Raw genomic sequence first — 72,089 nt, 5'->3', positions numbered from 1 at the left:
TTCATTCATAGCCATCATCTACCAAGAAAGCTCTTCTCTGTCTTATTTCTACCTCTGCTTCCAGCCTTGGTAGGCAGTCTCCTCCTCAAAGAAGGTCACCCTACCCACCAGCAATGATTATTTCCTCTGGGTATTTATCACAATTTGCCAGTCTAAGTGCGTGTATTGTATATGTTTATGTATATGAGAGGAATGGAAGTATGTCTATTATATTTAATGTTACTTTATGCAGTCATTCAGTAGTATGTAATGAAAGTTGTGACCACTACACTGCAGAAATGATGGTACATTGCAAATGAATTAATGATCCATTAATTAACATCTGACCAAATATTCAGTTTCTGATCCTTGCTATTCTCCTGTCCACAGAGTCAGCTTACAACCTAGAGCTAAAATCCTATAATTAGGGGCTTCCCGGTGGTGCAAGGGGTTAAGCACAGCACTATGAAGCTATCCACAGCCTCTGCAGCATGAGTTCGATCTCTGGCCAGCCAGGGAGCAATCCACATGGTGCAGCAGACCTCTCCTGTCTTGCCCAGAACTCTTCTGTCTCACCCCAGCTCCCCTCAGCAGTGTATTTCAGGGAGTCTGCCTGTTCTATTCCCCACTCTGTCTCTGGTGAATCCTCTCACCCCCCCACCCCCACATCTCTGGCCTGTTCCCCAGTTCTGGTATGCATAAATAAATAAATCTTAGGGGAAAAATCCTGTAATTAGATATGCTCAGGTTTATTGAACCATTGCATAAAGAAATACCACCACACAGGAATTGGAGGAAGGGTAGCTTACAGGTGAAATTTTAATGAGACAGCATTTTGACAGAGTCATTGCAAAGCTGGACTTTTGGAAAGGAGTCAGCATCCAGTCTAAACTCTAAAGTAGATACAAGGCTCTATCTCTTTGGAAACTACAAAATTAAGACAGATATCTGAGTTGGAACTTCTGTATCTGAGTTAGAAATTAAGAATGCTTTTCAATGTCAACATGCCTTAAAGTCTCTGGGCAAGAGTAAGATGATTCATCTTACTGATATAATTTCAAACAACTAATTTCAGATAGTCATGATTTTAAAGAACCATAGTTCATCAGGGTACAAGGAAATATCAGTCACTAGTGGCTTTAAATCATTTTCACACATGGATACTGAGGCTTTGCCTTGGAGAAGACTTGTTTCCTGCTGCATTTGCAGCTGTTTCTATGAATTTTAGGACAAATGTTGACCATTGAAGGGCCTCCCTGGTGGTGTAAGGGGTTAAGCACAGCACTATAAAGTGATCCCCAGCTGGCCAGGAGGCTGACCCACATGGCACAGCAGTCTCCTGTCTCGCCCACTGTTCCCCTCAGCAGTGTATTTCAGTCAGTCTACCTATTCTGTTCCCTCTGTCTCTGGTGTATTTGCTCATCCCCACACCTCTGGCCTCTACCCCAGTTCTTGTATGCATAAATAAATAAATCTTTAAAAAGATATATTGACCATTGAAGATATTTTTATTTTACTTTCACATGATCTTCAGAAGGAAATTATTATAGCTTAACCTCAGTGTCCTATGAAGAGTGCTCAAGTCCTCTGCTTTGTAATAGCTCTCCGCAAAGCACCCTTCACATCCTGGTTCCTCAGGCTATAGATCAGGGGGTTGAGCATGGGTGTGATCACAGTGTAAAAGACAGCAATGATCTTGCCCCCAGCCCTGGAGGACTTTGACTGGGGCCTCATGTACATGAAGATGGCGGTTCCATAGAATAAAGCCACCACCGTCAGGTGGGAGGCACAAGTAGACAGTGCCTTGTACCTTCCAGATGCTGACCGCATCCTGAGAACCGACTGAAGGATCCGGGCATAAGAAACAACAATGAGGAGAAAAGGAATGAAGACAATGATGATACTGAAGATAAAAACGACCATCTCAGTGAATGAGGTGTCTGTGCAAGCCAACCTCAGGACAGAAGGGACCTCACAAAAGAAGTGATTCAGGACATTGGGCCCACAGTAAGGCAAAGTCAAGGTGAGAACATTGATAACCATAGAACTCAGGAAGCTACTGGACCATGAAATGGCTGCCAGTTGGACACAGGTGTTTCGGTCCATGATAACTGTATAATGAAGAGGATGACAGATGGCAACATATCTGTCATAAGCCATCACTCCAAGGAGGACACATTCAATCATTCCAAAGGAGAGAGAGAAGTACATCTGAGTAGCACAGCTGGCAAATGGGATGGTCTTCTTTTTGCCCACCATGTTGGACAACATTTGTGGAACATTGGTGGATGTGTAGCAGATATCCAGGAAGGATAAATTAGTGAGGAAGAAGTACATGGGTGTTTGGAGACGAGGTTCTATCTGGATAAGAGTTATAATAATAACATTCCCAGCCACCGTTAATAAATAAAAGAACAGGAACATAATAAAAAGTATGAGTCGTGTCCTTGGTTGAGATGAGAGCCCCAAGAACACAAATTCAGTCACAGTGGTATTTGATTTGATCATATCCATTTTGCAGGTCACCTAGTTCTCAAATAACCACATAATCACACATCCTATATGTTACACTGCTGGAAATTCATGACATATGTAAACACTCAAGTCTGAGAATGTATCATATCTGAGCTGTACATCAAATAGAAAGATTTTCATCTGTTTTGGGGGTTATTTCCTCTGGATGACATTATGAATTTCAAACTCAAATACTGTTTAAGTTAAGCAGATAGACTTGCCTTTTATCTAAGGATATACTCTTTTACTTGTTTATAATCTTTCCAAATCCTATTCATTCTTCAAAGTCTTACCCTTTGCTTTCCTCTTCAAAAAGATCCAATTATGTTTTTGATCTGTGCCTAAGGACATAGCAAATAGCAGCCTGATGCAGCACTCAAGTAGAAAGCAGTGAAGGGCATTGTTAAATGTGTACCCATGAACCTTTAAATAAAAGCAAAAACAGCAGCCTTTGCCTTTTCTCTATCACTCTAATGCAGACTTCTATTCTTGCATCTTAATAAGCAAAGTCAGTGTACACCAATAAAATCAATCATGAATCACAAAAAATCACCAATTCTCCAGCTTCACCATTTTCATGCTGTGGGATCTTAGAAACTCCCATTATGTATAAGGTGGGAATAATGATAGAACCAATTTTTGAGGATTACATGAAATGATGTATACAAATTTCAGATAATGTTTATACATAGGCAAGAATCCACAAATAACGGTCATTGATAACCCTATGACATCCAGGGACCAATATTTATCTGGCATTCATTCCTTTAATAATTATTCCAGAGAAATAATATTGTAAAAAATGTTCCAGACCAGTTAAAGTTATGGGCTTTGTTCACTGAGAGCACCTCAGCTCCTACAGTGGACCTATGTGCTCTAAACTTTTGTATAGCTAATATGTTTATCTACCTGAATTCCAACCCTGAGTGGATTTAAAGCAACAACTAGAAAATCTGGGGATAATGAGTCCTGGAGCAGGCAGAGTCACAACCACTAGGAGCTGTCAACCACTTATTTGCTCATTTGTTCATTTTTCTTTCTTTTTTACTTTTACCTTTCTTCTTCTTTTCAAAAATACTGTTTTGATGCCTTGCTATGTACCAGATGCTGAACAGACTCCAGGAAACATAACAGACATTTTTGCTGCTGCTGTGGAGCTTACAGACAGTGGAAAGTCACTAAGTAGAAACTGTCCTGAAGAAGTGGGGGATTTTATCATGAAGACTTTTAAGCGACAAGTAGTTGTAGGTCATAAAAAGACGACTTTCTGCAAAACATCCTTTTTCAAATGATATTGATTCACAGGTAATATGCTCTAAAGGGCTTTCTTATATTTTGATTCAAGTCAGGGCTTTGCCAATCAAATAATTCAGTGACCTTGTGACATGGGCTAACATGTGAAGCCCAAGAATAAAGGAGGATGGGTCTGCAAAGTGGAGAGATATCAAGCCTCAGTCTTGTATTCATCAAGAGGAGCAAGAAATGGGGTGAGGGGGAGAGGTGTGAGTTCCTTGCAGGGTCTTCCAAGGATGGTTAGAAAGTTCTGCTGCAAATAAGAAATACTGGAGTCATTTTGGGGGAGTAACTAATGGCAGCAAATGACACTCACAGAAGTCCACCTGGACTTCTCAGTTGACAACAGGATAGCACAGCATCAAATGACCCAAGACTAGTGACAAAGAGCACAGGCTCCACTGCGGGATCCTGTGACCTGACACTTGCCTCTCATGCACTGGGTGGTCTCGAGGGATTCATGCCCCAACCTTATGCCTGGTTTTCCTCATCTCCAGCGCGGGGTCAGGAGTAGCATCTTGTAGAGTTGGCGGGTGAAGTAAGGAGATAATGCATATAAATGACCTGGAATAACCAGACATGTACAGATGGGGCTTAATGAATGTTAAATATTATTATGACCAGATAAATATTATCTGTTGAGTATACAGAATAGGAATTACTGATGTTTCTCACAGCACTATTAAATGGTGATGAAACTTAAACAAGCTTTTCCCATTTCTGCTTTACTTAAGGGTTCAGCTCAAAATAAATTCACCCTGATTTTAGTCAATATATATATAGTCAAACAAACATTACTGTCTAAGGCTCAAAGACTCCATTTAATTCAATTTGAAATAAAGTAGAAAAATGTTAGGTGGTTTGATGCCATGAAGGTACAATGTGCGCTGATTATACTTCTCTCAAGGCCTGCTTATTTTACATATTAGATACTTAATGAAAAATGATGTGTAGGCCTCCCTAGTGGCTCAAGGTTGAGTACAGCACTGTGAATCTGTCTGCAGCCTCTGCAGCATGAGTTGGAACCCCGGCCAGCAGACCTGGCACAGCAGACCTCTCCTGACTCTCCCGCTGCTCCCCTCAGCAGTGTACTTTGATCTATCTGCCTGTTCTGTTCCCTGCTCTGTCCCTGGTGAATCCTCTCACCTCCCACACCTCTGGCCTGTACCCCAGTTCTTATAATCATAAATAAATGTCTTAAAAAAAAAAAGAAAAATGATGTGGATAAATGACTCATCTTTCCATTCTGCAAATCACTGTGAAAAGTCTGAACTACATTGCATATCTAAATACAATAGTCCAACATTTCTTAAGTTCTGAGTTTTGAAATTTAGCTCTTTGATTTGAAGTGTAATTCAAATCACTTGTAGAACTGAATGCTTCATTTTCTCCAATGTGTAATTAATTAATTTTTATTTAATGTTTGTTAGGCTTGATGGGTTACAGTGATATAGATGGCCTTTGGTAATACTTCATTTTTCAGGATAATTTTACAAGTAACTATTATGTAGGGAAAATCAATTCTGGAGATGGACGAACTGAATCTGAAACCTAACCCAACCACTTCTCTGATGGGGTATTTGGGTGAGTTTCTAAACTTCTGTAAGCCTCATTTTACTCCTGTGTTAAGTAGGAAATATATTAGAATTTAATCCATAAGGTTATCTTGGTTGTTACGAGAAAGTACGTCTAGCAATTTTAGCATAGTACCTGGCAGATAGTAAGAGCTTCATATATAACAACTAGCAGTATTATATAAACCTCAAGATTATTTAACTTACTAGAAATAAACTTGTAGTCTCTGTGCAGAAGGACTAAGTGACATGATCATATTGAGATGCTTGATATAAATCATTGCAGAGGACTTCAGAACCTACACAAACTCGTGCCATCCCTATGAGGACACTGTTGCACAAATTTATGATGCCCTTCGTTGGCTCAACAAAATTTATTTTAAAAATCCATTTAAGGGCTAAAATAGCATAGAGCTGCCTCCCACCTAAGAACATTAGGAAAGACTTCAAGGAAGCCCATAAATATTTTTCTAGTGAATCGATCACTGAGTATGGAAAATTATATAAAAAAGGAATGACAGTTTTGAAGATTAAAAACTACATATATACCATGGAATATTACTCAGCATTCAAAAAAGATAAACACATGCAATTTGCAGCAACATGGATGGCACTGGAAGGGATCATGCTCAGCGAAAAAGCCAAAAGAAGAAAAATACCGGATGGTCTCACTCATAGCAGGAATCTAGAAAACTAAATAAGGACCAGGAAAATGAATAACTATAAGAAAGTGAAAATCAAAATCAACAAAAACTATGACCAGAGACACTTTTTGGGGGTGATTGGGGTCAGAATGGGGCGTTTGCAATTGTATGGGATTAAAAAAAAAAAAAAAAAAACTCCACTCACAGCACTTGCAAGTTGCACCACAGATGACCATTTACCACTTAGCGTGCGTTTCAGCAGTCCTCTTGAGCAAGTCATTGAGATCTGATTTTGATAAAGCAAGGAAGAGAAAGAAGAAAATGCGGAAGCAGGGACTCCTGGAAGATAGTGACTATGAAAGGGTCAACTCCTGACATCAATGAGGAATATGTTGGAAAGCATCTTAACAAAAGTTAACTAGTTTTGCAGTTCAGGGAAGGCAATCACTTTTTCGCCTCCAACCCCAGAAAAAAAAAAGCGTTCTCTCCTCAAAAGAAAAAAATCCCCTAAAATAATATTAATTTTATCATTCTGTTAAAATTCTCTGTGACATGGCAAACACATTTATATATGCTTTTCTGATAGTAAATAATATCTTCACAACTCCAAAATATCCTTTCTAATGATGAGAACATTGAATATCACAGAGACTATAGTTATCAGAGCACTTAGCAGACCCATATCATTTCAAGTCTGCTAATTGCTAATTTTCCTTTAGTTAAATAACTTCTGGTTTTATTTTTCTATTACTATTATTATTATTTAATACCTGATAGGGTAATTTTAACCACAGGCACAGTTGACAAAACAAGCCCAAAGGCCGTAAGCAATGCGTGGAAATAATCTATTTCATATCTGTCCTCACCATGTACTCATGCCAAAAATAAAATAAAATAAAATAAAAAACAAGCAGACATGATATCCATGTGCAAAAATAATTCAATTTCATTTGATAAAACCAATGTCCTTTTATGATAACCACAGATGAATTATTGCTATAGTCCAACCCAGCCCTTTTTATAGATTAAAGAAAGAGACAATGAATGTATACACAGTGAAATCCCTAAGTTATCTGACTTTTGTTGTTTTAGGACCTTTGGCTGGATTTCAGATTCTTGAGGGATAATGTCCCAGACCAGTAATTAAAATGTAATTATTTGTTCTGAGAGATTCCTGGTCTCTGCAGCTATTTGTAGATCCTCTTCTTGCTTTTGTCCCTACATATGAACCAAACACTATGTTTACCAGTACATTCTGTCAAAGTGACCAGAGAATAAGGGAGAAAAAAGAAATGATAGCAAAATTAGGTGTTACAAAAAGAACAATGCAGAATCTCTGCTTATGCACCAGGATGACTGAAAGTTAAAAGGCTGATTTTTGTGAGGACAGACAGCAACCAGATTTTGTATATGCTAGTAATGAGTGTGTAAATTACATCAGTTTGGAAAAGCTGCCAGCATTACTAAAGCTGAATGACCTAGCTATTCTACTAGTAAATACAGAAGGTCCCTGACTTAAGATGGTTTGACTTAAACATTTTTTTTTATTTTAAAATGTTGTGAAAGCACTACACACTTAGTGGAAACTGGACTTAAAATTTTGAATTTTGCTCTTTCTGTGGGCTAGCAATAAACAGTAAGATTACAAGCAAGCTTGTAACCAATCTTAGCAAGTTACACTAAAATAGAGACATTTAAATTAATCACATATGATTTTGATAATTGATAATGCATTATTGATTAGCATGTTTTTGTGATAATTGTGATGGGAATTTTGACTTCAGCGTGTATTTAAACAATTCAAAGGAATCAAACATTTTGAATGTTTTGTAAATTCCTAAGCTTCTTCAGAAAATGGTGAATTACTGAATCGTATATGGGTATCCATGTGTTGATAAATTTGGTTAATTAATCCATAAATTTAATTATCCATGGTTTACCACTTTAGAACTCGTTTCCATACTTGTTTCCCAGATTCCCGCCTGGCAATACAGATTGGTGAAATCCTTTAGCTTTTTTTAGTGTATATTTAAGAAGACTTTCATTACAGAGGCAACGCGGAGTGGTAAATTTGGATGTCAAGGAGAATAAAACTCAAGTGCAATAAAACTTTTGTCCAGGGCTCTCTTACTCTTCCCAGGTACATCACACCTCGAAGTCTTTGCTTTTGTCTTTCTTTTTCCCTAAATAAACTTTACTTTCTTAAGGAAAAAAAAATAAGGAAACTTTTGTCCAGGGCCTTCTGGTAGCCTAGGAGTTAAGTCTCAGTGATAACACTGCAACTGTCCACAGCTGCCTGAGTTCAATCCCCAGCCATGGAGTGACCCACATGGCATACCAGACCTCTCCTGTCTCCCTGCTGCTCCCCTCAGCAGTGTATTTCAGTAGATCCACCTGTTTTGCTCCCCACTCTGTCTATGGAGAATCATCTCGCACCCCCTACCCCCGCACCTCTAGCCTACACCCCAGTCCTTATATTCCAAATAAATACTACTGATCTGTATATGTGGTTACAGATCAGTTAAATGTGTATTTCAATTCAGCAAAAATCAACACAAGATATGAAAGAAAATTAAGGTTGAACGCGTCTATCACTGTGGGATTTCAGTCTTTAAACATTTCTGAATATTATTAAGATTGACTTGACCTTGGCAATACCTAGGTTGGAGTAATTGCCTCATTTGCCATTCCCCCCAAGCAAAAAAACCATGAGGAATACTATTGGTATAAAACCCCTGGGGACCTCCCCCAGTGGTGCAGGCAGTTGAGCACAGAGCTGAGAAGCTGTCCACAGCCTCTGCAGCGCAGGTTTGATCCCCGGCCGGCCAGCCGGCGAGGATCCCACATAGAGCAGCAGACCTTTCCTGCCTCGCTGGCTGCACCCCTCACCAGTGTGTTTCATCAGTTTGCCTGTTCTGTTCCCCGCTCTGTCTCTGGTGAATCCTCTCACCCTCCTGCGCATCTGGCCTGTACCCTGGTTCTTGTATGCATGAATAAATAAATCTTTAAAAAAATAAAAAATAAAACCCCTGGGAATCAGCTTCTGAAACAAGCTGATTTATATATTGGAATACTGGAATGAGATTTTGCTACAAATTTTGCTAAGTTATGTGATTTGGATATTACCACTGGCATGGAAATTTTGTTTTATCCCCATAATAACTCAACAGCTATTTACATCCTGCTTCATGGCAGGTGTGGGAAGTCACATCTTCATACCACACTACCATTCAATGGCAGTTTCTAAAACTGCTGAGAATAAAAAGACTTAGTTTTCCCTAATATTTGTGGTGAGATGGCAATTTGCATTAAAGGAAGGAATGGAAAATAAAACTAAACAATTGACACTAAAAGGGAGGGAACATTGAACACTATTACCAATAAGTTTTTGCAAATACATTGTAAGTTTTTGCAAATATCTTAAATGCCCTGGAGGGTGGTAGACTTCTATACCCATAATCAAAATAGATCAGAAAATGTTTAATTTTTTTTAACTTATTTTTGTCCCAGAAGGCAGGAAAATACATGGTACATTCCAAAAGAGTGTTAAAAAACAGCTTACCACAACTTAAATAAATTTTCAAAGCTGACTAAGTTATGAAAGGTTAGAATTGGAATTCAGCCTGCTCTGTCTAATCACACATCTCACGTCAACTTGTTGCTACTGCATCTTAAATACTTTATTCTCTCTGAAAATAATTTTGGTTGGTCATACACTTATTCACTTAATTTCCATATCTTGTAAAGTAGGACTCACATAAGGTAGGATTGCTGTCATTCTAATAACAGTGGCCAATGTCAGTGTTTCCCAAAGCCTTACATGACGCCAACTTACAGCCAAATCATTTGGGCTATTTAAGGGAGAGGTCATTCTTTGGAGCCCTGACCTATTCAACTTGAAATAAAATCCACACTTACTTCACAAGATTAACGTGAAGGTTCAAATGAGATGACTCTTTGAGAGCACTGAGCAGAGTCCCTGGCATATAAGTTCAAATAGAAAATACTATGACAAATAATATTCTTATGATAAATAATAGAGAAATTTGACATAATCTTTCTTGTCATTTAAACATTGAATAATAAGTTGATGAAAAGTGAGAATGAATATGTTGCAACATCTATCTGTATAGATACTCAAGTGAAGTCCACTTCTAAAACAGTAGTGATTGCTAAATGGATACTAAAAGATTATATGCCACTAACAGGTATGTTTGGTGGAATGGAAAGGCTCTGAATTTTAGAATCCCATTGCCTTGAGTTTAAACCTTGACTGTACTTACTTCTGAGTTGAATTTGGCAATTTTAATTAACTGCTCTGCATCTATTTTCTCTTCTATCACTGCAACTGCAATACATATTATGTAGAGTTGTTTGACCATTCAATAAAGGTGCCAAGAAAGAGTTTTGCAAAAAGTAGATTCTCAAAATATAGTAATTAGCACCATTACTCTTTAAATCATTCTCTTATTTTGCATTGAACAATATTCTCCTAAATAAAGCTAACATAATTTTGGTTAATTACCTTTTCAGAGCCTTTCCAAGCTATGAACCCCTAAGGTGCTTAAAGAATCAAATACACTGGGGAGCCCAGGTAGCTATAAGTGATCTAAATCCAGGGAGCATCATTTGTTAGTTCTCACTATGAGAACTGCAGGTAAGTGGCCCTGGGTGAGATGAGAAGAAAGTTACTGTGTTCATTAGCAAGGTTAGCCGTAAATGTAGGGGACACAGGACTCTCTCTGCCAGATGATGATTTGGAACTGATGTGGAAAAATTTATTTGACACCACATGAATGAAGTATTCAACTGGACAGCATCTGAATCTCGCGGCATTTTTCTATTGGTTTTGAGGTAAGGTGTCATAACCCAAAAAAGGGAGAAAGCTTGGGTACCCATGAAGGCCATAAGCAACTGTCAACCTAATATAGAAAAGGAAAAGAGCTTAATAGTTAAGCGTTAGGTCTCTGGAATAAGATAACATCACTAACTAATTGTGTAATTCCTAGTTATTTATTAAAATACCATTTGGTTATTTGTAAAATTATTGTTATTGATCATTAAACATATCTATAATGGATGTTGTGGAAATAAATAAAACACTGTTTACAAAGCACTAAGCTTAACTCAAATATTCAAAATTGTTAGCTATTATTTTCATAAATGATCAAATTCTGAGATAATTATGATAACCAAAGCATAGAATCAGAAGATATTAAGTCTAAGATTAGGGCCAAAGATTTTTAACTTTTTCTCATAGGAAACCCCTTTTGTTTCTCATAGAATCAGGTTTTCAAGATTTTGCACAGTCACTCAGTTGTTGTCCCTTTTTATTAAGTGATTCATTTAAAATGAACCTCCCACAAACCCTCATAATAAGCCCATAAATTAACGTGAAATAAGCATTGCTTCATCAAAAGCAGATGGGAAAGAGTATATTCTAGTGAAGAGCAAAGAAAATAAGTAGTATTAATAAGACATAGAAGTGTTTTGGAGAAAAACAAAATAGGAAAAAGATATAAGAAATATCAGGTAAGCAGATTACAAAATAGTACTGGGGAAACCCCTGAAAAAATATGAGTAAGTTCACTTTAAGACACCTGGGGAGGAATCTTCTAGCCATAGAGAAGAGCAATTGCCAAGGCTCTGCAAAGGCCCTGCTTATTATAGGAACTGAGAGGAGGGTGACTGGATAGGAGTGAACAGGGAAGCTAGAACAGAAGTTACAATAAGTTTTAATAAGAAGCAGCAGTAATAAGCTTGTATGTCTTTGCAAAGATTTTGGTTTGACTCTGAAAAAACTGAGAAGTCATTGTACTGAAAGCAGAAGAGTGACATGGTACACCGGGTATTTTAATAGGATGCCTCTGGCTTCTAGTCCAGAGACTCATATCAGATAAGGACATAAGGACAGAAACCAGGAGAAATCTGAGAGAGTTTTAGGAAGCCCTGCTACTAAATATCCTGTTTTTTTTGTTGTTGTTTTTTTTTTTTTTAAGATTTATTTCTACAAGCACTGGGTACAGTCAGAAGCGCGGGAAGGTGAGAGAATTCACCAAAGCCAGGGTGGGGAGCAGAACAGGCAGACTGATGAAGTACACTGCTGAGGGGAGCAGCCGGAGCAACAGGAGAGGTCTGTTGTGCCATGTGGGACCCTTGCAGGTGGCTGGGGATCAAACTGGTGCTGCAGAGGCTGCAGGCAGCTCCACAGCCCAGTGCTCAACCGCTGCGCCACTTGGGAGGCCCTGCTACTAAATATCTTGTAGAGAGGAGCTTGAGTGCCTTAGTCTGTGATGGAACCATTGGAGCTGGTGGGGGAAAGTAAGGTTCTGACATATTTTGAAAGTAGAATCAAAATGTTGCTTATTAGTCAGTTGCAGTGAAAAAGAGAAGACTCAAGAATATGCCATGGTTTTCCCCACACTGGGATAATTCCCTTGACTGCAGGGGAGACGTCTGAGAAAAACAGGCTGAGGGAGCATCATTAGGAATTGGTCTTTCCTGAAATGCCACTAGCCAGTTTGTCAAAATGTGAAATAGGTATTTGGCTCATGAGTCTGGAGGTCAGGGAAAATAAAAGTTTAGGAGAGCAAAAAATATTAATTCGTTTCCATATGGAGCGAATGGAGAGCATTTAAAGTCACTGGACAGGCTGGTTGTCTGGGGAGTGATTGTGGATAAGGAGAGAGGAAAGGGTTGATCTCAGGAAAATGCAGAATTCAAAGGTGGGCACAGTGACTCTGAGAACATGAAGCCATAGCAGCAGAAGGAAACCCAGCAAGTCTGATGAGCTGGAAACCAAGAAAAGAGAGTGTTTGCAGCAGGAGGGAGTGATAAACTATGTTTGCAGGTAAATCAAGTTGAGAAGAACTGAAATGCATGGGTGGATTTTACCTCGTGGGGTCATGGACCTAGATTAGGCACTTTTTGGTGGGGTAGCAGCACCCAAAGCCTAATGGAAACAATCCCATTCTAACCATATTCAGAATTAAAGTGGATTATTACCATTGGTGTATATGAGTATGAACTGACTGTTTTTCTCAATTCCAAGAGGAAGGGCATACAAATAGCAGTTATATTGCTGGGGATTTTGACTTAAGTTAATCAGTGGTTAGTATGACTGGAATTCTCTTTTAAAGATATAATAGGCAAAATTGCTAGATATATACCTGTTGGCCCATTTCAATGGAACATTTATAGCTCAAAGTGCAGAGAATCCTTATTAATGATCAGAATTCTGGACATGAGATGGAACACTGAGACTCCACATCATATTCTAAGATATGCACATTTTGCCTAATTAGTATCATTATTTTAAGGAAAAATTCCTCTATAATAACAACTTACAAAGACAATAAAATTTTTAAATAATGTATAATTTTCTTGTACTACATTATTATTTATATTGTACACATAAATCATTTATATTTAAATTGGCCTGGTAGATTATTGTTTTCAGTTGTTTATTATTGTAGAGTTAATGCTGTGTACATTATAATCTCAACATTGTATATCATCCATCTAGTGTACATTTCCCAACATTTTGTGCATATATATATATTATTTTTCCTTATAATCTCAAGTATTTTTATGTGCCTATGAGATTTACATTTATAATGTCATTCCAGTATATAAAATATATATAAAAGGATGTTCCATATATGGAGACACTTAAAGAAAAGCACTTGAGAGTGTTTTAAGTCATCATTTCATAAAAAAAAAAATAGACCGAAGCACAAGAAAACAAAAATAATAAATACATTTTTTCTTTAGTTGAACTTTTTTTAAGGGAAATAATAATTAAACAACTTCAGAGATGTGACAGTGAATATTGGTAAAGGAATGAAACAAGACCATTAGATTGATCTGTCTCTAATGCCTTGTAACAGAGGCCAACCAATACCTAGGCCAGCATCAGTGCACTTCAGTCCAAGAAGATAAAATAAGAACATCCCATCACAGCCAGTTCAAGATTGCCAACCACTTAATCCAGAGTCAATCAAGTAATTTCCTTTCATGGTTTCCACCTCTTTTCTACAAAAACTTTTTCTCAGCTTCTATCAGTGATGGGTGCTTAACCACATTTGGTTAGCACTGCCGGGATCAAAAGGATGCTTGCTCAAATGATCTCTGGAAAATTTTAAAGTATCTGAACTTACCTATTAACCACATATAATTGTCAAATCTGAATGGCTTGTTGCAAAATGAAAACTCTAAAGTGAGCATTTACATGGTTGAATCCCAAGACAACTAGCTTACCACTGGCGCATTGTTATTTAACCATTTCTACTTATCATCACAGTGATTCAAGTTGAAATTTCATTTTCCATCTTCTTAGGTGAGACTGCTGATAGTCATGGAGAGAAGCAATCACACAGTCACAGACTTCATCCTGGTGGGCTTCACAACAGACCCTGTGATGCAGCTGGTCCTGTTCGTGTTGTTCCTCGGCATCTACTCTCTCACCCTCGTGGGAAATACCACTCTCATAGTGCTCATATGCAGTGACTCCCGACTGCACACGCCCATGTATTTTTTCATTGGCAATCTGTCCTTTCTGGATTTCTGGTATTCCTCTGTCTACACCCCGAAGATCCTAGTGACCTGCATCTCTGAAGACAAAAGCATCTCCTTTGCGGGCTGCGTAGCTCAGTTCTTCTTCTCCGGTGGACTGGCCTATAGTGAGTGCTACCTGCTGGCTGCCATGGCTTATGACCGCTATGTGGCCATCTCCAAACCCCTCCTTTATGCTCAGGCCATGTCCATGAAGCTATGTATATTTTTGGTAGCAGCCTCCTATCTTGGTGGCTTTATTAACTGTTCCATCTTCATCAAAAAAATTTTTTCCTTGAACTTCTGCAGTGGCAATGTCATTGATGACTTTTTCTGTGACTTGCTTCCCCTGCTGAAGTTGGCTTGTGGCCAGAAGGATGACTACCAGGCTTTATTGTACTTCCTGCTGGCCTCCAATGTCATCACCCCCACTGTGTTCATCCTGGCCTCCTACATGTTCATCATCGCCACCATCATGAAAATCCGCTCCACCCAGAGCCGTCTCAAAGCCTTCTCCACGTGCTCCTCCCATCTGATCTCTGTCACCTTGTACTATGGCTCCATCCTTTTCATCTATGCTCGTCCCGGCTCTAACTATTCTATGGGAACAGACAAAATAGTTTCTACCTTTTACACCGTCGTGTTCCCCATGTTGAATCCCATGATCTATAGCCTGAGGAATAAGGATGTGAAAGATGCTTTGAATAAAATTTTCAAATGAATCAAGAGTCTCTCCTTATAAGGATATAGGGAACTTGTGATTGGTTACTTTTATTTGAAGAAGAGATGGCTCTTTGCTCCATTGTGACCCAGAATTCATAAAATGCAAGTTAAAACTTTTGTACCCATGAGACCTAACATGAGAAAATTAAAGCAATTTAGGAGATAAACTTTGAATGTAAAATACAAGTATTTGAATTGAATTAATTTTAAAGAAAATACCTAACACCAAAATCTCTCCTTTTAAGCTCACTCCTTAGCATAAGAATTTTTGACGAGCCCATAAGTATGGAGTGGTATCTTACAGTAATTTCATAGAAATAGGAACAAATATGCTAGATTACTTCATAATATTTCATGTAACTATTAACTAGTTCAAAAGTATCACTTTTATTTCCTTAACAGAATAAAGATGGAGATCTTAGTAGCTGTGGGGGAGAACTTGGTATCTTGCCACTGTAGGGATGGTGGCAGGAAGAGGGATGGTAATGTGGCTGTAACAGGTAGCATCAGAAAGAGATTAGCGGTGATGGAAAATTCTGTATCTTGATCTTGGTCATCACCAAGATCTTGCTATCAGGAATTTGTGCATGTGATGAGGTGGAATAGACTATACATACATTGTGTCAATGTCATTTTCATGATCACAATATACTACAGTTAAGTAAAACATATGTAAACCATGGGGGACGTGGGGCGAAGGGTAAATGGGACCCTCTATTATTTTGCAACATCCTGTGAACTATCATCAAATTCACAAAACTTAATACAGCTAAAAGAAATTTAAAACTTTCAGAAGAAAATAAAACCTCATAGATGTAATATGTGCCTTCTCCCCTAGAAAAACTAGCACTAAACCCCCAGGCACCATGAAATAACTCAGTGCAACCAGACTGAGTAAGTAAGAACTCTCCTTATATGTCTCTGACATACGTTCCTCAATAAGGGAAAATCTGGCCAGGTTCCCACAGATAGGATTTTTGCGAATCATGACATAACTCTCATGCTTCCCTCTTATTTATAGGAGTGGAGATTGAGAGATTCTGAGCATCAGTACATAGTTATTATATTAAAAAAAAAAACTTATTGAGGTAAAATAACTTGACAACTCAAAGGAGAAGTTTTATGCAGGGAATGATACAGGTAGTGATAAAACAAAAATGTAAGCATAATGAGTTATATTTTACTTTGATTCTTATCAATAAGAAAATGATAATTAAATATGTCAATAAAATATAAATAGGCCCTTGTTTCTGTTAGTGTAAACAGTAAAGGAACACAAAAAAAAGGAAGAAAGTGAAAATTAGACAAATGTTCCCCAAATGTAGGATCAAAACAGAAAAAGAAAGATCAGTCAGTATTGCAATCACAGCCTTTATCCCGAACACTAAATCCAAGGTATATAATCAATACTGATCACAACATGTAGTAACCCAATGGAGGCAGGGCCCGTCAGAGTAATCCCAATAAATTTGATTTAGACAGTGTTCTAAAATAGAAAGCTGTTTGTGCAGACTGTCTCTCACTTTCTAAAATGTCAATTTGTCAATAATATAAAATTATTGGCCTCCCTGGTGGTGCAGGGGTTAAAGTCTCATCACTATCAAGCTATCCAGACACTTCAGCATGAGCTCAATCCCCATCCAGGGAGCTGACCCACATGGCGCAGCAGACCCCTCTGGTCTCTCCCACTTCAGTGTAATTTAGTAGATCTGCCTGTTCTACTTTCCACTCTGTCTCTGGTGAATCCTCTCCCCCACCCACCTCTGGGCTATACCCCATTCCTTGTATGCATAAAAAAAAAAAGAAAAAATCTTTAAAAAATTATTATAAAATACATCATTCTGTTAAGTCATGCTAATAAGTCTAATTGGTGTATTACAGGGACAGAAAAGTATTATGTCACCTGAATAAAACTAGAAATACATCATTCCAGAGGGAAAGATTAGTTACAAAGTATAAATTGTTACAATAAACGCAGATTTAAAGCAAAGTGGTGACACGGATTCTTATATTTAACTCCAATACTCTTTCTGAGCCTGGGTAATAATAGTCAGTTCTATACCTGGTCTCTTGGACTCACAGAGAACTCTTTCAGGTCAATGTTATTTTTCAATCATTTCCATGAGTCTTGCTGGTGAGTATGTACATTTAATGTCCTCTCATGTCTGGAGGTAGTATATATTCTGAGCCAGTGTGTCCAATAACTCAAGGAATATCTGGGTACCTCCTGTTCCCCAAAGTGTACCCTTAGAAATGGCAGCAGGCCAGACACAAGAAGTCTTGAGCAGGCTGTGAGTGCACACCTTGGCTCATCTCACGATCTGTCCTCTCCAGGACCTTGTCTCACCCGAGGTCCATGGCTGAAGGAGAAGTACCTGAAGTTAGCACAGAGAATTACACCAGAGATTGAGTTTCTGTGCTATGACAACCTGAGCTAGCTTTTGTCCAAGGGAAGATGAATGTCAGCTAGGTGGGGTTTGCATCTACTTCACTCCTTAGAAACCACCACATTCATGAGATATCACCACAATGTCTAAACAACAAAATACTCGGTTACCATCTAGAGTCTGCGGTATGTTAAGAATTGCTTTCATTTTGTCTCTGACAATAAGGAACTGCAATATGGCTTTCTGGCTGCCTATTCTTTTATCAGTTGGATAGTTCGGGTTTATATTGCAGCAAAAACCAACAAATCACATGCTGCTTGGTATATCTGTTTGCCTGCCTCTGTGCTACAAAAAATCATCTCTTGATATCCGCCCCCCACCCTGCCTTCCATCTTTCCATGATGCCCTGGATGGCATGCATTACAGTGTCCCATATTCCACCAATGGGTTCATATGTCTAGTTTTCATTATGTGAACAATTTAATGCCATTTGAACGTTCAACTCATGGGACTCCTTCTAGGACCTATGATCATGTAACATTTAAACTGGTTAAACTGGGGAGGAAATAGTACAAAGGAATAAGTCTGGTGCTGAGAATACCCAAGAATAGTTTAATTGTCCTAAAAGGAATGACTTCTGTGAGCTGTTGCATCCTCTGTTCCTGAAGGCGCAAGAGGACACAGCCGTTATGAGCACTGGAAGAACTTGAGATGGGTCACCTCCCAGATTATTGTCTGGGTCCAGGGGTGCAGCCAGCTGAAGAATCTTTGCAGGAACTGGGGAAGAGGAAAACCACTTTGACCTCATTCTCTTCCCAGCCAATGACAATCACTCATTAATCCCTTCAGCAGATAAAGCACAGGAGCCCACAAATGCTATTATTATGTTAATACATTGAGTTTCCTGGAGTAATGAGGAAGTTAAAAGGGTGGAGAATGGATTTGGAAAGACAAAAGAGAAATATTCAGCATATAACAAAATATTGGTATTGAACTTATATGCTTTAACATACCAATATACACATGTGAATATATCTGGAACATGTAATCTATGTGTGCACATACATTGAGTTAAATTCTACACAACTCAAGAGAGAATGAGGATAAAAATTATGACTGACTACATTTTTACCAGGGAATCACAGTCTCTAGATTATTTTTGTTCATCATCCTACAGGTTTTTTATGATTCTACAGGTTTGCTGAATTGTCTTATTAATTATTCTCCCAAGCTTATGAATTCCTGAGGGGTTGCAGAGATCTACAACTCTGGGGAGATAAAATCTGATATTAAAGATTCTGGGACAGGCAGACTTGAATTCTGCAGAGGTGATGGTGTTGCAGAGAATTTTAGGTAAGTTGCCTAATTCAGATATTAGTATTCCACTGCTTTCTTACTATCAGCCCAAGGATCATTGACAGCCTAAGATGTAAGTGCTAAAGAAGGGACCTCTTTGGAAATGCCTTTATCACCTTCACTTTCTGAAACTGATGAAAGATCAGCAAGAGAAGGAGCATCTTTCACTATTAGAGACAAAAAAGAGCAATTGATGTAAATAGGACAAAGATGGGGGAAAAAAAAAACTAAATACACAACAAAAAACCATTAAAAACCACTCACCAAAAAAAAAGTCCTGTTAATATCAAAAGAGCATCTTAGGTGACAGAAGGAAGGAAGGAACAGACACAACTAGAGATTACTGATCTAAAAGACAAAAAATTTCCTGATAAGCTTCAACTGTCTTTTAGTTTCATATTCTTTTAGAAAAAAACAAAGACATGAGCCCTTGACAAGAAGACAAGAGAGACTCATTTCTAAGTACCGAAAGTCATATTTTAATAATTTTGTATAGAAAATGCATTTAGTTTATAATATAAAAACAAAACATTAATTAAGAAGTATAACACATTAGCTGACACCAGATTCTCTCAGTATTCTAATTTTGATTAGTAAATACAGAACTCAACTATTCAACCCGTCTCTACCTAAGCAATATTTACTTTGTAGTAGACAAGGATGTTACAGTCCTATCCAAAGAAAAACATCCTATTCTCCTCATCCACTGACTAGATGGCCATTTGGGGATTGAACAAAGACCTTTATAATTACATGGCTTTGAGATCTACTACACCTTAAAAATAAACACAAACCCTATATTCTGGGTTTTGTTGTATATCAGCTTGGCTAGGAGTTCAAACTTGAGAGATTATCATTTGTTTTGTTTAGAGCTTTATTGAGAATTAGTTACCTGGTCAGAAAATCTTACCAACAATATAAAAACTCTTCATGTTGAGGTCACAAATGCTATCTTACTGATTCTGCATACACCTGTAGCTAATTAAGTGATCCGGTATTTACATATTGAAATTCACATAATTTTATAATAAATCCATTATTACTACCATATAATAATTACATTATGAACTGCTTATTTATCATCTTTATGTTATACTTAGGATATTTTCTATACATATATATTTATAGATAGATTATGTTGACTATTTTAGGACTATAAAGGAAGCATTGAAATGTTGGCAAAAAAAATTAACATTTTCACATAGCAAATAATTCTACAGATAATATCAAATTGTGATAAGTGACGTTGTAAGCATTGTGCATGGCTAGTGATAAAAACTAAGATAAAACTATGTCATTGTTTTCAGACCCAGAAGACTTATAATGACATCACATATTCCTTTTTTTTTTTGACATAACCAGATTGATTAATAGAATGGAGTGTTATCGGGGTCCATTCTGAAATTTCATCCTGATTATCAATCTGCCTCTCCCTTTGTCAAAGATCCCTGCATAGCAGCTCAGGCAAGAGAGAACGTCTATGTTTGTGAATGGGGAAGGTAAAATTTTGCCTTAGTATTTTCAGCTGAGAATTATATTGTCAAAAGATTTATTTACAGGAGAAAAATCACAGAAATTTATTTAACATAAGCATTATATGAATATGAAAATTCAATAAGGAAATGAAGAACCAAAGAAAAAATAAAAACCAAATGTTCTTATAGTATATTGGATATAAAAGAAGCAATTGTACAAATGTTACTCAGATACATAGGTAGGCTAAAGAAAGAAAAGAATAACTTTAAAGAGAAGAGCAAAAATTTGAAGGAATCACAACAAGGCTCAGCCAAGAGCAAGCATGAAAAATAGATAAATTGGACTTTAGCAAGTTTTAGGACTTTTGTACGTTGAGGAGTCCATCAAGCAATAAAAAAGCAGCCCAGAGAATAGGAGAAAATGCTTACAATTCATGCATCTATAAAGGAATTATGTCCAGAATATGTAAAAATATACAATTCAACAATGAAAAGACAAAACCTCTCATTAAGAGGTGAGCCAAAGATTTAATAGATATTTATCCAAAGAAAATATTCAATAAACACCTGAAAAGATGCTCAACATCATTTGTCAAGAAAATGGAAATGCAAACCACAGGATCATACTACTTCACAGCAATAAGCATCTAGAGTAAAAAATATAGACAGTAATGTTTTGATTAGTAAAAAGAAAAGTCAGAGCCAGGTGGAAGGACAGTTTGGTATTTTCTCAAGAGGATGACTACATAGTCACCATGTAACTCAGCAGTCCTCCTAGATACCTACTCAAGATCAGTGAAAACATATCCATATAAAACATGTTCATAGCATTATTGTCCATGTTTGCTCCCCCAGAAGAAACAATAGAACATACACCGATTGATGAATGGTAGACAAAATAGAACAGGACCATATCACTTGTCGATAGAAAGGAATAAAGTAACAATACATAACGTGGCATAGATTAAAAAGAAAAATAATTTTTGTAACAAACTCAATTTGTGCAGGCTTATTTTCATCTCAATTTCTTGTTCTTGATAATGAGGACACTTTTCTTCTGGCAAAGCAAGGGGGGGTTTACACATGAGAATTTCATTTTCTGATTTCAGGAAGAAAAGGGAAGTGCTGAATGTCTCCGAGTCTGTGTTTTGTTTTATATTTAATGTCATTACTTCAAGTGAATTCTTATGACAAAATGGCATCTCTTGGATGAGCATATTCTTCCAGCTTTCCAATTTATCACCTTATCAGTTCAAAAACGAACAAAAAAAATACTTTCCTACTTTCATGTGTCTCATAGGCTTTGAATAACTGGTCCTTTTTTTTTTTTTTTAAGGAAAAGGGAGTTTTTCCTCTCAATGTCCTAACTGAATTAAGGCTTCCAAGTGTGTTTTACCCCATCCCTCAGTTTTTATTTTCTTGTATCAACTAACATTAACTAAATATATTTCTATATTTATTTGTTTACTTGTATGCATCTCTCCCATCTGAATAAAGTTTCTGTAGTCTAAGAGCCACTTTATCACCCACCCTGCTATACCCCAATGCCTAGACAGCACCTGGGAATCAAGACATAATTTCTTTAAAAATGAATAAACCCCAACAGCACTAAAGTTGTCCTAAAGTAAAATATACTATATTGAAAAGAGTATGTTGAGACTCAAGAAACTCACATCACCTGCCTAAGTCAGGCAAGATTCCTCATCAACTCTCCCAGGTTCTATCCCCATAGCCTTGATCTCACCCTGGGCCCAACACAGACAATGCACTCCTTGACTTAGTTGAGAAAATTAAACTCTTCACTGCCTCATTAGGTCAGGTCTCTTTGAAGCATGGAAAGAAGCAATCACACAGTCACAGACTTCATCCTGGTGGGCTTCACAACAGACCCTGTGATGCAGCTGGTCCTGTTCGTGCTGTTCCTCGGCGTCTACTCTCTCACCCTCGTGGGAAATACCACTCTCATGGTGCTCATCTGCAATGACTCCCGACTGCACACGCCCATGTATTTTTTCATTGGCAATCTGTCCTTTCTGGATTTCTGGTATTCCTCTGTCTACACCCCGAAGATCCTAGTGACCTGCATCTCTGAAGACAAAAGCATCTCCTTTGCGGGCTGCGTAGCTCAGTTCTTCTTTTCTGCTGGGCTGGCCTATAGTGAGTGCTACCTGCGGGCCACCATGGCTTATGACCGCTATGTGGCCATCTCCAAACCCCTCCTTTATGCTCAGGCCATGTCCATGAAGCTATGTATATTTTTGGTAGCAGCCTCCTATCTTGGTGGCTTTATTAACAGTTCCATCGTTACTAAAAAACTTTTTCCTTCAACTTCTGCAGTGGCAATGTCATTGATGACTTTTTCTGTGACTTGCTTCCCCTGGTGAAGTTGGCTTGTGGCCAGAAGGATGACTACCATGCTTTAATGTACTTCCTGCTGGCCTCCAATGTCATCACCCCCACTGTGTTCATCCTGGCCTCCTACATGTTCATCATCGCCACCATCATGAAAATCCGCTCCACCCAGAGCCGTCTCAAAGCCTTCTCCACATGCTCCTCCCATCTGATCTCTGTCACCTTGTACTATGGCTCCATCCTTTTCATCTATGCTCGTCCTGGCTCTAACTATTCTATGGGAACAGACAAAATAGTTTCTACCTTTTACACTGTCGTGTTCCCCATGTTGAATCCCATGATCTATAGCCTGAGGAATAAGGATGTGAAAGATGCTTTGAATAAAGTTTTCAAATGAATCAAGAGTCTCTCCTTTTAAGGATATAGGGAACTTGTGATTGGTTACTTTTATTTGAAGAAGAGATGGCTCTTTGCTCCATTGTGACCCAGAATTCATAAAATGCAAGTTAAAACTTTTGTACCCATGAGACCTAACATGAGAAAATTAAAGCAATTTAGGAGATAAACTTTGAATGTAAAATACAAGTATTTGAATTGAATTAAGTTTAAAGAAAATACCTAACATCAAAATCTCTCCTTTTAAGCTCACTCCTTAGCATAAGAATTTTTGACGAGCCCATAAATATGGAGTGATATCTTACAGTAATTTCATAGAAATAGGAACAAATATGCTAGATTACTTCATAATATTTCATGTAACTATTAACTAGTTCAAAAGTTTCACTTTATTTCCTTAACAGAATAAAGATGGAGATCTTAGTGGCTGTGGGGGAGAACTTGGTATCTTGTCACTATAGGAATGGTGGCAGGAAGAGGGATGGTAATGTGGCTGTAACAGGTAGCATCAGAAAGAGCTTAGTGTTGATGGAAAATTCTGTATCTTGATCTTGGTGATGGTATCAGGAATCTGTGCATGTGATGAGGTGGAATAGAACTATACATACATTGTATCAATGTCATTTTCATGATCACAATATACTACAGTTAAGTAAAACATATGTAAGCCATGGGGGACATGGGGTGAAGGGTAAATGGGACCCCTCTATAATTTTGCAACATCCTGTGAACTATCATTAAATTCACAAAACTTAATACAGCTAAAAGAAATTTAAAACTTTCAGAAGAAAATAAAACCTCAAAGATATAATATGTGCCTTCTCCCATAGAAAAACTAGCACTAAACGACCAAGGCACTGGTTGCATTTAGTGTAACCAGACAGAGTAAGCATGAACTCTCCTCATATGTCTCTGACATACGTTCCTCAATAAAGGAAAATCTGGCCAGGTTCCCACAGATAGGATTTTTGTGAATCATGGCATAACTCTCATGCTCCTCTCTTATTTATAGGAGTGGAGATTGAGAGATTCTGAGCATCAGTACATAGTTATTATATTAAAAAAAAAACTTAGTGAGGTAAAATAACTTGACAACTCAAAGGAGAAGATTTATGCAGGGAACGATAGATACAGGTAGTGATAAAACAAAAATATAAGCATAATGAGTTATATTTTATTTTGATTTTTAACAGTAAGAAAATGTTAATGGAATATGTCAATAAAATATAAATTGGCCCTTGTTTCTGTTAGTGTAAACAGTAAGGGAACACAAAAAAAAGGAAGAAAGTGAAAAATAGACAAATGTTCCCCAAAATGTAGGATCAAAACAGAAAAAGAAAGATCAGTCGGTATTGCAATCACAGCCTTTATCCCGAACACTAAATCCAAGGTATATAATCAATACTGATCACAACATGTAGTAACCCAATGGAGGCAGGGCCCGTCAGAGTAATCCCAACAAATTTGATTTAGACAGTGTTCTAAAATAGAAAGCTGTTTGTGCAGACTGTCTCTCACTTTCTAAAATGTCAATTTGTCAATAATATAAAATTATTGGCCTCCCTGGTGGTGCAGGGGTTAAAGTCTCATCACTATCAAGCTATCCAGACACTTCAGCATGAGCTCAATCCCAGGCCAGGGAGCTGACCCACATGGCGCAGCAGACCCCTCTGGTCTCTCCCACTGCAGTGTAATTTAGTAGATCTGCCTGTTCTACTTTCCACTCTGTCTCTGGTGAATCCTCTCCCCCACCCACCTCTGGGCTATACCCCATTCCTTGTATGCATAAAAAAAAGAAAAAAAATCTTTAAAAAATTATTATAAAATACATCATTCTGTTAAGTCATGCTAATAAGTCTAATTGGTGTATTACAGGGACAGAAAAGTATTATTATGTCACCTGAATAAAACTAGAAATACATCATTCCAGAGGGAAAGATTAGTTGCAAAGTGTAAATTGTTACAATAAACGCAGATTTAAAGCAAAGTGGTGACACGGATTCTTATATTTAACTCCAATACTCTTTCTGAGCCTGGGTAATAATGGTCAGTTCTATACCTGGTCTCTTGGACTCACAGAGAACTCATTCAGGTCAATGTTATTTTTCAATCATTTCCATGAGTCTTGCTGGTGAGTATGTACATTTAATGTCCTCTCATGTCTGGAGGTAGTATATATTCTGAGCCAGTGTGTCCAATAACTCACGGAATATCTGGGTACCTCCTGTTCCCCAAAGTGTACCCTTAGAAATGGCAGCACGCCAGACACAAGAAGTCTTGAGCAAGCTGTGAGTGCACACCTTGGCTCATCTCACGATCTGTCCTCTCCAGGACCTTGTCTCACCCGAGGTCCATGGCTGAAGGAGAAGTACCTGAAGTTAGCACAGAGAATTACACCAGAGATTGAGTTTCTGTGCTATGACAACCTGAGCTAGCTTTTGTCCAAGGGAAGATGAATGTCAGCTGGGTTGGGTTTGCATCTACTTCACTCCTTAGAAACCACCACATTCATGAGATATCACTACAATGTCGAAACAACAAAATACTCGGTTACCATCTAGAGTCTGCGGTATGTTAAGAATTGCTTTCATTTTGTCTCTGACACTAAGGAACTGCAATATGGCTTTCTGGCTGCCTATTCTTTTATCAGTTGGATAGTTCGGGTTTATATTGCAGCAAAAGCCAACAAATCACATGCTGCTTGGTATATCTGTTTGCCTGCCTCTGTGCTACAAAAAATCATCTCTTGATATCCGCCCCCCACCCTGCCTTCCATCTTTCCATGATGCCCTGGATGGCATGCATTACAGTGTCCCATATTCCACCAATGGGTTCATATGTCTAGTTTTCATTATGTGAACAATTTAATGCCATTTGAACGTTCAACTCATGGGACTCCTTCTAGGACCTATGATCATGTAACATTTAAACTGGTTAAACTGGGGAGGAAATAGTACAAAGGAATAAGTCTGGTGCTGAGAATACCCAAGAATAGTTTAATTGTCCTAAAAGGAATGACTTCTGTGAGCTGTTGCATCCTCTGTTCCTGAAGGCGCAAGAGGACACAGCCGTTATGAGCACTGGAAGAACTTGAGATGGGTCACCTCCCAGATTATGGGCTGGGTCCAGGGGTGCAGCCAGCTGAAGCATCTTTGCAGGAACTGGGGAAGAGGAAAACCACTTTGACCTCATTCTCTTCCCAGCCAATGACAATCACTCATTAATCCCTTCAGCAGATAAAGCACAGGAGCCCACAAATGCTATTATTATGTTAATACATTGAGTTTCCTGGAGTAATGAGGAAGTTAAAAGGGTGGAGAATGGATTTGGAAAGACAAAAGAGAAATATTCAGCATATAACAAAATGTTGGTATTGAACTTATGTGCTTTAACATACCAATATACACATGTGACTATATCTGGAACATGTAATCTATGTGTGCACATACATTGAGTTAAATTCTACACAACTCAAGAGAGAATGAGGATAAAAATTATGACTGACTACATTTTTACCAGGGAATCACAGTCTCTAGATTATTTTTGTTCATCATCCTACAGGTTTTTTGTGATTCTACAGGTTTGCTGAATTGTCTTATTAATTATTCTCCCAAGCTTATGAATTCCTGAGGGGTTGCAGAGATCTACAACTCTGGGGAGATAAAATCTGATATTAAAGATTCTGGGACAGGCAGACTTGACTTCTGCAGAGGTGATGATGGTGTTGCAGAGAATTTTAGGTAAGTTGCCTAATTCAGATATTAGTATTCCACTGCTTTCTTACAACCAGCCCAAGGATCATTGACAGCCTAAGATGTAAGTGCTAAAGAAGGGACCTCTTTGAAAATGTCTTTATCACCTTCACTTTCTGAAACTGATGAAAGATCAGCAAGAGAAGGAGCATCTTTCACTATTAGAGACAAAAAAGAGCAATTGATGTAAATAGGACAAAGATGGGGGAAAAAAAAAACTAAATACACAACAAAAAACTATTAAAAACCACTCAACAAAAAAAAGTCCTGTTAATATCAAAGGAGCATCTTAGGTGACAGAAGGAAGGAAGGAACAGACACAACTAGAGATTACTGATCTAAAAGACAAAAAATTTCCTGATAAGCTTCAACTGTCTTTTAGTTTCATATTCTTTTAGAAAAAAACAAAGACATGAGCCCTTGACAAGAAGACAAGAGAGACTCATTTCTAATTACCAAAAGTCATATTTTAATAATTTTGTATAGAAAATGCATTTAGTTTATAATATAAAAACAAAACATTAATTAAGAAGTATAACATGTTAGGTGACACCAGATTCTCCTAGTATTCTAGTTTTGATTAGTAAATACAGAACTATTCAACCAGTCTCTACCTAAGCAATATTTACTTTGTAGTAGACAAGGATGTTACAGTCCTATCCAAAGAAAAACATCCTATTCTCCTCATCCACTGACTAGATGGCCATTTGGGGATTGAACAAAGACCTTTATAATTACATGGCTTTGAGTTCTACTACACCTTAAAAATAAACACAAACCCTATATTCTGGGTTTTGTTGTATATCAGCTTGGCTAGGAATTCAAACTTGAGAGATTATCATTTGTTTTGTTTAGAGCTTTATTGAGAATTAGTTACCTGGTCAGAAAAATCTTACCAACAATATAAAAACTCTTCATGTTGAGGTCACAAATGCTTTCTTACTGATTCTGCATACACTTGTAGCTGATTAAGTGATCTGGTATGTACATATTGAAATTCACATAATTTTATAATAAATCCATTATTACCACCGTATAATAATTACATTATGAACTGCTTATTTATCATCTTTATGTTATACTTAGGATATTTTCTATACATATATATTTATAGATAATGTTGACTATTTTAGGACTATAAAGGAAGTATTGAAATGTTGGCCAAAAAATTAACATTTTCACATAGCAAATAATACTACAGATAATATCAAATTGTGATAAGTGACTTTGTAAGCATTGTGCATGGCTAGTGATAAAAACTAAGATAAAAGTATGTCATTGTTTTCAGACCCAGAAGACTTATAATGACATCACGTATTTTTTTTTTCTTTGACATAACCAGATTTTTAACTGAATGGAGATTTATCGGGGTCCATTCTGAAATTTCATCCTGATTATCAATCTGCCTCTCTCCCTTTGTCAAAGATCCCTGCATAGTAGCTCAGGCAGGAGAGAGCGTCTATATTTGTGAATGGGGAAGGTAAAATTTTGCCTTAGTATTTTCAGCTGAGAATTATATTGTCAAAAGATTTATTTACAGGAAAAAATCACAGAAAATTATTTAACATAAGCATTATGTGAATATGAAAATTCAATAAAGAACCAAAGAAAAAATAAAACCCAAATGTTCTTATAGTATATTGGATATAAAAGAAGCAATTGTGCAAATGTAACTCAGATACATAGGTAGGCTAAAGAAAGAAAAGAATAACTTTAAAGAGAAGAGCAAAAATTTGAAGGAATCACAGCAAGGCTCAGGCCAAGAGCAAGCATGAAAAATAGATAAATTGGACTTTACAAGTTTTAGGACTTTTGTACATTGAGGAGTCCATCAAGCAATAAATAAGCAGCCCAGAGAATAGGAGAAAATGCTTACAATTCATGCATCTATAAAGGAATTATGTCCAGAATATGTAAAAATATACAATTCAACAATGAAAAGACAAAACCATTCATTAAGAGGTGAGCCAAAGATTTAATAGATATTTATCCAAAGAAAATACTCAATAAACATCATTAGTCAAGAAAATGGAAATGAAATAAACATCATAAGTAAAGAAAATGGAAATGAAAACCACAGGATCACACTACTTCACAGCATTAAGCATCTACAGAAAAATTACAGACAGTAATGTTGTCGGTTAGTATAAAGAAAAGTCAGAGCCAGGTGGGAGGACAGTTTGGTATTTTCTCAAGAGGATGACTACACATTCACCATGTAACTCAGCAGTCCTCCTAGATACCTACTCAAGATCAGTGAAAACATATCCATATAAAACATGTTCATAGCATTATTGTCCATGTTTGCTCCCCCAGAAGAAACAATAGAATATACACCGATTGATGAATGGTAGACAAAATAGGACAGGACCATTTTACTTGTCAATAGAAAGGAATAAAGTAACAATACATACTGTGGTGTAGATTTAAAAGAAAAAGAATTTTTGTAACAAACTTGATTTGTGCAGGCTTATTTTCATCTCAATTTCTTGTTCTTGATAATGAGGACACTTTTCTTCCGGCAAAGCAAGGTGGGGGGTTTACACATAAGAATTTCATTTTCTGATTTCAGGAAGAAAAGGGAAGTGTTGAATGTCTCCTTCGAGTCTGTGTTTTGTTTTGTATTTAATGTCATTACTTCAAGTGAATTCTTATGACAAAATGGCATCTCTTGGATGAGCATATTCTTCCAGCTTTCCAAGTTATCATCTTATCAGTTCAAAAACGAACAAAAAAAAAAAAACGTTCCTACTTTCCTGTGTCTCATAGGCTTTGAATAACTGGTCCTTTTTTTTTTTTTTTTTTTTTTTTAGGAAAAGGGAGTTTTTCCTCTCAATGTCCTAACTGAATTAAGGCTTCCAAGTGTGTTTTACCCCATCCCTCAGTTTTTATTTTCTTGTATCAACTAACATTAACTAAATATATTTCTATATTTATTTGTTTACTTGTATGCATCTCTCCCATCTGAATAAAGTTTCTGTAGACTAAGAGCCACCTTATTACTCACCCTGCTATATCCCAACACCTAGACAGCACCTGGGAATCAATAATTTCTTTAAAAATGAATGAACCCCAACAACACTAAAGTTGTCCTAAAGTAAAATATACTATATTGAAAAGAGTATGTTGAGACTCAAGAAACTCACATCACCTGCCCAAGTCAGGCAAGATTCCTCATCAACTCTCCCAGGTTCTATCCCCATAGCCTTGATCTCACCCTGGGCCCATCACAGACAATGCCCTCCTTGACTTAGTTGAGAAAATTAAACTCTTCACTGCCTCATTAGGTCAGGTCTCTTTGAAGCATGGAGAGAAGCAATCACACAGTCACAGACTTCATCCTGGTGGGCTTCACAACAGACCCTGTGATGCAGCTGGTCCTGTTCGTGCTGTTCCTCGGCGTCTACTCTCTCACCCTCGTGGGAAATACCACCCTCATGGTGCTCATCTGCAATGACTCCCGACTGCACACGCCCATGTATTTTTTCATTGGCAATCTGTCCTTTCTGGATTTCTGGTATTCCTCTGTCTACACTCCGAAGATCCTAGTGACCTGCATCTCTGAAGACAAAAGCATCTCCTTTGCGGGCTGCGTAGCTCAGTTCTTCTTTTCTGCTGGGCTGGCCTATAGTGAGTGCTACCTGCTGGCCGCCATGGCTTATGACCGCTATGTGGCCATCTCCAAACCCCTCCTTTATGCTCAGGCCATGTCCATGAAGCTATGTACATTTTTGGTAGCAGCCTCCTATCTTGGTGGCTTTATTAACAGTTCCATCGTTACTAAGAAAACTTTTTCCTTCAACTTCTGCAGTGGCAATGTCATTGATGACTTTTTCTGTGACTTGCTTCCCCTGGTGAAGTTGGCTTGTGGCCAGAAGGATGACTACCATGCTTTAATGTACTTTCAGCTGGCCTCCAATGTCATCACCCCCACTGTGTTCATCCTGGCCTCCTACATGTTCATCATCGCCACCATCATGAAAATCCGCTCCACCCAGAGCCGTCTCAAAGCCTTCTCCACGTGCTCCTCCCATCTGATCTCTGTCACCTTGTACTATGGCTCCATCCTTTTCATCTATGCTCGTCCCGGCTCTAACTATTCTATGGGAACAGACAAAATAGTTTCTACCTTTTACACCGTCGTGTTCCCCATGTTGAATCCCATGATCTACAGCCTGAGGAATAAGGATGTGAAAGATGCTTTGAATAAAATTTTCAAATGAATCAAGATTCTCTCCTACTAAGGAGGTTGAAACTCAGTTTTCGATTGGGTGCATTTATGTGAAGAAGACATGACCCTTTGCTCCATCATGACCCAGGATTCTTAAATTACAAGTTAAAAAAATTCTACACATGATAATTCAAGAGACTTAGCATGGGAAAATTAAACCAGTTTAGGAGATAAACTTTGAATCTAAAATACAAGTATTTGAGTTGAATTAACTAATTAAAAAACAAAAGCAACTAAAGTCAAAAACTCCTCCTTTAAGTTCAGTACCTTAGTATAGGGATATTTTTGATGGATTCATACACATGGAGTGGTATCTATATAGTAATTTAATAGAAATAAAACAAATATGCTAGATTATTTCATAATATTTCATATAACTCTTAATTATTTCAAATATATCACTTTTGTTTCCTTAACAGAATAGAGATGGAGAACATATCAATGGCTCTGAGGGGTTAAGGGTAATGGCAGGAAGAGGGGTGTTAATGTGACTGTAACAGGCAGCATCAGGAAGAGCTTATTGGTGATAGAATATTCTTCTATTGATCTTCGTAGTGGTATCAGGAATGTGTGCATGTGATGAAGTGGAATAGAACTATACACACGTTGTATCAATGTCATTTTCATGATCGCAATATACCACAGTTAAGTAAAATGTATGAAACTGATGGGGTGAAGGGTATATGGGACCTCTGTATTCTAACTCTGCTACATCCTTTCAACTATCATTAAATTCACAAAACTTAATAAAGGTAAAATAAATTTAAATTTTTCAGGGCCTCCCTGGTGGCGCAAGGGGTTTAACACCGCACTATCAAGCAATCTGCAAGCTCTGCAGCATGAGTTTGATCCCTGACTGGCCAGGGAGCAACCCACATGGCACAGCAGAACTCTCCTGTCTCGCCTGCTGCTCCCCTCAGCAGTGTATTTCAGTCTGTCTGCCTGTTCTGCTCCCCAGTCTCTCTCTGGTGAATCCTCTCACCTCTTCCCCACATCTCTGGCCAGCTCTAGATGCATAAATAAATCTTTAAAAAAAAAAGAAATTTAAATTTTTCAGAAGAAAATAAAAACTCAGAGATTAAAATGTGCTTTCTCCACCAGAAACACTAGCACTAAACCCCCAAGGCACCACAAAATAACTCAGTGCAACCAGAATGAGTAAGCAGGAACTCTCCTTATATGTCTCTGACATATGTTCCTCAATAAAGGAAAAACTGGCCAAGTTCCCTTAGATACGATTTTTGTGAATCGCTGAATAACTGTCGGTGTCCCTCTCATATTTTATAGGAGTGGAGATTGAAGTATTCTTAGCATCAATAAACAATTATTATAATAAAAAACCTTGGTGACATGAATTAACTTGAGAAATAAAGGAGAAAAAATTTTTGAGGGAATAATACAGGTAGTGATAAAACAAAAACGTAAGCATGATAAGTTCTACTTAATTATGATTTTTAACAGTGAGGTAATATTAATGGAATGTATATTAATAAAATGTGAATAGGCCCTTGTTTTTATTAGTGTAAGCAGTTAAGGGGGAAAAAATAAGAAAGTGAAAATTAGGCAAGTGTTCCAAAAAATGTAGGAGCTCCACACAAAACAAGAAAGCTCGATCAGCACTGGCAGTCATAGCCTTTAACCTGAACACTAAATCCAAGGTATAAAGTCAATACTGATTACAACACGTATTAACCCAATAGAGGTAGGGCCCACCAGTGTAATCCTAACAGGTTTGAATTAGACAATGTCCTAAAATGGAAAGCTGTTTATTCAGACTGTCTCTCCCTTTCTAAAATATGTCAATTTGTCAATAATATAAAATTATTATAAATGGCCTCCCTGGTGGTGCAGGGATTAAAGTCTCAGCGCTATCAAGATATCCACAATCACTGCAGCATGAGCTCAATCCCAGGCCAGGGTGCTGACCCACATGGAGCAGCAGACCCCTCTGGTCTCTCCCACTGCAGTGTAATTTAGTAGATCTGCCTGTTTCACTTTCGACTCTGTCTCTGGTGAATCCTCTCCCCCACCCACCTCTGGCCTATACCCCATTTCTTGTATGCATAAAAAAAGAAATATAAATCATAAAAAATATTATAAAACACATCATTTTATTATGTCATGCTAAAAAGTCTAATTGGTATATTACAGGGGCAGAAAAGTATTATTATGTCACCTGAATAAAACTAGAAATACATCATTCCAGAGGGAAATATTAGCTACAAAGTGTAAATTGTTATAATAAATGCAGATTTAAAGCAACATGGTGACATGGATTCTTATATATTTTTATTTTATTTTATTTTGTATATTTTACATCATTTTTCATTTTTGCACAATGTATGCATTTTCATCTTGGTTATAGTCCCCATACAATTCCCACCCCCTTTATTTTGACCCTAATCCCTCCTTCCCTCCTCCCCTGTAGTGTGTCTCTGGTTTATAGTTACTTGTTGATTTTGATTTTTACTTTATTATAATTAGTCTTTTTCCTGGTCCCTTATTTAGGTTTTCTAGATTCCTGCTATGAGTGAGACCATCCGGTATTTTTCTTTTTCTTTCTGGCTTATTTCGCTGAGCATGATCCCTTCCAGGGCCATCCATGTTGCTGCAAATTGCATGATCTTATCTTTTTTGATTGCTGAGTAATATTCCATTGTGTATATGTACCACATCTTTTTTTTTTTGAAACTTTATTTTTTTTATTTTATTTTTTTATTAAATAATAAATTTTATTTTTATATTCCCCCATACAACTGCACATGCCCCATTCTGACCCCAATCCCTCCCCCCGGCCCCCACCCCCAAAAAGTGTCTCTGGTTCATAGTTTTTTGTTGATTTTGATTTTCACTTTCTTATAGTTATTCTTTTTCCTGATCCCTTATTTAAGTTTTCTAGATTCCTGCTATGAGTGAGACCATCCGGTATTTTTCTTTTTCTTTTTGGCTTATTTCGCTGAGCATGATCTCTTCCAGCGCCATCCATGTTGCTGCAAATTGCATGTGTTTATCTTTTTTGAATGCTGAGTAATATTCCATTGTATATATGTACCACATCTTCTTGATCCAGTCATATATTTTTGGGCATTTGGGCTGTTTCCAAAGCTTAGCTATTGTAAATAGTGCTGCTATAAACATAGGGGTGCAGGTGTTCTTTGGAATTGATGTTTCTGTGTCCTTTGGGTAAATACCTAGGAGTGGAATTGCTGGATCATATGGAAGCTCCATGTTTAGTAGGTCCAGAAATCTCCACACAGCTCTCCATAGTGGTTGGACCAGTTTGCACTCCCACCAACAGTGCAGGAGAGTTCCTTTTTCTCCACAACCTCGCCAACATTTGTTGTTGCTAGTTTTTTTAATATGTGCCATTCTCACTGGTGTAAGATGGTATCTCATGGTAGTATCACATCTTCTTGATCCAGTCATATATTTTTGGGCATTTGGGTTGTTCCGACAGCTTAGCTATTGTAAATAGTGCTGCTATACACGTAGGGGTGCAGGTTCCCTTTGGAATTAATGATTCTGTGTCCAAAACAGGGATAGCGAAGGCAAAGATAAACAGCTGGGATTACATCAAATTAAAGAACTTCTGTACAGCAAAAGAGACAGTAACAAAAGCAAAGCTATACCCCACCGACTGGGAGAAAATTTTTACACATAACACTAATGATAAAGGATTGATCACAAAAATCTACAAAGGGCTGAAGAGACTCAGCAAAAACAAAGTAAATAATCCAGTCAAAAAGTTTGCAGAAGAGCTAAAAAGGAACAACTTCTCCAAAGAGGAAATGCAAATGGCCAACAGGCATATGAAAAAATGTTTAGCATCACTTGTAATCAGGGAAACACAAATCAAAACTACAATGAGATACCATCTTACACCAGTGAGAATGGCACGTATTAAAAAAAAACTTAGCAACATTATGGTCAACTAATCTTTGACAAAGGAGCAAAGACTATGCATTGGAGCAAAGAAAGTTTGTTCAATAAATGGTGCTGGGAAAACTGGGTTGCTACATGCAAAAGAATGAAGCTTGACCACTACCTCACACCATATACAAAAATCAACTCAAAATGGATTAAAGAACTAGACATAAGACCTGAAACCATAAAATACATAGAAGGAAACATAGGCGAAACACTACGTGATTTGCATATCAAAGACATCTTTACAGACACATCACCCAAAGCAGTGATAGTGAAGGCAAAGATCAACAGCTGGGACTACATCAAATTAAAGAGCTTCTGCACAGCAAAAGAGACAATAACAAAAACAAAGAGAAACCCCACCAACTGGGAGAAAATTTTTGCACCCAACACTAATGATAAAGGACTGATCACAAAAATCTGCAAAGAGCTGATGAGACTCAACAACAACAAAGAAAATAATCCAGTCAAAAAATGGACAGAGGAACTAAAAAGAAACTTCTCTGAAGAGGAAATGCGAATGGCCAACAGGCATATGAAAAAATGTTTAACATCACTTGCAATCAGGGAAATGCAAATCAAAACTACCATGAGATACCATCTTACACCAGTGAGAATGGCACATATTAAAAAAACTAGCAACAACAAATGTTGGCGAGGTTGTGGAGAAAAAGGAACTCTTCTGCACTGTTGGTGGGAGTGCAAACTGGTCCAACCACTATGGAGAGCTGTGTGGAGATTTCTGGACCTACTAAACATAGAGCTTCCACAGGATCCAGCAATTCCACTCCTAGGTATTTACCCAAAGAACACAGAAACATCAATTCCAAAGAACACCTGCACCCCTATGTTTATAGCAGCACTGTTTACAATAGCTAAGCTTTGGAAACAGCCCAAATGCCCAAAAATAGATGACTGGATCAAGAAGATGTGGTACATATATACCATGGAATATTACTCAGCATTCAAAAAAGATAAACACATGCAATTTGCAGCAACATGGATGACGCTGGAAGGGATCATGCTCAGTGAAATAAGCCAAAAAGAAAAAGAAAAATACCGGATGGTCTCACTCATAGCAGGGATCTAGAAAACTTAAATAAGGGACCAGGAAAATGAATAACTATAAGAAAGTGAAAATCAAAATCAACAAAAACTATGAAATACAGTCAACAGAATATATTTCTGAATAAATAAATTGTTATTCACACCTGAAAAAAAAAAAAACTTAGCAACAACAAATGTTGGCGAGGATGTGGAGAAAAAGGAAAGGAGGTAGTGTATATTCTGAACCAGTGTATCCAATAACTCACAGAATATCTGGGTACCTCGCATTCCCCAAAGTGTACCCTTATAAATGGCAGCAGGCCAGACACAAGAAGTCTTGAGGAAGCTGTGAGTGCACACCTTGGCTCATCTCACGATCTGTCCTCTCAGGACCTTGTCTCACCTGAGGTCCATGGCTGAAGGGGAAGTACCTGAAGTTAGCACAGAGAATTACACCAGAGATTGAGTTTCTATGCTATGACAACGTGAGCTAGCTCTTGTCCAAGGGAAGATGAAACTTTTTTCTTTGCAAGAAAAATGTCAGCTAGGCCGAGTTTGCATCTACTTCAATTCTTAGAAACCACCACATTCATGAGATATCACCACAATGTCTAAACAACAAAATACTCGGTTACCATGTAGAGTCTGTGGTATGTTAAGAATTGCTTTCATTTTGTCTCTGACACTAAGGAACTGCAATATGGCTTTCTGGCTGCCTATTCTTTTATCAGTTGGATAGTTCGGGTTTATACTGCAGCAAAAGTCGACAAATCACATGCTGCTTGATATATCTGTTTGCCTGCCTCTGTGCTACAAAAAATGATCTCTTCATACCCCCCCCCCAATTCTTTCCATGATGCCCTGGATGGCATGGCATGCATTACAGTGTCCTATGTTCCACCAATGGGTTTATATGTCTAGTCTTCATTATGTGAGCAATTTAATCCCATTTGAACATTCATCTCCTGGGACTCCTTCAGGACCTGGATCAGTTATGATCATGTAACATTTAAACTGGTTTAACTGGGGAGGAAATATTACAAAGGAATAAGTCTGGTGTTGAGAATACCCAAGAATAGTTTAATTGTTCTAAAAGGAATGACTTCTGTGAGCTGTTGTATCCCTGAAGGCACAAGAGAACAGAGCCGTTATGAGCACTGGAAGAACTTGAGGTGGGTCACCTGCCAGATTATGGGCTGGGTCCAGGGGTGCAGCCAGCTGAAGCATCTTTGCAGGAACTGGGGAAGAGGAAAACCACTTTGACCTCACTTTCTTCCCAGCTAGTGACAATCACTCACTAATCCCTTTAGCAGATAGAGCACAGGAGTCCATTAATGCTATTATTATGTTAATACATTGAGTATCCTGGCTCAACAAGAAATTTAAAATGGGTGTAGAATGGATTTGGAAAGATAAAAGTATTCAGCATATAACAAAAATACTGGTATTGAACTTATGTGCATTAATATACCAATATATACATGTGAATATGTCTGGAACATGTAATCTATGTGCACACATAGATTGAGTTAAATTCTAAACAACTCAAGAGAGAATGATGGGGCCTCCCTGGTGGAGCAAGGGGTTAAGATGCAGCACATACAAAGCTATCAGCAGCCACTGCAGCGCTAGCTGGATCCTGGCTGGCCAGGGAACTACCCACACGGCACAGCAGACCTCTCCTGTCTCGCCCGCTGCTCCCCTCAGCAGTGTATTTCAGTCAGTCTTCCTGTTCTACTCCCCACACTGTCTCTGGTGAATCCTCTCACCCTCCCGCACCTCTGGTCTATACCCCAGTTCTTGTATGCATAAATAAATCTTTTTTTTTTAAAAGAGAGAGAGAGAAAATGAGGATAAAAATTATGACTGGCTACATTTTTCCCAGGGACTCACAGTCTCTACAATACTTTTGTGCATCTTTAAACAATAACCAATTTGTCAACCTGCAAGTTTTCTTAATTGTCTTGTTAATTATTTCCCAAGCTTATGAATTCCTGAGGGGTTGCAGAGATCTACAACTCTGGGGAGATAAAAACGGATATTAAAGATTCTGGAACAGGCAGACTTGAATTCTGCAAAGGTGATGGTGTTGCAGAGAATTTTAGGTAAGTTGCCTAATTCAGATATTAGTATTCCACTGTTTCTTTATGACCAGCCCAAGGATCACTGACAGACTAAGATGTAAATGCTAAAGAAGGGAACTCTTTGGAAATGTCTTTATCACCTTCACTTTCTGAAACTGATGAAAGATCAGCAAGAGAAGGAGCATCTTTCACTACTAGAGACAAAAAGGAGCAATTGATGTAAATAGGACAAAGATGGGGAAAAAAAAACAAAATACACAACAAGCAACTATGAGAAACCACTCAGCAAAAAACAGTCCTGTTAATATCAAAAGAGCATCTTAGGTGACAGGAGGAAGGAAGGAACAGACACAACTAGAGATTGCTGATCTAAAAGACAAAAATTTTCCTGAGATGTTTCAACTGTCATTCTTTTTGATATTCTTTTAGAAAAAACAAAGTCATGAGTCCTGGAGAAGAATTCTGGACAAGACAGACTCATTTCTAAATACCAAAAGTCATATTTTAATAATTTTGTGTAGAAAATACATTTAGTTTATAATACAAAACGGACCATTAATTATGGGTTGTATAACATCTTAGCTGACACCAGATTGTCATAATATTCTAGTTTTGATTAGTAATACAGAACTCAACTACTCAATCCAGTCTCTTCCTAAGCAATATTAATCTTGTAGTAAAGGATGAAAATCTTTTGCACCCAAACATAAACATCCTATCTTCCTCATTTAATGACTGGATGGACGTTTGGGGATTGAACAAAGACCTTAATAATTACATGGCTTTGAAATCTACTCTATTTTACAAATAAACACAAAGCTTATATTACTAGGTTTTGATGTATATCATCTTGGCTAGGAATTCAAACTTGAGAGATTATTATTTGTTTTGTTTAGAGCTTTATCGAGAATTAGTTACCTGGGCAGAAAAATCTTTTTTTTTTTAAAGATTTATTTTTATTTATTTATACAAGCACTGGGTACAGTCAGAGGCACAGGAGGGTGAGAGCATTCACCAGAGCCAGAGTGGAGAGCAGACAGACTGATGAAATACACTGCTGAAGGGAGCAGCGGGCGGCAGGAGAGGTCTGCGCGACATGTGGGACCCTCACCCGGTGGCCGGGGGTCAAACTGGTGCTGCAGAGGCTGCGGGCAGCTTTGCAACCCAGCACTCAACCGCTGCTCCACCAGGAAGGCCCCAAGAAAAATCTTATCAACAATAAAAAAACTCTTGATGTTTAGGTCACAAATGCTTTTGTAATAATTCTGCATACACAAGTAGTTCATTAAGTGTTCCGGTATCGACACATTGAAATTCACATTATTTTATAATAAATCCATTATTACCACCTTATAATAATTTTATTATGAACTACTTTTTTATCATATTTATGTTACACTTAGGATATTTTTCCATACATGTATATGTTTATAGGTAGATTATGTTGACTATTTTAGGATCAAAAAGGAAGCATTAAAATGTTGGCTAAAAAGTGAACATTTTTTACATGGCAATATTACTACAAATAATATCAAATAATATTGATTTAAATATTAAAATAAAGCTGTGTCATTGTTTTTAGACCCCAGAAGATTTATAATGACATCACATCTTTCTTTTTGTTTGACATAACCAGATTGATTAATAGAATGGAGATTTATCGGTCTCTATTCTGAAATTTCATCCTGATTCTGAGTCTGGCTCTCTCCCTTTGTCAAAGATTCTAGCAGGACCTCCCTGGTGCAGAGGGTTGAGCACAGCACTGTGAAGCTGTCTGCAGCCTCCGCAGTGTGTGATCCCAGGTCAGCCAGGGAGCAACCCACATGGTGCAGAACTCTCCTGTCTTGCCTGCTGCTCCCCTCAGCAGTGTATTTCGGTCAGTCTGCCTGTTCTGTTCCCCACTCTGACTCTGGTGAATCCTCTTACTCCCCACAACTCTGGCCTATACCCAAGTTCTTGTATGTATAAGTAAATAAATCTTTAAAAAAAAAAAAAAAGACTTAAAAAAAAAAAAAGAAGATTCTGGCATAGTAGCTCAGGGGTGAGAGAACTTCTGTGTTTGTGGAGAATAGGGAAGGCAAAACTTTGCCTTAGTATTTTCAGCTGGACCTGATAATGAATTTATCAAAGATTCATTAACAGGAGAAAAACACACAAATGTATTTAATATAAGTATGTGAATACGAGAATTCAATAAGGAAATGAAAAACCAAAGAAAAAATAAAACCCAAGTGTTCTTATAGTATGTTGGATATAAAAGAAGCAATTGTGCAAATGTAACTCAGATACATAGGTAGACTAAAGAAAGAAAAGAATAACTTTAAAGAGAAGAGCAAAAATTTGAAGGAATCACAGCAAAGCTCAGGCCAAGAGCAAGCATGAAAAATAGATAAATTGGAATTTAGCAAGTTTTAAGAGTTTTGTATATTAAGGAGTACATCCAGCAATTAAAAAACAGCCCAGAGAACAGGAGAAAATGCTTACAACTCATGCATCTATAAAGGAATTATGTCCATATGTAAAAATATATAATTCAACAATGAAAACACAGAAACATCCAGTAAGAGGTGAGCCAAAGATTTAATAGGTATTATCCAAAGAAAATATTCAATAAGTACATGAAACAATGTTGAACATCATCATTAGTCATTAGGAAAATGAAATGAAAAACCACAATATTATACCACTCTAAACCCACAAAGATAGCTAGAGTAAAAAATACAGACAATAATGTTGTCAGTTGGGATAAAGAGGAGTCAGAAGCAGGTGGGACTGAAATATGGTAGTGTTACTTGGAAGACAGTTTGGTATTTTCTCAAGAGGATGACTACATTTTCACCATGTAACTCAGCAGTCCTCCTAGATACCTACTCAAGATCAGTGAAAACATATCCATATAAAACATGTTCATAGCATTATTGTCCATGTTTGCTCCCCCAGAAGAAACAATAGAACATACACCGATTGATGAATGGTAGACAAAATAGAACAGGACCATATTACTTGTCAATAGAGAGGAATAAAGTAACAATACATACTGTGGCGTAGATTAAAAAGAATTTTTTTAACAAACTTGTTTTGGGAAAGCTTACTTTCATCTCAATTTCTTGTTCTTGATAATGAGGACACTTTTCTCCTGGTAAAGCAAGGCAGGGGGTTACGTGTGAGAATTTCATTTTCTGATTTCAGGAAGAAAAGGAGAGTGCTGAATGTCTCTTTCATGTTTGTGTTTTGTTTTGTATTTAATATCATTATTTCAAGTGAATTCTTATGACAAAATGGCATCTCTTGGATGAGCATATTCTTCAGCTTTCCAATGCTATCACCTTATCAATCAAAAACAAAAACAAAAAAACTTTCCTGTGTCTCGTGAGCTTTGAATAACTTCACCTTTGTTTTTTTTTTTTGTTTTGTTTTGTTTTGTTTTGTTTTGTTTAAGGAAAAGGGAAAGGGAGTTTTTCCTCTCAATGTCCTAACTGAATTAAGGCTTCCAAGTGTGTTTTACCCCATCCCTCAGTTTTTATTTTCTTGTATCAACTAACATTAACTGAATATATTTCTATATTTATTTGTTTACTTGTATGCATCTCTCCCATCTAAATAAAGTTTCTGTAGACTAAGAGCCACCTTATTACTCACCCTGCTATATCCCAACACCTAGACAGCACCTGGGAATCAAGACATAATTTCTTGATTCAATTTCTTAAAAATGAATAAACCCCAACAGCACTAAAGTTGTCCTAAAGTAAAATACACTATATTGAAAAGAGTATGTTGAGACTCAAGAAACTCACATCACCTGCCCAAGTCAGGCAAGATTCCTCATCAACTCTCCCAGGTTCTATCCCCATAGCCTTGATCTCACCCTGGGCCCATCACAGACAATGCCCTCCTTGACTCTTAGTTGAGAAAATTAAACTCTTCACTGCCTCATTAGGTCAGGTCTCTTTGAAGCATGAAGAGAAGCAATCATACAGTCACAGACTTCATCCTGGTGGGCTTCACAACAGACCCTGTGATGCAGCTGGTCCTGTTTGTGCTGTTCCTCGGCGTCTACTCTCTCACCCTCATGGGAAATTCAACCCTCATGGTGCTCATCTGCAATGACTCCCGACTGCACACGCCCATGTATTTTTTCATTGGCAATCTCTCCTTTCTGGATCTCTGGTATTCCTCTGTCTACACCCCAAAAATCCTAGTGACCTGCATCTCTGAAGACAAAAGCATCTCCTTTGCAGGCTGTGTAGCTCAGTTCTTCTTCTCTGCTGGGCTGGCCTATAGTGAGTGCTACCTGCTGGCCGCCATGGCTTATGACCGCTATGTGGCCATCTCCAATCCCCTCCTTTATGCTCAGGCCATGTCAAGGACATTGTGTATCTCTTTAGTTGTTTATTCCTATATTGGAGGTTTTGTCAATGCAATCATACTCACGAGCAACACATTCACATTGGATTTTTGTGGTGACAATGTCATTGATGACTTCTTCTGTGATGTCCCACCCCTGATAAAACTGGCATGCAATGTGAAAGAAAGCTACCAGGCTGTGTTATACTTTCTGCTGGCTTCCAATGTCATTACCCCCACTGTGCTCATCCTGGCCTCCTACATGTTCATCATTGCTGCCATCCTGAAAATCCGCTCTACCCAGGGACGTCTCAAAGCCTTCTCTACTTGCTCCTCCCACCTGGTCTCTGTCACCTTATACTATGGCTCCATCCTCTACATCTACTCTCGTCCAAGTTCCAGCTATTCTCTTGAGAGGGACAAAATGGTCTCTACGTTTTATACTGTACTGTTCCCCATGTTGAACCCCATGATCTATAGTCTAAGGAATAAAGATGTGAAAGAAGCTCTGAAAAAGCTCTTTGGGTTCACACAATCTGAAATCTAAGTTAACATAAATTCTTCAAATCAGTGCTCAGCGAAAATGGACTGCTTCAGGGTACACTGGCAAAATGAGATTAAAAAAAAAAAAAAAACATTTTCTTTAACTCAAAGAAATCCAATGAAAAAGATTTTGTTTGCATTGTTGTTTTTCCCTTCAGTAATTATAGGTTATAGTCAATTACTATAATCTATACTAAAAAACAGATTCAATTTAATAAAAAGTTTTTTTAACAACATCAGGGTTTGATGCAGAAGAGAAATGTATAAGTAATCCCAAAGGATTAAACTTTCTCTATTATCACCCTTGAGAGTGACTCAATTTTCTTCTCAAATGATGGGTCTTATGATGATGTGAAGAAAATGTTGTATAAGAGGTAGAGATTTGTGGAATAAATTCCTAATCCTTATTGTCCAGTACTTATAGAACTTCTGTGCAAATAATAGGATATAAAATGTGAAGAATATTGTATGAAAAGAGAAAAGGCAGTGACATGCTATTTAGTGAACGCAGAGGAAAAGGAAGACCAGACATGACATAGCTAATACAAAAGAAGTGGCTACAATTATTTGTTCTCAATTTTTAATAAATGCCTTTTATTAATTTAAAAGTGCACATTACAACAGTAGTCTATAATCTTTCCATGACAAAGTTCTAATATCTGAGGTAAAAGATATTCATTTGTTTTATGTAACTAACCTGAAAGTGCAGTGTTTTTGTAAAGAGTATTTTAAAAAATACCAATTAAACCTATCATGTACTGAATATGGAGTTGTAAATGTTTTTGTAGTTAGAACATACTGGTGGAAAAAAAAAGAAGCATTGGGTCTAGAATAATGTAGAGTTTTTGTATATTGGGCTGTTTATTTTCATTTGCCCCACTTGTTATTTTCATTCAGGGGGAATAGGTACTAGAGTGAAATAAAGAGGAGCATAACAGGGTTCCCATACTCTGCGGGTTACTCTTCAGCATAATAAACAATCCCAGAAACACATTTTTCTCCATGGACTTAGAAAGGGATCTTGGTGTTCTCTTTTTTGCAATCTAAACAACACAAATATTTAGCCTAAGATTATATTGATGTAGGAGACACAAAATACACTAATATATATTCTGTATTCACCAGTTTTATGAAGAAATTTGGAAGGATTACCTTAACAAAAATGAATATTTCTAAAATCTTGAGTAAATTTCCAACAATAGAGCCAGTTCCAAATTATTCCCTACACAATAAAGTTTTCTACTCAATCCTCAAAATCAAAATGCATGCACAGAAACCATCTACTTTCTCTCTCCAAGTTCCCCAAAAACAAATTTTATTTAAATCAGGTATGGCAAAGAAGTGAAGTACGATATCATGTAACATCAAATAACCCAATAGTATAGGTTTAAAATAATTTATTCACAATAAAATAATAACAAGAGTGGTTTGATCAATGTTTCAGAGTTTTAAGTATAACTTGCAGCATTTATATGAAAGATTGCAACATTTATCGACATGTACACAAACCAAGAATTTGGGAATTGCAATGAGGGCATTCTGCAAAATAGGTGACCTCATCTCTGTGGCCTTAGAGTCTGCATTGCCTTGCAGAAGGCCTCTTTGACATCTTTGTTTCGCACACTGTAGATGAGAGGGTTGAGCAAGGGGTTGATCACAGTGTAGAACAGGGCAGCCAGTTTGTTCTTCTCCGGGGTATAGGTGGAACTTGGCCTGGAGTACATGAACAACAAGGATCCATAAAAGAGCATGACGGAGACCATGTGTGAAGCACAGGTGGAGAAGGCCTTGAACCTTCCTGAGGCCGTGCGGATCTTCAGAATAGCCAGGAAGATATTGAAATATGAAATCAGGATGACAAGAATGCTGGAGAGGACCGTGAAGCCCACCACACCAAGAAGGACTTTTTCATAGACCTGAGTGTCTGTGCAAGACATTTTTAGCAAAGGAGGGACATCACACAAGAAGTCGTCAATGATATTTTTACCACAGAAACTCAGGCGGAAGGTGTTGGCTGTATGGGCTATGGCATTCAAGACCCCGCCTATGTAGGAGCCAGCAACAAGTCCAGTACAGAGAGAATTGGACATAGCACTTGAATAAAGCAATGGGTTGCAGATGGCTGCGTAGCGGTCATAGGACATGGCAGCAAGGAGGTAGCCCTCAGTGTAGGCCACCAGACAGGAAAAGAAGAACTGAGCTCCACACCCAGCCAAGGACATGCGCTCAACTTCTGAAATACAAGTGGCCAGGATCTTGGGAGTATACACAGAAGTGTACCAGAAATCCAAAAAAGACAGATTGCCAATAAAAAAATACATAGGGGTGTGCAGGCGGGAATCAATGTGGATTAAGATAACCAAGGTCATGTTGCCAGACAAGGTTACCAAGTAGAGCATCAGAAATAATCCAAATAGAATCAGCTTCCACTGGGGGTTTGCAGAGAAACCCACCAAGATGAATTCAGTCAGGATGGTGCGATTGCCAACTTCCATGTCTGCAGAGGAGAAAGACTGATAAGGAATGGGGGGGGGAATGATTTAGGATTTGATAAATAATGATATCAATTAAGTCAGCCATTACCAAGAGGTTTACATATTTATAGCTATGACTATCTGGAATGACAGAACTTGGGTTTGTTTTGTGAAGGTAACTGGAGAATGGAACTGGAATCTGATTTTGAAACTAGGGGTTTCACATAGTAAATATTTGATGCAGAGAAAGGCACTGGGGATTTGACGTAGTAAATATTTGATGCAGAGAAAGGCCCTACTTGTCGATAAACAAGAAAAATAAAAAAATCACATCCTCTGACTAAGTCAGGTCAAATCTTACTAGGTAAAGAAGAGTTGAAAAGACCCAGATGTGTATTTGTATGTCTCTCCACTTTCATAGGGACACTCAAATAATTTTCATATCCTTTATACATTATTGATGATCTATGTGTCTTATGCTGACAGTTACACAAATACGAACAAACTGTTCTATGGCTGCTAGTAACATTAATATATTCTTGTTCCAGTTGGTGCTTTAAATTCTAATCTGAATCCATGTTATCCTTCCCACGACATCATAAGGCAGGTGCTATTATGATCCTTGTAGGATTTAAGAAGATTTTCCAAGGTTACAGGACTGATCAACAGCAGAGGAAGTATTTGAACCCAGAATTTTCTTTATCATGAGTGTGTGCTCTTACTGTTAAGCCATTTATGTCTTTTATAGATGAATCCTTTACATTGTTCTCTTGCTAAGATAATGTTGTAACTTTCTGACAACCTGAAAATCATTACTTATTAATAAGAGCTTTAAAAATATTTTTAATAATGCTTCCCCCCACCTCCTCTTGTTCACATGAGGTTTATATTCATATCAGGGATTTTTATATAGGAGATGCTGACCATTAGGAAGAACCCAAGTATCGGTGCCAAGAATTCATGAAAAGTCATGAAATCTTTGAAGTTCATATCTTGAAGCTCCATAAATATCAGAGAGAAACTAAAAGGAGGTTCTAATTTAAACCATTGCAGACTTAGGGCTGCTTCTGCATTAGAGAAACAGCCTGGTTTTCCAAGGACCAGCTGACTTTTCCCTCTAGCTGAAATGGATTTGGGAAAAATCTAACGCTAACAAAGGACTTTGATTGGCCTTCATGTTTAAAATATTTACCTTTAAGATAAGGCAGAGTTTGTTTGTGACTAGAATGCACACGTTGGTTTTCTGTCTCAATGTCTACTCTCTCCCTCTATTAGGAAGTAAGGCAGCTTCATTTTTAAATACCCACTCTCCTAATCTGTTGTAACTGATGGTGTTCAGAGAGGACATGACTTGATGGTAACACTGTGTAAACACAGCTGGGCATCCTGCAGAGCTACAGTCTTTACAGTGCCCAGTATCTCCTCACTGCATGCAAAGCACAGAGGCTGTAGACCCACAGCCACTGTTCTGTGAGTTGCCTCAGCTCACCTCTGTAGCCCTAGTTTGCACTTGTCTACATCTATTTGCGACTTCAATTATAGTGCCAAACTCTAATATTTAAAAGAGAAAGAAACAAACTAAACCACAAATCAGTCCTCTTTAGGACATATTGGAGGAGGGAAACACAATTCCTAACTAGTTTCCTGATTTCAAAAGTCGATTCTGTTGATCTACCTGTGAATCTGGGATGGTCGTGTGGTTTTTTGAACCCAATAACTTGCCACATAAGCCACAGAATGTGCATGTCAGATTGGGGATGTGTCCTGAAAAAGAGGCTGCATCCCTCTGTGACCTCAGCTAATAGCACTGGCCCCCAGGTTTGTGAGTGGGTCCACTTTATGATCTAGCCTCCAGCTAATCTAACAGAGAACCACAGATCAAGAACTTTGGTGCAAGCCCGGCTCTCAGCAAGCAGGTCTGGCATAGGAAACCTTCTTTCACTGCATAACTGGAATGGCACCTTACTTCAAATCCTGATTTAAAAGCTCTTTAATTTTGGGAATAAATAACTTCCCATTCATTTTTATTCACCAAAATAAGCAGGGAAAACATCAGGATTGTATGTATAAAATGCATAGTCACATGTAGACACAGGAAGTACTTAACTAAGGATTTTTTTTTCAAAAGGAAAAATAATTCCTGACTTATTTATAAAATCTGAGGTTTAGGGGCCTCCCCTGGTGGCACAGCAGTTAAGCGCTGGGCTTCAAAGCTGTCCGCAGCCTCTGCAGTGATGGTTCGATCCCCGGCCACCGGCGAGGGTCCCACAAGGCGCGCAGACCTCTCCTGCCACCCGTTGCTCCCCTCAGTAATGTATTTCATCTGTCTGCCTGTTCTGTTCCCTGCTCTGGCCCTGGTGAATTCTCTCACCCTCCCACACTTCTGACTGTACCCAGTGCTTGTATAAATAAATAAATAAATCTTAAAAAAAAAATCTGAGGTTTAGGGAAAAAGATAATAGGATATGCTTCTAGAGGAAATGGTATCCTCCAGTAACCTTCTCATATCCTGAAGGTTGATTCCTTCACTTCTACCTCCCCTTCAACCTACCAGAAAATCTGGTGCCTCTAATTTCTTAGCATATCTTAAACCTGAATGCTTCTCTCCACCTCTACTGCTGCCAAGCTGGGATAAGCCACCTTGACTCTAATATCTAAAAGTGGAGAAAGCAAACTAAATTACAAATCAATCCTTTTTATTATATGTTGGGGGGGGGGAATTCCTTGCTAAATTCATGATTTCAAAGGTAGATGCTGTTTTTCTACCTTGGAAAATGGGATGGTCTTCTGGTGTGTCTGAACCAGTAACTTGCCACATAAGGGAAAAATATAGCAATATCCTTCTTCCTTCTAACTGGTCTACAGAGTCATCTGTCTACAATCTAGAACCTGTCTATACTAACCAGAGTCATTTGTTCATTTCAAAAAAAGGCTAGTCATGTCACTCATGTACAAAAAACAACCCTATGTGTTCCCAACTGATTCTAAGTCTAATCCTGTACAGTCACCTAAGGGTCCTCAATAGCAGGTCTGCATTACCCACAGCCTTTCTAGCCTGAGACCCACACTGTCTACCATTCTGCTCCAGCTGTGCTAACCTTGTCAGTCTCTCAGGCCCAGCATGGAAGATGCTTGCACTGTCTCTCTGCCTGAAACACTATTTCCCAGATTTATTCAAGGCACACACTCTCCTCTCCTCTAAGTGTCATTCAAATGTCATTTTCTGATTAAATCCCATTCTCACCAGTCTGTTAGACTCCCCCTGCCTTCCTCCCATCAGCAGTCCCTACCTGTCTTATTTTGCTCTGACTCAGCTCTATTTTCAACAAGACCTACTGTCACCTTCTGACTCCTGTTTCTAAGCTGGCTGACCATTTCATCCACCAGAATGCATTCACCACAGACAGAAAGTTTTCTGTTTTGTTTACTGCTGTATCCCAGTGTATAGTACAGCTCCTAGCAACTAGTTGTCACTAAAGAATTATTTGTAGAGCAAATAAATGGATAATTACCTTTATATTTTGGGGCTTTCCCCTCTTCCAAATATTCTCCCTTTCAAACTGTGCTCCAATTATTCAGGACATATATAGCATCACGAAAACTTTCCTGGCTTGGTATACTATCTCACTCATAAGAAAAAGGAGTGACTGAAGGAGAGGACTCTCAATCATCAAACTCACAACCATCCAGAAGGACCTAAATCTATCCTGACTTTGAAAGAAATGCCAAAGGAAAGTGAATGTGAATGAAAGATAGGAAAGGTTGGTGCAATCATCCCAAAGCATCCCTTTGGGAATGGCTTCTCCAGTGGGAGGCTCCCCTATGCAGCTCTGTCTCTGGCCCATTCCTGGAGCACCTAAATTCTACAGAAGAACGTGTTCCTCTGGCAACTGAGCATGGATAGCAAGAAGTGGAAATATCATACTAGTAGTTTGCACAGCAAAGAATATTTCAACTACTAGAGTCTGAAAAAAGCTAGTTTGTTTTTATAACCTCTTATTTTCTCCAAGTGAACATTTTCACTGAGCAGGATTACCAGACTGAATTTCAATTCTAGATGGAGTTTCATAGATCATTAGTTAGAATCCTATTTAGAAGGGCGAATGTGCACGTGCGTGCGTATCTGTGTTAAAAGTGATCCTTTGAGAGCCAGGCCAGACTCTGTATCTCCCTTCCAAATGCAACTGAGCTTACAGGGAAGCCAAACCACCTCACTGGCCGCATCCAGGTAACTTACCTTTCTCCGGAAGGACAGTCCTGGAAGTGACACGCTCTTCCCTTCCTTCTGCATATTGGCAGGATTTGTTGGACCCAATATATGTATTTCCTTAATAGTCCTTTGTGTTGTTATTCTTCCATACAGTAACCCAGAAAAATGTGCCTTAGTCTCTAAAGACTCATTTAAATTTCATTTGGAGTATGGGGATGATATATTAATTAGGACATGATGAAAAGACAAGTGTTTTATTAAGAGTATAATAGAACAGATAGAAGTCACAATACAATAATCAGGTGCTTGATGATAGAAACTCTCCAAGTTGCACTAATTAGACTTTTCCAGAGTATATCAGGTGGCTCATAATTGTTTCTCATCTTATGCTCTTCTGTATGTTCAGTTTCCCCCTCCTTGTCTCATTATCCAAAAAAAAAAAAAATCCTATCAGTCCAATGCATAATTAATTGAATCACATCTGCCATTAATTTGTATTTTAAAACCCTGAAACGCAGGTGCTTAGAATGTGACTGTATTTGAAGAAAAGGCCTTATAGAAGGTGATTAAGTTGAAGGAGAGGATCTTAATCTCAATAGGACTGGCTTCTTTATATCAAAAGCCAATAGAAATGTAGATACACAGAGACAGCAAGGAAGCTGTGCATAGAGACAAGATTGTGGGGGGTCACAGCAGAAGGCAGCACTCTGCAACCCAAGAAGGAGGCCCCACAGCAAAGGGCCCCTGTTGGCACCTTGCACTTGGCCTTGGGTCCTCCAGAACTGTAATGAAGTAAATGGCTTGGTGACCCGGTCTGTGGTGTTTTGTTATGGCAGCCCTGGCTAAGGAATATATCAACACTAAGCATGTTTTTTTATTTTTGTCTTTTATGTGATATGTAAAACAACTACCAAAATTAAAAAATTGTGATGCGTGATAATGAATATTCTCTAATTTTTCATTAATTCATTTATAAACTTGCAAGAAAACACAAACATTTATAGAACCTTAATTTTTGCCAATCATTGCTTCACTTAGTGGAAATTTTTATTCCAAAATGCTTTTGGATGTAAAGCTTTTTGTAATCGATTTATTCTTATATCTCCATTCCTGTCTATTCTCACATCTGAGGTAAAAGATATTCGTTTGTTTTATGTAACTATCCTGAACGTGCAGTGTTGTTGTAAAGCATATTTTTAAAAATACCAATTAAACCTATCATGTACTGAATATGGATTGGTAAATGTTTTTGTAGTTAGAACATACTGGTGGAAGAAAAGAAGCATTGAGTCTAGAATAAAGTGGAGTTTTTATATATGGGGTTGTTTATTTTCATTTGCCCCACTTATTATTTTCATTCAGGGGGAATAGGAACTAGAATGAAATATAAGGGGAGTATAACAGAGTTCCCATACTCTGTGGGTTACTCTTTAGCATAATAAACAATCCCAGAAACACGTTTTTCTCCATGGACTTAGAAAGGGATATTGGTTGTTCTCTTTTTTGCAATCTAAACAACTCAAATACTTAGCCTAATATTATATGATATAGGAGACACAAATTAATATATTTTCTGTGTTCTCAAGTAGAGTTTTATGAAGAAATTTGGAAGGATTACCTTAATAAAAATAAATATTTCTAAAATCTTGAGTAAATTTCCTACACTAGAGCCAGTTCCAAATCGTTCCCTAACAAATCGTTCCCAATCCTCAAAATCAAAATATGTGCATAGAAACCATCCACTTTTTCTTTCCAAGTTCCCCCAAAATAAATTTTATTAAAATCAGGTATGGCAAAGTCGTGAAATACGGTATCATGGAACATCAAATAACCCAATAGTATAGGTTTAAAATAATTTATTAACAACAAAATAATAACAAGAGTGGTTTGATCAAAGTTTCAGAGTTTTAGGAATAACTTCCGGCATTTATATGAAAGATTGCAACATTTATGAACATGTACACAAACCAAGAATTTGGGAATTGCAATGAGGGCATTCTGCAAAATAGGTGACCTCATCTCTGTGGCCTTAAGGTCTGCACTGCCTTGCAGAAGGCCTCTTTGACATCTTTGTTTCGCACACTGTAGATGAGAGGGTTGAGCAAGGGGTTGATCACAGTATAGAACAGGGCAGCCAGTTTGTCCTTCTCTGGGGCATAGGTGGAACTTGGCCTGGAGTACATGAACAACATGGATCCATAAAAGAGCATGACGGAGACCATGTGTGAAGCACAGGTGGAGAAGGCCTTGCGCCTTCCTGAGGCCGTGCGAATCTTCAGAATAGCAAGGAAGATATTGAAATATGAAATCAGGATGACAAGAATGCTGGAGAGGACTGTGAAGCCCACCAAACCCAGGAGGACTTTTTCATAGATCTGGGTGTCTGTGCAAGACATTTTTACCAAAGGAGGGACATCACAGAAGAAGTCTTCAATGATATTTTTACCACAGAAACTCAGGCGGAAGGTGTTGGCTGTATGGGCTATGGCATTCAAGATCCCGCCTATGTAGGAGCCAGCAACAAGTCCAGTACAGAGAGAATTGGACATAGCACTTGAATAAAGCAATGGGTTGCAGATGGCTGCGTAGCGGTCATAGGACATGGCAGCAAGGAGGTAGCCCTCAGTGTAGGCCACCAGACAGGAAAAGAAGAACTGAGCTCCACACCCAGCCAAGGATATGCGCTCAACTTCTGAAATACAAGTGGCCAGGATCTTGGGAGTATACACAGAAGTGTACCAGAAATCCAAAAAAGACAGATTGCCAATAAAAAAATACATAGGGGTGTGCAGGCGGGAATCAATGTGGATTAAGATAACCAAGGTCATGTTGCCAGACAAGGTTATCAAGTAGAGCGTCAGAAATAATCCAAATAGAATCAGCTTCCACTGGGGGTTTGCAGAGAAACCCACCAAGATAAATTCAGTCAGGATGGTGCGATTGCCAACTTCCATGTCTGCAGAGGAGAAAGACTGATAAAGAATGAGGGGGGAATGATTTAGGATTTGATAAATAATGATATCAATTAAGTCAGCCATTACCAAGAGGTTTACAGATTTATAGCTATGACTATCTGGAATGACAGAACTTGGGTTTGTTTTGTGAAGATTACTGGAGAATGAACTGGAATCTGATTTTGAAACTAGGGGTTTCACATAGTAAATATTTGATGCAGAGAAAGGCACTGGGGATTTGACGTAGTAAATATTTGATGCAGAGAAAGGCCCTACTTGTCAGCAAACAAGAAAAATAAAAAATCACATCCTCTGACTAAGTCAGGTCAAATCTTACTAGGTAAAGAAGAGTTGAAAAGACCCAGATGTGTATTTGTATGTCTCTCCACTTTCATAGGGACACTCAAATAATTTTCATATCCTTTATACATTATTGATGATCTATGTGTCTTATGCTGACAGTTACACAAATACGAACAAACTGTTCTATGGCTGCTAGTAACATTAATATATTCTTGTTCCAGTTGGTGCTTTAAATTCTATTCTGAATCCATGTTATCCTTCCCACGACATCATAAGGCAGGTGCTATTATGATCCTTGTAGGATTTAAGAAGATTTTCCAAGGTTACAGGACTGATCAACAGCAGAGGAAGTATTTGAACCCAGAATTTTCTTTATCATGAGTGTGTGCTCTTACTGTTAAGCCATTTATGTCTTTTATAGATGAATCCTTTGCATTGTTCTCTTGCTAAGATAATGTTGTAACTGTCTGACAATCTGAAAATCATTACTTACTAACAAGAGCTTTAAAAATATTTTTAATAATGCTTCCCCCCACCTCCTCTTGTTCACATGAGGTTTATATTCATATCAGGGATTTTTATATAGGAGATGCTGACCATTAGGAAGAACCCAAGTATCGGTGCCAAGAATTCATGAAAAGTCATGAAATCTTTGAAGTTCATATCTTGAAGCTCCATAAATATCAGAGAGAAACTAAAAGGAGGTTCTAATTTAAACCATTGCAGACTTAGGGCTGCTGCTGCATTAGAGAAACAGCCTGGTTTTTCAAGGACCAGCTGACTTTTCCCTCTAGCTGAAATGGGATTGGGAAAATCTAACACTAACAAAGGACTTTGATTGGCCTTCATGCTTAAAATATTTGCCTTTAAGATAACCCAGAGTTTGTTTGTGACTAGAATGCACACGTTGGTTTTCTATCTCAATGTCTACTCTCTCCCTCTATTAGGAAGTAAGGCAGCTTCATTTTTAAATACCCACTCTCCTAATCTGTTGTAACTGATGGTGTTCAGAGAGGACATGACTTGATGGTAACACTGTGTAAACACAGCTGGGCATCCTGCAGAGCTACAGTCTCTACAGTGCCCAGTATCTCCTCACTGCATGCAAAGCACAGAGGCTGTAGACCCACAGCCACTGTTCTGTGAGCTGCCTCAGCTCACCTCTGTAGCCCTAGTTTGCACTTGTCTACATCTATTTACGACTTCAATTGTAGTGCCAAACTCTAATATTTAAAAGAGAAAGAAACAAACTAAACCACAAATTAGTCCTCTTTACGATATATTGGAGGAGGGAAACACAATTCCTAACTAGTTTCCTGATTTCAAAAGTCAATTCTGCTGATCTACCTGTGAATCTGGGATGGTCGTGTGGTTTTTTGAACCCAATAACTTGCCACATAAGCCACAGAATGTGCATGTCAGATTGGGAATGTTTCCTGAAAAAAGGGGCTGCATCCCTCTGTGACCTCAGCTAATAGCACTGGCGCCCCGGTTTGTGAGTGGATCCATTTTATCATCTGGTCTCCAGCTAATCGAACAGAGAACCTCAGACCACAAACTTTGGTGCAAGCCCGGCTCTCAGCAAGCAAGTCTGGCATAGGAAGACTTGTCATTGTATAACTGGAATGGCACCTTACTTCAAATCCTGATTTAAAGCTCTTTAATCTTGCGAATAAATAATTTTCCATTCACATTTATTCACCCAAAAAGCAGGGAAAACATCAGGGCTGCAAATATAAAATGCATAGTCACATGTAGACACAGGAAGTACCTAACTAAGGATTTTATTTTTCAAAAGGAAAAATAATTCCTGACATATTTATAAAAGCTGAGTTTGAGGAAAAAAGATAATAGGACAGGTTTCTAGAGGGAAATAATGTGAGTCACAAGGGCAGTATCCTATAGTAACCTTCTAAAATCCTGAAGGTTGATTCCTTCACTCCAACCTCCTCTTCAACCTATCAGAAAATCTGGTGCCTCTAATTTTTTAGCATGTCTTAAAACTGAACACTTCTCTCCACCTCTGCTGCTGCCATTCTGGGATAAGCACCATGCCTCTAATATCTAAAAGTGGAGAAAGCAAACTAAACTATAAATCAATCCTTTTTATGCTATGTTGGGGGGAAATTTCCTTGCTAAATTCATGATTTCAAAAGTAGATTCTGTTTTTCTACCTTGGAATCTGGGAAGTCTTCTGGTGTGTTTGAACCAATAACTTGCCACATAAGGGGAAAATATTGCAATATCCTTCTTCCTTCTAACTGGTCTACGGAGTCATCTGTCTATAATCTAAGGTTCCTTACAAAAAAGGCTAGTCATGTCACTCATGTACAAAAAACAACCCTATGTGTTCCCAACTGATTCCAAGTCTAATCCTGTACAGTCACCTAAGGGTCCTCAATAGCAGGTCTGCATTACCCACAGCCTTTCTAGCCTGATACCCACACTGTCTACCATTCTGCTCCAGCTGTGCTAACCTTGTCAGTCTCTCAGGCCCAGCATGGAAGATGCTTGCACTGTCTCTCTGCCTGAAACACTATTTCCCAGATTTATTCAAGGCACACACTCTCCTCTCCTATAAGTACCATTCAAATGTCATTTTCTGATTAAATGCCATCCTCACCAGTCTGTTAGACTCCCCCTGCCTTCCTCCCATCAGCAGTCCCTACCTGTCTTATTTTGCTCTGACTCAGCTCTATTTTCAACAAGACCTACTGTCACCTTCTGACTCCTGTTTCTAAGCTGGCTGACCATTTCATCCACCAGAATGCATTCACCACAGACAGAAAGAGTTTTCTGTTTTGTTTACTGCTGTATCCCAGTGTATAGTACAGTTCCTAGCAACTAGTTGTCACTAAAGAATTATTTGTAGAACAAATAAATGGATAATTACCTTTATATTTTGGGGCTTCCCACTCTCCCAAAGTATTATCTCTTTCAAACTGTGCTCCAATTATTCAGGACATATATAGCATCACGAAAACTTTCCTGGCTTGGTATACTATCTCACTCATAAGAAAAAGGAGTGACTGAAGGAGAGGACTCACAACCATCAAACTCACAACCATCCAGAAGGACCTAAATCTATCCTGACTTTGAAAGAAATGCCAATGAAAAGTGAATGTGAATGAAAGATAGGAAAGGTTGGTGCAATCATCCCAAAGCATCCCTTTGGGAATGGCATCTCCAGTGGGAGGCTCCCCTATGCAGCTCTGTCTCTGGCCCATTCCTGGAGCACCTAAATTCTACAGAAGAACGTGTTCCTCTAGCAACTGAGCATGAATAGCAAGTAGTGGAAATATCATACTAGCAGTTTGCACAGCAAAGAATATCTCAACTACTAGAGTCTGAAAAAAGCTAGTTTGTTTTTATAACCTCTTATTTTCTCCAAGTGAACATTTTCACTGAGCAGTATTACCAGACTGAATTTCAATTCTAGATGGAGTTTCATAGATCATTAGTTAGAATCCTATTTAGAAGGGCGAATGTGCACGTGCGTGCGTATCTGTGTTAAAAGTGATCCTTTGAGAGCCAGGACAGACTCTGTATCTCCCTTCCAAATGCAACTGAGCTTACAGGGAAGCCAAACCACCTCACTGTTCTCATCCAGGTAACTTACCCTTTCTCCGGAAGGACAGTCCTGGAAGTGACACGCTCTTCCCTTCCTTCTGCATATTGGCAGGATTTGTTGGACCCAATATATGTATTTCCTTAATAGCCCTCTGTGTTATTATTCTTCCACATAGTAACCCAGAAAAATGTGCCTTAGTCTCTAAAGACTCATTTAAATTTCATTTGGAGTATGGGGATGATATATTAATTAGGACATGATGAAAAGAGAAGTGTTTTATTAAGAGTACAATAGAACAGATAGAAGTCACAATATAATAATCAGGTGCTTGATGACAGAAACTCTCCAAGTTGCACTAATTAGACTTTTCCAGAGTATGTCATGTGGCTCATGAATTTTTCCCTCATCTTATGCTCTTCTGTATGTTCAGTTTCCCCCTCCTTGTCTCATTATCCAAAAAAAAAAAAAATACTATCAGTCCAATGCACGATTAACTGAATCACATCTGCCATAAATTTGTATTTTAAAACCCTAAAACACAGGTGCTTAAACTGTGACTGTATTTGGAGAAAAGGCCCTATAAAAAGTGATTAAGTTGAAGGGAAAGATCCTAATATCAAAAGCCAATAGAAATGTAGATACACAGAGATAGCAAGGAAGCTGTGCATAGAGACAAGATTTTGGGGGTCACAGCAGAGGGCAGCACTCTGCAAGGCAAGAAGGAGGCCTCACAGCAAAGGGCCCCTGTTGGCACCTTGCACTTGGCCTTGGGTCCTCCAGAACTGTGATGAAATAAATGGCTTGGTGACCTGGTCTTTGGTGTTTTGTTATGGCAGACCTGGCTAAGGAATATATCAACACTAAGTTTGTTCTTTTTTTTTGTTTGTTTTTGTTTTTGTCTCTTATGTGATATGTGAAACAACTACCAAAATTTTAAAAAGTGATATATGATAATGAATATTCTCTAATTTTTCATTAATTCATTTATAAACTTGCAAGAAAACACAAACATTTATAGAACCTTAATTTTTGCCAATCATTGCTTCACCTAGTGGTAATTTATTCCAAAACCTCTTTTGGATGTAAAGCTTTTTGTAATCTATTTATTTCTATACCTCCATTCCTGTCTGTTCAATAGACTTCCATCCTTTTGCTCTTGATTCATCAAGTATAGAAAATACTATTTTACTGGAAGCTCTCAGTATCTGAAGGAGCATATTTATATTTTCTAGCATCTAATCCATGGAAGTCTTTGTGCTATAGTTTGCCAAGAAATGGGAATCAGAAAAGAAAAAAAAAAAATAGACTCATCTCGGAGGGAATTTTCCTGTAGATAATTTACTCTGGACTTCCTAACTCTATCTCTCAACAAAGAGGGCAAGAATCTTTGGAGTCACAATTCTAGGTCTGCATTCTTATTTTTTCACCTGCCAACTACAGGATGAAAGCAAGTCAGTTCATCCTGACAAATTGCTAATCCAAACAATCCAGCTAATCCTGACAATGATCCCATAACTACTTGTATCATTTCCCTCTAGGTTAAGGGATAGATTAAAATAGTAAACATAAAAGCAACTTACAACCTTTCAGTCAAACTTTTTTTTTTGTCTGTAAGTGGTCTCATTTTTTATTTTATTTTTTATAATAAATTTTATTTTTATATTCCCCATACAATTGCAACCCCCTTATTTTGACCCCAATCCCTCCCCTCCCGCCCCTTACCCCCCATAGAGTGTCTCTGGTTCATAGTTTTTTGTTGATTTTGATTTTCACTTTCTTATAGCTATTCAATATTCTGGTCCCTTATTTAAGTTTTCTAGATTCCTGCTATGAGTGAGACCATCCGGTATTTTTCTTTTTCTTTCTGGAATAAATCCTCTCTTTCAACAATTGTAAAATTCCAGTAATTCCATATTTCTGTCTATTCTAAGCAGTATATAAGAAGCTTTTTTTCAAATGACCATGTCTCATTTACAACCATATTCAAATATATTTGTGACAACCTAAAAAAACAAATGTAGGTTAGTGTTTTACATTATTGTGACTTAGTTGTAGTTCATTTTATTTATTTATGAGTGCATACACTAACAATGACTTGGAAATAATCTCTAAATTAAAATGCAGCCAAGCTGACCAAGTATCTTCATTTAAGAAAACTTTGCTCTATCTACCATCTTCTTCAGGGCATCCTTAACATCTTTATTTCTTAAGCTATATATTAAAGGATTCAGCATGGGTATCACCACAGTATAGAACACTGACACCACTTTATCCCTCTCCAGGGCATAGCTAGTACTTGGCCGAGAATAAATGAAAAGAATCGAGCCATAGTACAAGGTGACAGCTGTCAGGTGAGAGCCACAGGTGGAGAAGGCCTTGAGACGGCCTTGGGCAGAGCGTATCTTCAAGATGGCAGCAATGATGAAGAGGTAGGAGGCGAGAATGAGCACAGTGGGAGTAATGACATTGGAGGCAAGTATGAAATAGAGCACAGACTGGTAGCTCTCCTTCACATCACAGGCCAGCTTCACAAGTGGGGGCAGATCACAGAAGAAATCATCAATGACATTGTTCCCACAGAAACTCAGAGTAAATGTCTCACTGGTAATGATGGTTGAGTTAATAAAGCCACCAAGGTATGATGCTGCAACAAGACTGCTACATAACCTGAAGGACATGGCCTGGGAGTAAAGCAGGGGGTTGGAGATGGCCACATAGCGGTCATAAGCCATGGCGGCCAGCAGGTAGCACTCACTGTAGGCCAGCCCAGCTGAGAAGAAGAACTGGGCCAGGCAGCCAGCAAAGGAGATGCTTTTGTCATCAGAGATGCAGGTCATGAGGATTTTGGGAGCATAGACAGAGGAATACCAGAGATCCAGAAATGACAGGTTTCCAATGAAGAAATACATGGGTGTGTGGAGCCGAGAATCAGCACAGATCAGAGAGATCAGGGTGATGTTTCCTAAGAGACTGAAGATGTAAATCATGAGGAAGATGAAAAAGAGGACTCTCTGCAACCACAAGTCTGCCGTGAACCCTAGAAGTATGAACTCTTTCACTTGGGTGAAATTTTTCTCATCCATCAATGTTGGTTTTCTAAGGTCCCTTTCTGTGAAAAGAATAGTATACATGTCATGATTTAAGATAGCCATGTAGCAGAAACATTAATTCAAAAGGGCACCTGCACCCCTATGTTTATAGCAGCACTATTTCCAATAGCTAAGCTATGGAAACAACCCAAATGCCCAAAAATAGATGACTGGATCAAGAAGATATGGTACATATACACAATGGAATATTACTCAGCAATCAAAAAGATAAACACATGCAATTTGCAGCAACATGGATGGGGCTGGAAGGGATCATGCTCAGTAAAATAAGTCAGAAAGAAAAAGAAAAATACCGGATGGTCACATCATAGCAGGAATTTAGAAAACCTAAATAAGAGACCAGGAAAAAGACTAATTATAATAAAGTAAAAATCAAAATCAACAAGTAACTATAAACAAGAGACACACTAAGGAGGGTGGAGGGAGGAGGGATTAGGGTTAAAATAAAGGGGGTGGGAATTGTATGGGGACTATAACCAAGATGAAAATGCATACGTTGTGCAAAAATAAAAAATGATGTAAAAATATATAAAAGAAAAAAATAAATTTAAATAAATTTAAATTTTTTTTAAATAAAAAAAAAGAGAAAAAGATAGCCGTGTATCCGCTTTACCCATTGTTTGTCCTTTTAGGTCATTGGAAACCTCAACATCAATGTTGTTCTTTGTGAGACATGGTTATTCTATATGAAGATCATTCTTTTTAGATAACTGACAAATCCATCCTATGATGCTTTGAAAGACCAGTTATCATGCACATAACATACTGGTTTCAAACATGTATTTTTAAACTAAGTTTTCCTCCTTTCAAGGAGGGTGATTTGTTTATCTTCCCTTCTACTTATAATTAAGGTGGCTGGGGAACAAGTAGAAGAGATGAAAGGGAGCTTGAAGAATTGCTCTGTTTTCTCTTCTTGACCTTGACTCATTTGTCTTTCCTAGAGTATTACATTATTCTACCTATATTTGCAATATGCTTGGAAGTGTATTTTACATGAATTCCTTGAAGGCGGTAATTATATTTTATTCAACTTTTACCCATAAAGCTAGAATACAGTTATGCATAAAGTAATGGGTAATGAATAAAAGAGAAGACTTGCTTAGATAATAAGAATTTGAGACTGTAGTTACCTGTATGACCCTTATATGGACAATGACGGGAAACATAAATATTGATCAATTAATCATTGGATTCCCAATCCCTATAGAATCAAGAGTCAAAGGGGAAAAAAAGAAACAAAAAGGGCAATCTTGGCAAACTGAGTGGTTTGGGGAATGTGGTAGGCTGAAAATGGGCTGTAAATATATCTGGGTTCTAATTCCTGGAAACTGCAAATTTTGCCTTAAAAAGAAACAATTAATTAAAATTACTGGATAGCTTCTCTCCTATGTGGAGTATAGAGAAACAACACACGGTAAGGTAGAACAAAACCAATAATAAGCCCTAGAAATCTGACTGTGAATTGAGCCTATGGGCAGAGGGTGAGAAAGGGACAATAGAGAGGAGTGCCCAGGAGACTTTGGTGCAGGATAATGGGTGCCTTGGTGGTGAGTGGGGTGTGTACTAAACACCTAAAGGGTGTGCCCCATCCCTCTAAATCATATACCATGTTGTAAACCAATGTTGCTTCATTAATGGATTTTTTTAAAAACCACCTAGTGATTTTAAAAAAAACTGCAATGGAAAGATTATCAGGGCAGTCTTTAACTGCAATCACAGCATTATAAGAAGGTGGCAAAGAGAGACATGACTGCCAACACAAGGGGAGAGGCTGGACCAATTACCACCCAAGGATGGCCCAGGCCACAAAAGCCCAGGAGGAACAAATTCTCCAACAGAGCCTCTGGGTGGTTTATATTATATAAACCCTGCCCTGCCAGCACCTTGATTTTACCCTGTGATGTTGAGTTTAGACATCTGCCCTCCAGAAGTGTGGGGCACCAGGTTTTGGCAATTTGTTATTACAGCATGTTGGGCGATTCAACCTCGACACATCTCTCCTTCAAGATAGGAGACAGGACTATTGCTAACATTCGCTTCTCTCTGTCAGAACACTGCTAGAACAGACCATAGTCAAAACAGGGTTAAATTATGATTGACAAGTTTCTGAACAGGCAGGAGATATAATAGTGCTATTAGATCCAAGACTTTCAAATCTCTTATGCTTGAAGCTTGAGGGAAAAACAAAAAAAAAAAAAACCTAAATTTTGGATTCATGCCAGGTAATGGACTTATAAATGAGCTTGAAAAGTAAAGCATTGTTCTCTTGGAATCTATTTGATGGTAAGATTCTATTCAGGTTTAATATAACTATCAATGCCATAGTTGTTAGAGAAGAAGTTCTTCAGTAATAAAAAATAAAGGCTTGGAAAGTGACATTTTAGTTTCCTTAGTATTTCACAGCTGTTAAGTGCCAAGATCATTTTGAGCAAAATGATTCCTGGAAGCTTAAGACCAAGAATCAAGAGACATGAGTTCTGATCTTTGCTGGATGCTGCCAATTTTAAATAAAATTATGATCTCCAAAACTTTCTTAGTTGAGTGGGACTTTCTACGCTCACTTGAAAACTGTAAGTTAAAACTCTGTTTTGAGTTCACTGTGATCCTGTTTATCTCTGCAATCTATTCTTTAGACAGATTTGCTGTACTTCACAAGGATCTCTGTCTAAGCTGGGACCCCCAAGAGTTTCATGTGTTCCCATGTAAAAACTTCCCCTTCTAGGAAATAATTGGACTTGCTTATAAAATCTACCATTGGAAACGAAAATTGCATGATCCTTTTTTTGCTCATTTCACTTGTTTTTCTGTACAGTCATTTAAATATAAAATAAACATCCATGTCAATGCATACATTTATGAATATGAACATCAATGCTTTTACAAATAGAAAAATGACTTATGATGGCTTAGTGTGATATATAAGACACAATTAAATAGAACAAACTAATAAACATGAAAAGGAAAGTTAAGACCTGGCTATAAATAGAAGCAAAGATAAAATTTGTTGCACACCAACAAATCCTATCCTCTGCTCTGTGCAGACCTCTGATTAGACTGGACCACTTTGTAGAAGCACAAATATATAATTAGTAGCACTCAGAAGACAAGTAAATCCACCTAAAGTTTGGACAAAGCATTACCACTCTTGCTATCTTGAATTTTGAAGTCATTTCTCCCACAGTTTCTTACAAAGATAATGAGTAAAATATAAGCATAACATACCTTTATGTATGTAGGCACACACAAAAAGGAGATCTTTGAGTTACCTTTACTTGCCATTCATTTACTTGAAGCTGGCAGCAAGTCTTACTGTACTCAAGAGATGCTCAGAAACCTTCTCTGCATAAAATATCTCTTCTCCACATCTTTCAAACACTTCCTTTCACCAAGAGACCTCTTGAAGAGGATGTCTCTAACATGGTCACTCAAAAGAAGTCAGTCTCCAAATGACCTCTCAGCCTTCTCCAGGCTTAATGTACCTCTCATCTTTGTTAGTCTCTGATGACATCATATACTTTTTCAGTTATATATTAATAATCAACATACAATATGGTGTCAAAGAGATATCTATATTTATATATATGCACATGTATATATAATCTTATATCTAAACAAGTAATAGATATTCAAAATAAAAATATATAGAATTATAGAAAGATGTTAATAAACTATCACTACAGACAAAGATATAGATTTAAAATTGTACCCCTCCTAAGAAATTTCTATCCCATGCACTGCCTAACATAGAAAAATATTCTAAAGTCATGAAAATATTGACCCATAATAATATTTCTATACTTTGACCTACTCTAAGGACTAATAAGTTTTCTGCCAGATAACAGGAGAGAGAGCCATGAGCCACACACAACTGTATGGGGTTATGACAGTGAAACCAGCCAGCAAGTACCATCTAATTGCATGCTTTCCTGAAACAGAGACTAAGAAGTGAAGAAAGAACATTTGGAGACATCTTCATTTTCTTCATCAAATATAAGCAAGACAATATCTTTGTGTTTCACAAAGACAAATTATGTAGTGGTTTGATTTTGTTAAGAATTGTTTTGGGGGCCTCCCCTGGTGGCGCAGTGGTTCAGCGCTGGGCTGAGAAGCTACCCACAGCCTCTGCAGTGCTGGTTTGATCCCCGGCCACAGGCAAGGGTCCCACATGGCGTGACAGATCTCTCCTGCCACGCCCGCTGCTCCCCTCAGTGGAGTATTTCGTCAGTCTGCCTGTTCTGTTCCTTGCTCTGGCTCTGGTGAATTCTCTCACCCTCCAGCACTTCTGACTGTACCCAGTGCTTGTATAAATAAATAAATAAATCTTTAAAAAATAAAAAAATAAAAGAATTGTTTTTGGTTTTGTTCATATAGTGATTTACTGACCTTTTCCTTTGGTTAATTAAAAGCACAACATCTTATGAATATAAATGGTCACTGTATTTGACTTTCAACTCAAGTCCAGGATTTCTCATATTACCTTGGAATTAAAAGATTCTTCTATTCACTCAACAGGAATCTTCTTTCAAACAACAATGATATTGAGAGAATATATAAGCCTGAGTGTCCCTTTGGGATATGATGTTGAGTCAGGGATCTTGGGGTGGTATAGTGCCAGGTAAACAATTATAATGTTCAGAATCTTTCTAGAATGAAGTAGGGGGAGATTCCACATGGTGTAAATAATTGGTCCAATTAACCTACAAAGCCCTTTTGCTTTGTGAGTATCATTCATTCGGTTGAAACAGAATCAAACAGGAAGGAATAACCACTAGAAAACTGTACACGGTAGATACTCAAGAATTACTTGTAACCCATGATGATAATGACAATAATCATGATAATGAAGAGAGAATTATGGCCCTTAAACAGGTAGATTTTCATTTAATAAGATGTCTTCAGTTTACAAACTATAAAATTGAGAGGCAGAGTTTGAGAAATTGAAATGGAAAGATGGAATGGTCTGAAGAAACTTTATTTCTACATCTGACCATGATGATATTTATTCATTCATACTATATTTATCACACAACTGGGCAGTGAGTTATATGGGAGAGACCCAGTTGTGAGGAAAGTAAGGTCTTTGGTGAGTGTCTTTGTGGTTAAGGGGTGAGCTGGGGACAGTGATGACTGGTGTGAACCCCTCCAGCTCACCAGCCATGCCCCCCTCAGCGGGGCACTGAAATGCAACCTGCTGCAGTTTTCCCATCAAAAAAGCAGAAATTGCTTCTGTCCATTGGGAAGATTAAATGAGGTAATAGAGAGTCTTTCAACACATATCAATAAGAAACAAGTAAAAGCAAAAAATGAAAATAAATCTGAGAGAAAGAGCCAGTACTTGACCATGTGAAAATTATGACATTAGGGGCGGGTCCATCAAACAGCCATTTCAATCCATACTCATCAACCATGAAGAATCTTGTGGAGGGAGACCCAAAATCAAGACATCACCAGACTGCAGTACAACAGAGAGCTGATAGAATGTGGACTTAAGGAAGATTTAGCAATATTTGACCTGAGAACTGAAGGATAATAACAGAAACTCACTGGCCAATGTGGGCCATGATGGAGAGGTGTCGGGTTTCAGGGAAGGGATGGAGAACAACATGAAGAAACTTAAAGTTTACTGGAGAAAGGAATCTATTTTTCAATAAGCCTCTCTCACAAAAGTGCTTAGCACACCTGCACTGTCCACCTCTGAGCGGCCCAGGCATCACTTTTATTCATTAAATCTTAATGATGAAGCAGGCACAGTATCAACTTCATTAATTCCTCAATGAAATCACATATCCCTTATTATCTCCAACTTAGAGGTGAAAAAGGTCAGTGAAATACCCAAGATACGCAAACGGTCAGAGGCAGAACTGCCATTTGAATTCGGGCAGTCTGCAAATAAAGAATAAATCTTGTTGGAGACTGGATTCATAATTCTAATAATGGTTTTTCATAAAATAGGAAAAAAATGAAAAAGGGAACTATTTTAATTTTACATACCCAATACCATATCCAACCTTGCATCCCCCAAATTGACAATTTGCATGAAGTCAGCAGGTCTTGCCTGTTTTTTCCCAGAAATTTCTGTTGGGTTTATTTTTTTCTTCTGGTTTGAAATTTTTAGAATCCTTGTTGAACTCACCACAGTGCGTTCACTGGAGATACCAGCGGCCTTGGGCTGTTCTACTTATTGCTTCACTGGACTTCTTAACACTGCTTTCAACCCACCCTCCACACAGCTTCTCTGATAATTCTCAAAAAGAACGTCAGAAAACCGGTGACCTGAGAGAAAGGAGTATTTTACCTCAAAAACCCCTCCTCACATCTCACACCAAGTCACCCTTTTTTCTACAGAACTGAAGACAATTAACCACAGGTGAACCCCAACAGACAGCCCAGCAGAGCGGGTGCCCTGGTCTTCCTCATGTCCTCATATTTGTTGTTACCTCCTTGGTCATCTTAACTCAGGTACATCCTGTTTTTCCTGGGGCTGGAAATAACCCCCTGTTTTCCTGATGGCATCAATATCCAACACTTATTCAGGCATCACTGGGGTAGGACTTTCACTTCAAAACAAGAGTTTTAATTCAAAGAAGAGATTAGTAATCACAAGGTGTTTGCACGTAGCATATACTGTGTGTACATGCAGATTCCTGTACCGAGCATGTTTCCCTTCTCTTCTCCCTAGACCCTGCTGTGGGATTTCTAAATCTAGGCTGACCGCTTACTAGGCAGGTGCCCCAGAGTTGTTAGGCAGTCCAACATTCCCCCAGAAACACTCATGGGAAGTCTTGCTTGTGTGCTTATACATTCAAGAGGGTGTGTTTGCTTCTCGGTAAGGCCCATGGCTCAGAACCTTGGGCAACAGCTTTCAGATTTGCATTTCTCACAATACAAGCTCCTAGAGTGACACAGACACTCCCTGGAATGGATTTTTCCAAGCTATATGGGCAATAAATGGCAATCTAAATGAAATTTCCTAAAAAAAAAAAAAAAAAAAAAAAGTCTTAGAACTCTACCCTTCTAAAATTAAATACTAAAAACCAGTTGTCAACCAAATGTTAAAACCATTTCTCATTGTATCATTGCGAGCATATCCAGAAGAAGAAAACTTAATATAATTTTATGAAAACATGGCCAAGAGGAAGGAGGAAGGGTATGCTGATATTTTATGCAGACATTATGATGAGAGAAAGAGAAAGATGGTAAATGAAGAACCACTGGTTTTCAGAGAAAGAATTTTAAATCAGAACAGAGTTGATGTGAATCCTAAGTGTGATTAACCGCATTATTGTAAGCACACATTTGTCCTTACATTTCACTTGATTTTAAGAGGATGAAGCTGCCTCTGTCTTAGGAGCTCACCCTCCACTTGAAGCAAACAGACTGGTCACAGAGTCCATCCACTCTTCTGGGCACAGAGCAAACTCCTTTTCTCAATCCACTTTGTTGTTAAGTCAGGATTCAGTGACGACATTCTAGCCAAAGAGATAGTCCCCAACGTGAGTCACCCAATCTCCATTTCTGGCTATAAAACCCCAAACATAATCCTCCATCCTCTCTCGTCCCTCCTGCAAAACCACAGTGGCCATATGTTGCTGATGGTGACAGCAAATGAGAGAAGGAAACTGATTCTCCTAGTCTCCTGTTCACGAAACATGCTATGTCCTAAGAACTTGACAAGTGATATAGTTTATACCCTTACTAAAACAGTTTTGGTGACTTGGGTAAAAACCAAACAAATATATTTACAAGCTAACAGCTAAATAGATATTAAGGAGGATAATTCAATCATGGAAAATGTAATTGCAAACAGATATTACACCATGCTATCTTTTGCAGGCAAATACAAAGGAGAAAGTCTGTTAAAAGGAGTCATCTTCGGGCCTCCCCTGGTGGTGCAGCGGTTGAGCACTGGGCTGCAAGCTGCCTGCAGCCTCTGCAGCGCTGGTTCGATCCCCAGCCACCAGGCGAGGGTCCCACATGGCGCGACAGACCCCTCCTGTCCTGCCCGCTGCTCCCCTCAGCAGTGTATTTCATCAATCTGCCTGTTCTGTTCCCCGCTCTGGCTCTGGTGAATTCTCTCACCCTCCCGTGCTTCTGACTGTACCCAGTGCTTGTATAAATAAATAGATAAATAAATCTTTAAAAAAAAAAAAAAGGAGTCCTTTTCGCTACTATGAAGTGAAGATAAATTTCACTGTGAAGCTAAAACTTCTCTTTCAAGATCACAGTCTGTTAAAAAAAAAAAAAGGTAGAAAGACGTGGTGTTACCTTATGAGAGAAAAATTTAGTTTGAAGGAGGCTGAACATAAAGGAAAAGGTTGAAGGGGTTTTCATTTTCCTTTTATAAAGTTTAGAGATTTGTTTGTTTTTCCCTCTTTTTAATAGCAGGCACTCAATGTAAACTCTGTAAGAGAAACAATTAAAAAATTCTTGTATTTATGAAATGTATTCAATGTAATTAATGACACTTTATCAATGACAGATTTAAAACTTTTGCCTTTTTATGTAATTACTGATCCAGATAGGTACAACCCAAAAGATACACCGCAATGTCAATTTTGCAGGGCAAGGCATCTTTCTTGACTAATTCTGCCACCTAGTGGTGAGAAGAAGCAATGCCACTTGTTTAGCTCAACCCTTTTTCTGATTTAATTTTCTAGAGGCATGTCTGATACATGCACTGGGTACAGTCCTTGAGCAGGCAGAAGGACCGAAGTACACTGCTGCCCTGTGCACCATGTGGTGAGCCCGAAGCTGCAGAGGCTGCAGGCAGCTTCGCAACCCAGCGCTCAACCGCTGCGCCACCGGGGAGGCCCATAGCTCAACCCTTTTTCAACATTAAGTCCCTCCACCAGCAGGCGGGCTCTGAGACTAAGTGCTTTTATAGACTCGTTCCCTTCAAAGTATCTATGATGACAAAACCCTGCTTTGTAGCACAGGTAGCTGAAAATGTCACATCTTTGTAATTACATTTTTATTTCCTTATCTCTTCCCTAAACTGTAAACCCCCAAGAAAGTGGGGTCCATATGCATTTTTGCTCCCCAGTCAGTTATAGGCCAGCTTCAGCACAGTCCTGGCACAATGCCTTGCACAGGAGAGCTTGATAACATTTAATTATTAATCAAGACATTAATACTCTGAAAGGTAATCATAGCTGAATTCGTTTGTAAATTAAAAAAAAAAAGTGCACAGAATGGCGTGTGCAATATCCTCCCATTTGCCTGGGGTGCAAAGATAAATGCGTGTGTACTCTTGTAAGTGAATAAAAATAAGGAAATGAAGGAGCTATTAATACTGATTCATGTCAGAAGAGTGAGCTGGAGGTCTAGGTGGTGCATACATTTGTGTACTCATTTGGGAACCTCATTGGTATATTATTTCCCAAGATAAAAATATAAATCACAGCAATGAGGTAACTACTGCCAAACAGAAAATGACTTGCATTTTTCATGACATAGGGAGAAAATGAAATTCCAGAGGCATTTTATAGTTTGTATTTATTTCATGACAATTGCATGTAATTCAGGTAGACAACAGGATGTTCGATAGCCATACCCATAGTGAAATACATGATTGCTACTGCCAAGCTAGCCACCATGCCTTCTTATATAATTATCACTTCTGTGTGTGTGGAGAGAAGCTGAGATCTGCACTCTCAGTAAACACCCAGGATAAAAGACATCATTGTGAACTATAGTCACTACGCTATATGGTGATTTCTAGAGTTAGTTCCTATCACTGAAAATTTGTACTTTTGACCAGGATCTCCTGATTTCTCCCTCTTCCCTGCCTCTGGTAACTGCTGTTTTACTCTCAACTTCTTTGAATTTGACATTTCTAAATTCCCCAGAAAAATGAGAATATGTCTTTCTATGTCTGGTTTATTTCATATAACAAAATATCTTCCAGATTCAGCCCTATTGTGAAATACAGATTCTCCTTCATTTTTAAAGGAAATATCTACATATATACACTTACATGCATATAAGAGAAATATATCCTATTTTATGTTACCCTCAGCACTGTCATATCTTATCGTTTCAGAACACCCCCCACCCCCAAGCTGGTAGAACATTTACTCTGCTCCTATTTGCTCTGCTAAGTGTGTGAATTTATAAAGTTTACAGCTATAAGAAAATGCATACAATATATCTGCATAGCCATAGCCATCCAAAAGAACTATTTCTCAGAGGGACCATCCAATTTCTTTAAAACTAGAAAATAAGAGGACAAAGTAAAGTGTCATTATTCCCTGCATGCTCAAAGCTACCCCTTCCCCCCTACTGGCTTCATCAGAAAGTGCCAGGAAGCACTTTTTGAAAAGTTCTCTGTTTTTGAAAAGTTCTCCTTTGATGCTTTATCATGAATAATCTGACATGAGCTTATCATAAAATGTGACAGCTATTTGAGATTTCTTCCATTTCCTTCCTTCCCTCTGCCCCTCCTGTCTCCCTCCCTCACTTCCTTCTTTCATTTTCTTTGATGAGAAGGTATCATGATTCCCTACAAGGAGTGATACCTCTCAAGGCTGAGAGAACCAAGTCCTTAGGATTTGTGCCTCTAACTCCAGGACCTTGCACTAAAGAGTGCCCCCTCCAGGTTACTTCCCTCACCTGACCAAGAAGGGACTCACCCCAGATTATCTCTAAGGTAGTTTTCACTTCTCACCTTTCTGTCACTCAGAAAAACTATATATGAATCTGAAGCTTCAGCAATCAATAGCTAACTCTTCAGAGAAACGCTAGGGCAGAACGCTAACAAGCTACTCCTGCCAGGGAGTGAGGAACTCCCAAGCCCCCAGTGGCCGCTGCTTCTCTTCCTAACAAGATGCCTTGGGCGCCATTAGGGCTGATTGGACGCCCAGGGACTAGTCATTACTAAACTTGGAAGAACTTACTTGCTTCACTCCTAAACAAGTTTCAGAGGAATTAATTAACCCAGACAATTTTAAATAAGAAAACTTCATGGTTGATAATTGCTGTTCAGCTCTGGAAGTTGGTTCCTGTTCATTGGTTGCTATCCTGTCTTCTTACAAAATAAAAACAGAGCAAAATAAAAACTTATTCTGATTCTGCATTTTTGTCAAAGTCAGGAAATTAATTTATAAAAATCTGAAGCTGTAGGAAAGGCTGGTCTCTGCTGTGTTGAAGAACACGTGTCTTGCACACCATCTTGAACAATTTATTTTAAAACTCATGGGTTTCAGCTCCTTCAAATAGAATAACTGGTAAATAGTAGTACCCACATTGGAAAATTAAATAATACTCATCATGTGCACAGAAGTGTGAAGTACATAGTAATTGTCATTAATGAGTCATCACTGTCTCTCTTAGCCAGGTTGTTGCACCAGCTCCTGCCCGCCCCCTCACTTCCAATCACAATTCATTCCTGACTACCCTACATGAAACCATCTTTTCACTTGAGGAGCCCTACCTGTTACACATAAGTCTCTTCCTAAAGGAAGGATTACCCCCCAAATTCCCACTGACCCCCGTGTCTATTTATATCCACATTCCACACACATTACTTCACAGCTCCGATAGCCCCAGTTAAGTCAGAATCCTTCTTTGCCACATCATCATTGTGCCATTCTCCCCACCTGGCATCTTGCTCCCAGTTGTTAAATGTCCAAATCCTACCTTCACTGCCAGGCTCAAAGGTCACCTCCTCCATGAAACCATTTCACTGCCCTAATCCAATATGGCCCCTCCTTCCTTCCTTCTTTCCTCTGGTTCTTCATCAAATAAACTATGTTTCTTACAGATATCATATTCTCTCATAAAATTTAGTCATTTATATCTTGACCATGTTTTAATTGATTGATAATGTCTTAAATACAGAGACTATATCTCTCTGGTTATTTTTATTAATTATGATGATAAATATTAGCAAATCTGTATACTAGTTTAATAATCCTCACCTCATGGTTGGCAAACAGTTATAATTCTTTATTAATGAGGAAAATGAGGTCCTTCTGGAACTAAGGTAGCTTCTGGAAGTCATGAAGAGAGTAACAAATTAAGTCTTGAAGTCTGCCCTTTCATTTCCTATCCATGGATCTTCCAGTGCAATGTTTTCCTAACCTTTCATGACTGTAATCAATTGTCCTTTGTCAATCTTGCCAGAGGTCCCTATGCTCTAGACTTCCCAAGTAACTATTACATATTTCCAGAGTATTAGTTATATCTAAATTTTGCAAAACAAAATTGTCAAAATCATAAGTATTTAGCACCCCCATCTGCTGCCCTAATTCCCTATTCTGCTCCTTCCCTTCACCTTCTACACAGTTTTTCCT

The 72,089-nt window shown here is 38.2% G+C and overlaps 7 protein-coding genes and 1 pseudogene across 7 annotated transcripts; 4 read left to right on the top strand and 4 right to left on the bottom strand.

Annotated features, from left to right (window-relative positions):
- Positions 1 to 1,557: 1,557 nt before the first annotated feature.
- Positions 1,558 to 2,493, bottom strand: LOC119254706 (putative olfactory receptor 2B8). Its single transcript, XM_037521802.1, has one exon. It carries the CDS (start codon positions 2,491 to 2,493, stop codon positions 1,558 to 1,560), a length of 936 nt encoding a protein of 311 aa, XP_037377699.1.
- An 11,867-nt stretch (positions 2,494 to 14,360) lies between these two features.
- Positions 14,361 to 15,278, top strand: LOC119254385 (olfactory receptor 9G9-like). Its single transcript, XM_037521493.1, has one exon. It carries the CDS (start codon positions 14,361 to 14,363, stop codon positions 15,276 to 15,278), a length of 918 nt encoding a protein of 305 aa, XP_037377390.1.
- A 7,052-nt stretch (positions 15,279 to 22,330) lies between these two features.
- Positions 22,331 to 23,247, top strand: LOC119254384 (olfactory receptor 9G9-like; annotated as a pseudogene).
- A 7,056-nt stretch (positions 23,248 to 30,303) lies between these two features.
- Positions 30,304 to 31,221, top strand: LOC119254383 (olfactory receptor 9G9-like). The gene has a single exon (XM_037521491.1). The coding sequence runs from the start codon at positions 30,304 to 30,306 to the stop codon at positions 31,219 to 31,221; it is 918 nt and encodes a 305-aa protein (XP_037377388.1).
- An 11,021-nt stretch (positions 31,222 to 42,242) lies between these two features.
- Positions 42,243 to 43,178, top strand: LOC119254234 (olfactory receptor 1013-like). The gene has a single exon (XM_037521351.1). It carries the CDS (start codon positions 42,243 to 42,245, stop codon positions 43,176 to 43,178), a length of 936 nt encoding a protein of 311 aa, XP_037377248.1.
- A 1,552-nt stretch (positions 43,179 to 44,730) lies between these two features.
- Positions 44,731 to 45,684, bottom strand: LOC119254233 (olfactory receptor 9G4-like). Its single transcript, XM_037521350.1, has one exon. The coding sequence runs from the start codon at positions 45,667 to 45,669 to the stop codon at positions 44,731 to 44,733; it is 939 nt and encodes a 312-aa protein (XP_037377247.1). The 5' UTR covers positions 45,670 to 45,684.
- A 6,189-nt stretch (positions 45,685 to 51,873) lies between these two features.
- Positions 51,874 to 52,827, bottom strand: LOC119254232 (olfactory receptor 9G4-like). The gene has a single exon (XM_037521349.1). It carries the CDS (start codon positions 52,810 to 52,812, stop codon positions 51,874 to 51,876), a length of 939 nt encoding a protein of 312 aa, XP_037377246.1. The 5' UTR covers positions 52,813 to 52,827.
- A 6,006-nt stretch (positions 52,828 to 58,833) lies between these two features.
- LOC119254382 (olfactory receptor 1013-like) lies at positions 58,834 to 59,769 on the bottom strand. The gene has a single exon (XM_037521490.1). The coding sequence runs from the start codon at positions 59,767 to 59,769 to the stop codon at positions 58,834 to 58,836; it is 936 nt and encodes a 311-aa protein (XP_037377387.1).
- Between the last annotated feature and the right edge of the window lie 12,320 nt (positions 59,770 to 72,089).

This window comes from Talpa occidentalis, unplaced genomic scaffold (genome assembly GCF_014898055.3).
Source record: "Talpa occidentalis isolate TD23 unplaced genomic scaffold, MPIMG_talOcc4v2.1 talOcc4.3, whole genome shotgun sequence".
Lineage (NCBI taxonomy): Eukaryota > Metazoa > Chordata > Mammalia > Eulipotyphla > Talpidae > Talpa > Talpa occidentalis.
The sequence above is the reverse complement of the archived record's forward strand: the minus strand, read 5'-3'. Positions and strand labels throughout refer to the sequence as shown.

What these genes read in the sequence shown, in the direction of transcription:
- LOC119254232 (XM_037521349.1), bottom strand. Translation starts at nt 52,812, where the DNA reads ATGGAAGTTGGCAATCGCACCATCCTGACTGAATTTATCTTGGTGGGT.
- LOC119254385 (XM_037521493.1), top strand. Translation starts at nt 14,361, where the DNA reads ATGGAGAGAAGCAATCACACAGTCACAGACTTCATCCTGGTGGGCTTC.
- LOC119254706 (XM_037521802.1), bottom strand. Translation starts at nt 2,493, where the DNA reads ATGGATATGATCAAATCAAATACCACTGTGACTGAATTTGTGTTCTTG.
- LOC119254383 (XM_037521491.1), top strand. Translation starts at nt 30,304, where the DNA reads ATGGAGAGAAGCAATCACACAGTCACAGACTTCATCCTGGTGGGCTTC.
- LOC119254382 (XM_037521490.1), bottom strand. Translation starts at nt 59,769, where the DNA reads ATGGATGAGAAAAATTTCACCCAAGTGAAAGAGTTCATACTTCTAGGG.
- LOC119254233 (XM_037521350.1), bottom strand. Translation starts at nt 45,669, where the DNA reads ATGGAAGTTGGCAATCGCACCATCCTGACTGAATTCATCTTGGTGGGT.
- LOC119254234 (XM_037521351.1), top strand. Translation starts at nt 42,243, where the DNA reads ATGAAGAGAAGCAATCATACAGTCACAGACTTCATCCTGGTGGGCTTC.